Raw genomic sequence first — 67,939 nt, 5'->3', positions numbered from 1 at the left:
TCTTCTCACATCCTTCTATTTATGGACTAACACTATTCCTTAATGAACAATTCGAACTCCCTCTTTCTTTGATAAGTTCGAATTTTCTACCTCATCCTTCTATTCTTCTTTTCCTCTGACACATCAAGGAATCTCTATACTGTGACATAGAGGATTCCACACTTTCTTTGTTTTTTTCTCTTTCATATGAGTAGGAATAAAGATAAAGGTATTCTTGTTGAAGCTGATCCTGAACCTGAAAGGACTTTAAAGAGGAAGCTAAGAGAAGTTAAATCACAAATTTCTGGAGAGGACCTGATAGAAATTTTTGAAAAAGAAGAAGACATGGCAACCAAAGAAAATAACAACAATGCCAACAATGCAAGGAAGGTGCTGGGTGACTTTACTGCACCTACTCCCGACTTCTATGGGAGAAGCATCTCTATCCCTGCCATTGGAGAAAACAACTTTGAGCTTAAGCCTCAATTAGTTTCTCTAATGCAACAGAATTGCAAGTTTCATGGACTTCCATTGGAAGATCCTCATCAGTTCTTAGCTGAATTCTTGCAAATCTGTGACACTGTCAAGACTAATGGGGTTGACCCTGAGGAGGAAGAAGGATTGGATGAAGACAGTAGGAAAGCAGAGAGACGGAAGGGAAGGCATCTTCATACGCTTATCTGAAATTCCTACCAATGAATTACATAAATATCTCTATCTTTATCTTTATGTTTTATGCGTTTATCACCATACCCATTTGAGTTTGCCTGACTAAGATTTACAAGGTGACCATAGCTTGCTTCATACCAACAATCTCTGTGGGATCGACCCTTACTCGCGTAAGGTTTATTACTTGGACGACCCAGTACACTTGTTGGTTAGTTGTGCGAAGTTGTGTTTATGCCATGGTATTGAACACCAAGTTTTTGGATTCATTACCGAGGATTATTTGATTTGTGAAAAGTATTGATCACAATTTCGCGCTACCAATCCACAACAACAACTTTCTTTTCTTCTTTCTCCCTTTTTTCTTTTCTTTTTCCCCTTTATTTGCTTTCTATACAGAAGTCCCTAAAACCCAAAATTATTTAGTTAGCAGAGTATTTGAAACGAGAAAATACAAAAACAATCAGGTGAATTAAACTGACCACAACACTCAACCGAATTCAATTCATGTGATGAATAATACGTGATAAACATTTAATTATCAAGAAAAATATTTCTACATGCACAACGCTTCAAATTAACACATTACCATTGTGTTTGTTGCTTCCTTAAAAATTCGGTCGAGTATCATCTTCTTTGTCCAATAGGCTACCCACGGTGCCAGGGGAGCATCAAGTCCATCCAAGTTAGGGAACTTGATTTCGTGGAAGTAAATCAGCATCAAAACAAAAACACAGCCCTCAACGGACTGTTTCTTCCCCTTTCTCTTGTTTTCGATTCCCTTTCTCAAGAAGCTGAGCACATGACATGCCCAATCCTACTGCCAGATGTTGTCCACACAAAAAATAGGCGGCTTATAGATTGCAGAGGCCATGCTTACCGTCGTCCGTAGCAAGAAGCACTTTTGTATGAAGACGACAAAAGTCCTGCAGAATTTTTTCCGGTTCTCCTCCACTTCAACACTCATGTTTAGGATAGACTTTGTCAAAGTCGCCAACGTAACACATTTAAGGCTATCAAATATTACCTTGTCTTCCTCATTCAATTTGTGATGGTCAACCTTTTTAGGAAAACGATCCCCTACAATATTATAATAGCAACAAATGAGCCAAAAAGGTTCAGTTTAATTTTTTACATACCAATGAACCGAAATTAAAGGTAGCAATGAAACAAATTTAAAGGGAGCAATGAACCAAAATTTAAGTGAGCAATGAACCAAAAATAAGCAAGAAGTGAAAAGTATATTACCGCTGTGGCTTATCCCCAGCACAACTTCTACCTTGGCATGTGTTATGTATATTTTTCCATGGAGAGTTTTCAGGCAACCATAATACTTATCATAGGAATCAATCAATTCTCTTAAGAGGGCGTGAGATACCTTCATTTCTGGGACATGTGCCAGGACACCGAATCCCATTTCTTCAACTATAGCTTTCTTTTCCTGACTCATATTCTTGAACACTGTTGCTAAATGATAGTATTTCTCCATGCAAAAGAAGTACTGAACAGAGTAACAACCAATTTGAAAGCCCTAGTTACACTATCCACTGAACTGAATGAAAATAACAACAAATTTCATTCCAATCCCTAGTTATACTATAAGAATACATTCACAATAGTTCGACTTTCTAAACGAAGCAAATCAATCCAAGAAACCTAAAATGCAACTAGGAGAAATGCGACATTGCAAGATTTCAAGTGAATAGTAGTTTTTTCATACCTTTGGTAGTCTCTGTTGCTATTTTCGTTCTTTTGTGGTTGTTCGAACCAAATCTTCTTGCTATTCTTCTGTAGTAGTGGTTTTTGCAGAGAATGTGACTAAAATTTGAGTGATTTTGAGAGAGATTTGAAGAGAAGGATAGGTTTTGTGCGTTTTGAAGAAGAATTTTGTTTTTTTATAATAAAGCGCGTGGAAGTCACGTTTATTTTAGTGACGTTGGAGGAAGGTAAATTTATTTGGGCATGGGTCAATTTGGGATTTAGGGTTTATAGGTTCAAGTTTCATTGTTTAGGGGTTCAGTGTGTTTCATAATTTAGGTTCGCCCAGTGTATTAATTTCGGTTCACCTCTTTCATGGCTGAGGGTTTAGGGTTCAGGGTTTAGGGGTCTAGGGTTCAAGGTTCTAATGGTTTAGGGTTTAGGGTTTAGTATTTAGGGTTCAGAGTTCAGTGTTCAGGGTTTAGGTTCAGAGTTTAGGGGTTCGGGTTCAGGGTTTAGGGTTTAGGGTTTTAGGGATTTAGGGTTTATAGGTTCAGGGTCCATTGTTCGGTGTTTTAGGATTTAGGGTTTAGGTTTTAGGTTTAGGGATTTAGTGTTTATGGTATAGGATTTAGGGTTTAGGGGTTCAGTGTGTTTCTACCTTTTTGGTTTGCCCCGTGTATTAATTTCAGTTCACCTCTTTCATCATTGAGGGTTTATGGTTTAGGGTGTAGGGGTCTGGGGTTCAGGGTTCTAAGGGTTTAAGGTTTAGGGTTTAGCATTTAGGGTTCAGAGTTCAGTGTTCAGGGTTTAGGTTCAGAGTTCATTGTTCGGGTTTAGGGTTTAGGGTTTTAGGAATTTATGGTTTATGGGTTTAGGGTCCATTGTTCAGTGTTTTAGGGTTTAGGTTTTAGGTGTTAGGGTTTAGGGATTTAGTGTTTAGGGTTTAGGGTTTAGGGTTTAGGGTTCAGGGTTTAGGGGTTCAGTGTATTTCTACCTTTTCGGTTCGCCCAGTGTATTAATTTTGGTTCACTATGTTCTTTTGGATTATAAATGTATTCGTAAATATAGTGATTGCAATCATTGAGAACCTGGAATAAAACAGCAGCTACACAGTTCCAACAGATATATAAATATTAACATTTATATACATTGATATTAAGAATAGATATATACATTAACATTAACATATATACATTTGAAGTATGCATTTTTTGCTCTTTAAACAAGTTAAACAAAATATTGTTAATTACAACTAGTATATGCTATTTGGTATCTAAATCCCCATATTTACAACAAGAGCTGAAAAAGAAAGCAGACGGCTTGGTGAGTCCTATTGCTTCAGATTCCGAAATTACTTGGTCTCTCATTTTGTTCATTTCATAAAACAGAAAATGTGGACCATATTGGTATCTAGAGTCATTAATTTCTTTCTGCTTTTCAATTGAAATGAATTAGTTACATAAGAAATGAACCCAAATGAAATAAGAACAATATTATTCAAAGCTCTAATCATACTGTAAAAATGCAATCATAATAACCCTACATCCTGAACACATTAAATATCAAGTAAATCAAAACCACATTAAATAACAACAAATTTAATTCAAAGCCCTAGTTATAACGTAAAAATGGAATCATAATAAACCTAAACCTAAACAAATTAAAAGGAGGCCACCGAATCGAAAAATTTACTTGGTGAATCAAAATTATAAGAGCCACCGAACCGAAAAACATTCATTTGGTGAATCAAAATTATATGAGCTACCGAACCGAAAATTTTATATGTGGTGAATAAATGGTGATCAATTTTTAATTAACAAGAATAGTATTTTCTGCATGGAAAACAGCTATTGAATAGAGTAACAACCAAATTCAAAGTTCTAGTGACAATATCAACTTAACTGAATGAAATAAGAAAAGAAAGAAGTTCATTAATTTAGAAAGTACTTACTCGTGTCCAAGCTTTATATGTATATCTCTTGTCGCTCTTTATTTTTTGTGGATCTATTGTTTCCAGCCATTTCATTACGAATGTTCCACAATCATAGCTAAGCAAGAATTGAGTATAATACGATCATTAGTATATAAAATAAAACACATTAAAAATAGCACTATAGAAGAGAAAGATTCTTACTTTGTACGTTAATCATTCAATGGGATATACTCTGCTTCCTCTCCCAGTGCATCCTCTATTAAGGGTTCTGCCCCAGCGTACACCCTCATCTGGAAAATTATTAAACTCTGAAAGAGTAAAAAAAAAGTAAATAAACAAAACCAACAACAGTGAACCAAACTCCTCTCATGTACAGAATAATTTCAATAATTTACAAGAAAATAACTTACAACAAATTTGTTTATTTCCTTTCTCGAATCAGGTATTTCTTCTGGCTTCTTGTTGATAGAGTCAAGGACATAGAATTTCTTATTGTTTACATCAGTAATCCACAACCACCAATGCCCCCATTGCAAATTGGGACAAATAGCAGAAGTTTTGGAAAATTATAGAATATTTTAGTGGAAACAATAGCAAACAAGAGAATTATCAAAGAATTTTAAATATTACCCAAGCTTCATCCTAGTCATAGATAAATCACCCAGGTTCGGGTCCATAAGCAGTGACAATTGCCCTATGAAGACTCGCTTTCACTACGGCTCCAGTGGTTTCCCTTAACCAAGCCACTGCCTATAAGTCGCCGGCTCATTCTTCAACAGGCACGCGGTTAGAGCCCCGGGCTGGGCTCCAATCATTCCGGATAACGCTTGCATCCTCTGTCTTACCGCGGCTGCTGGCACAGAGTTAGCCGATGCTTATTCCCCAGATAACGTCATTGCTTCTTCTCCGGGAAAAGAAGTTCATGACCCGTAGGCCTTCTACCTCCACGCGGCATTGCTCCGTCAGGCTTTTGCCCATTGCGGAAAATTCCCCACTACTGCCTCCCGTAGGAGTCTGGGCCGTGTCTCAGTCCCAGTGTACAAATGGATATGATGCAAGTTTCCTTTTGTCAGTAAACTGCCAGTAGTGGTTATACTACTGAATATTAAAACTGTGGACTTTTTTTTGTGCTCTTATCATAGTACTTGTCGCCATATGTTCCCACAATAAAATTCTGCAAAATCAACATCAGTTAAATTATATTTCACCGAACCAAACAAAAATCATATACTGAATAAAACGTGAAAAATATTCAATCTTCAAGAGAAAAATTTTCTTAATCCAAAAGTACTCAAAAGAAGACATAAGAATCAGGTGAACCAATATTAACATTCTCACTGAACTGAAAAGTAATAAGCAGTGAATAAGAAATTTACTTACCACAATATCCATCGGCACAATGTATATTTGTTCTTGATACCGCTTAGTTTTTATTTCGTTGAGAATCAAGCTGTGTATACTAACCACCTACAGGATGAAAATTTATGAGACATACTATATAAGAGTGTTTAAAAAAATTATTAATGTTAACGCAATTGGCAAAGGATTTTACCATGGCATGCACTTGTTCTTCGGGCATTAGAGATGTGAAATATTCTCTTAATCCCTCGTAGAGTCCTCATGTTTCAAGATAAATAATGGTTCATATTTATTGGTACTATCTTTTGTCTTTTTTACATCTGTCATCCAATGATAACATTTATCAATTAGCTTGTTCATGATTTTTGTATTTTTTCTGTGGGGTTTTGTAAACTTGAGGCACTGGTAAGGTTGGTTCTAAAGATGTTCCTTCAGCGAATTTTAATGCTGCTTCCACTCCAGCGTCTACCACCGCCTCTGCCAGGATGTCAAGTTCCAAGGCTAAAGGAAGGCCTTTCATCTGCCCTTTCCCTAGGTTGAGCAGCACTGCAGGATGATAGATATTTAACAATGATATTAAACAAAAATGATATTTAATCAATATAGTGAACCAAAATCCAAACAAATAGTGAACCCAAATTCAAACTAACAGTGAACCGAAATAATATTAAATAAAAATGATATTAAAGAAAAGCAAGTAAAATACCTGTCAAATGATGACAAGATTAGAGTTTCTTTTTCTGATTGTCATGCCACCGGGGGTTCTTTGGATTGTTGTTCATCAGAAACTTGATAGACATCGGCATCCTTGAAAAACTGTTCAATAACAGAGCTTGTAATAGACCCCGTAACATCCTACTTGTTGGGTTCTAGAGGGCAGCTATAAGAAACAGAAGAGAGTCCAAAGACAACAACACATTGAATTCATTTTTGGTTTCAACGGAACCATAATTAAACTATGTATAAGCAGTAAACATTATTAATATTTATATAAGCAATAAAACTTACAAATCAACAAGTGCTTCTTGTTTGGATTGTTGCTCTGTTGGTTCTTCGCACGGCTGTTCCAGAGTTCTGCTTCATTAAACAGTAAATATTTCTATAATTATTCTAAACTATTATCATATTTAACAATGATATTTAACAGAAATTACACTAATCATTATAGTGAACCGAAAACCAAACTTATACTGAAGCAAAACCTAAACGTACAGTGAACCGAACTTATATTAAACAAAAGTGATATTAAAGAATTTAATGCTTACACGTTAACAAGTGCTTCTTGTTCTGATTCTTGTTGCACCGGTGGTTCTTGGGCTTGTTGTTCTTGTTCTTTTACAGGGCTGTTGTATTAAACAGTAAAGATTTCTATAATTATCCCAAACTATTATCATATTAACAATGATATTTAACAGAAATTACACTAATCATTATAGTGAATCAAAAACTAAACTTATACTGAACCAAAACCTAAACGTACAGTGAACCAAAATTATATTAAAAAAAGTGATATTAAAGAATTTAATGCTTACACATTAACAGGTGCTTCTTGTTCTGATTCTTGTTGCACCGTTGGTTCTTTGGCTTGTAGTTCTTGTTCTTTTGCAGGGCTGTTGCATTAAATAGAAAATAGTTCAATAACAACCATTAAAATTAATAAAAAAAATTTATGTGAAATTTACTCTTCATTAGAAACTTCATACACATAGTCATCTTTCATTAAGTCTTCAATTACATAACTCATAAGAGATACTGTAACACCCTGCTTTTCAGCTTCTTGAGGGCAGTTGTAATAAGCAGAAGAGAGTCTAAAGACAAGAACAGATTGAACTCATTTCTGGTTTCAACTGAACCATAATTAAACCATTTATAAGCAGTAAACATTGAACAAGATTCATGTAGTGAATAAATATTTATTAACTTACTCATTATTAGATCTTTGTTGTGTTTCCTCTTGTGGAGGGACATAGATGAAGTCATCCTTCATCAACTCTTCCTGAACTAAACTTGGAAGAGACAATGCAAGAGGAGGTCTAAGGAATGTAAACAAAAATAAAGTTAATGTTGAATAATTAGAATTTGTTTTGAAAAATAGAAATTTGCACATTGAAAAACTCACACTTCCAAAGGTTCAGAACGAGTTTGTTCTTGAAACTCAATGATTTGTACTTCAGATTCAGGTGTAGCTCTAGTGACATTTAAACATAATTTCCTTGTGATTAATTAAACAAAAATTATTAACTAAATTTAAAAGAGTAACATAAATATTTTTAACTTACACTCGTGGAGTTTAGACGTCTTTCTTGGAAAGATTATCTTTTTTCTAATATATTTGACCAGGCTTTCTGAGGTATTTTTCCTAAATAAAAAATAACAAATTAAAATTAGAAACCAAGACTAAAAGCAAAGGTCTAGAAAGACATTAAATTCATTTTTGGGCAACCACCGAACCGAAAATACAATATTCTGTGAACCAATTTACCTGGTATTGCTCACAACATCTATAGAAGGTGTAGAGCTTCCTTGTGTCTGTAAGACTTGCTCACTATCAATATTTACAGTCGGCACCCTAAGCAATATAAATAAATATTAGTAATTAAATCTAGAGGAATTAGAAAAGGTTGTAGCAAAAGTAAGCCAAGTAAGAAAAAGAATTCGGGAATAATAAACTGAATCTTACGTCTAAGAGAAATCATTTTGTCCCTGTGGAGAGTCAAACTGATCCGGAGTAATGTTTGTTGACTGAACTCCATTATTTCTTTTCTTTGATCTTTTCTCCCTTATTATCTCCAATGCTCATTTTCTTTTTTCGGCAGTATTGTCTTTTTCTTGTTCAGTTCTGAATGTTCATAAAATAAGTATCAGGAAACCTAAAATATAAGTATCAATAAAAGAAAATATGATTTGAAAAACTTACTCTTTCTCAGGTTGGGTTGGTGTTTTTGCCACTCTTTCTGGTTATTTTCTTCTTTTTATTATGGGTGTTTTCTCAGTTTCATTTTCTCTGTAAAACAGATAAACACATTGAATTTATACCAGAGACAAGACACTAACGATGAAGTCAACCAAACCTAAAGATAACACCAAACCGAAATAAATTAAACTGCATGCTAAACCAAAACTTATAAGCCCACCGAACCGAAAATAGATATATATGCAATCAACAAAAATACTTACTCGTTTTCAGATTCGCTTGTGCTCTCTGAATCTATAGGCACAGGCTTTGTTTTTTTGGTTTGTTTTTTAACCACCTTCAATGGTCGTTTTCTTTTTTTTTTTGTTATGGTTTTTTTTGTTTCTTCTCTGCAATTGACGATTCTTGCGTGGTCTAGAATTCACAAATAAGTTCTCGTTGAAAGTATAGCTTCTAAACCAACAAAAATCCTTTCGTACAAAAACTTGGTTGTTACAAGTAACAAACCCCTAATAAAATTGATAACCGAAGTATTTGAATCTCGGGTCGTCTCTCAAGGAATTGTAGGGAAGTGTGCTTATAATTGGTTGTGAAAAAGTATGTTTTGGGGGTTTTGGATAAGAGAACAAGAAAAAGTAAATTGCAAACGGAATAAACTAATAACTAGAAAAGCTCTTGGTAAGGTATGAGAACTGGAAGTCCTATCCTAGCTATCCTTATCAATTGTGATGAAAATTATTTGTTTCTCCCACTTAGTTAACCCTCAACAAATGAAGGAAAGTCAAGTGGACTAATCAATTTGATTCCTCAAGTCCTAGTCAACTCCTAAGGAAACACTAGTTTTAGTGGAATCCAAATCAATCAGCAAATTTTAATTATCAATCAACAAAGGAGTTTGATAACTCAAGTGTTACCAATTACTCAACCAAGCCAAGAATATAAAATCATACTCTAACATCCTTCAAAGCATTTTGTCAAGTACTTGGAGGGCATAACATAAAAACATAGAAAAGTAATAAGAGATAATAAAATCCAAAAAATCAATTGCATTAATATGAAAATTGAATCTAACATCAAAAGTTCACATACTAAAATAATAACAATGAGTAATCAAAAAGAGTAGAAGAGAAATCCTAAATCCTAAAATCTAAGAGAGAGGAGAGAGCCTCTCTCTCCAAAAACCACATCTAAAACCTAAATTGTGTGAATGAGAAGTGAATGAATGATTCCTCCACTCCGAAGCCTCTAATCTGTGTTTTTTGGGCCGAGAACTAGGTCAAAATAGCCCAGAAATCACCCTCAGCAATTTCTGCAGTTGCAGTACGTCGCGCATGTCATGCGTACGCGCTAGGTGCGCGTGCCCGCTGATGGACTTTTCGCCAATGTGCACATGCGCGTCAAGTGTGCGTGCGCGTCGCCTAGCTACATGGCCACTATAGCAAATTGTATATCTTTGCGAAGCCCCGGATGTTAGCTTTTCAACGCAACTAAAACTGCTTCATTTGGACCTCTGTAGCTCATGTTATGGTCGATTGAGTGCAAAGAGGTAAGGGCTGATAGCTTTGCAGTTCCTTCAGCTTCTTGTATTCCTTCCACTTTTGCATGCTTCCTTTCCATCCTCTTAGCCATTCCTGCCCTGTAATCTCTGAAAACACTTAACACACATATCATGGCATTGAATGGTAATAAGATAGGATTAAAATTAGCTAAATTAAGACCAAAGAAACATGTTTTCAATCATAGCACAAAATCAGGAAGGAAAATGTAAAACATGCAATTTACATGAATAAGTGTGAGAATAGTGGATAAAATCCACTCAGTTAAGCACAAGATGTACCACGAAATAGTGGTGCATCAAATCTCCCCACACTTAAACATTAGCATGTCCTCATGCTAAGCTCAAGAGAAGCTATAAGAGTGAAGAGGAACGGTAAAAAGTATGAAATGCAACCTATCCATGTGAATGCAACTACATGCAAACTTTTTCTACCTACTTGGTTAAAAGCAAATAAATCTTTTAAGAACAAATATGAACTATCTTTCATTAATTCAAATCCTAAAAATGAAGTACAAACAGACTTGCAAAAAGAAGATAGCTCATGAAAGCCGGGAACAAAGAATCGAGCATCAAACCCTCACCGGAAGTGTATACACTCTAATCGCTCAAGTGTTTAAGGTTCAATTCTCTCAATTCTCTACTAATCTTGCTTTCCAAGGCTTGCTCTTCTTCTACCAATCAACAAAGAATTAATGCACAGATACACATATCAAGAGGTCTTTTGAGGGTTGTAATGGGGTCAAGGTCAAGGTAGGATCGTATTTGGTCAAGTGGACTGAAATCTGAATCCTTAATTAACCTAAACTTCTCACCTAACTTAGGATAATCCATATAATCATAATATAAAATCAATAACTACCCATATTCATGCATCCCAAATTTAAGTACAGATCATATGCATTGCTATCAACATTTGCTTTGGGGCATTTTGTCCCCTTTTTATTATTTTTTCTTTTCTTTCTCTCTTTTTTTTCTATTTCTTCAAATTTTCTTTTCTTTTGTCTTTCTCAATGCATATGATTAAGGTATTGCATGCATAAACATGTGTTTAACTTTCTTTTTCACATTTTCTCAAGAGTATACAACACCCAATTCTCAAACCAAATATTTCCAAACCCACTTTTCCCACACTTAATTCATGAGCACTCTCACTAGTCTAAGCTAACCAAGAATTAAAATTAAGGACATTATTATTTTTCACTTAGAGTTAGTGATGAGCTAAAGTAAAGAACAAATGGGGTAAAATAGGCTCAAATTGGTTTGCAAAGGATAATGGAAGGGTAAGGCCATATGGGTATGTAGGCTGAGTGAAACAAGGCCTTAATCATGTAAGTATATGCATACATTAAACCATGGAAATATAGAATTAAGCAAGACAAATATCACAACCATAGAGAGAACAACACACACAAAAATAAAATATATTGGTTGATAAAATGCAACCAATCAAATAGGCTCAAAATCTCACTGGTTTTGTGTGTTCGAGCTCTAAACCATCTTCCAAAATAATATTTCTTCAAACAAGTTTAACAAAATTTTAATTCAAATTAGTGAAATGCTATAAAAAAAAGTTTCTTGAAAAAGAAATTATTACTTCAACCAAGTAGTGGTAAAATATGCACAAAATGTAACAAACATGCAATCAAACATGCAAATGCAACAATGAACTAACAAAAAAATACCACATTGGTGTTGAGAAAGAACTAACTAACCTGCAGAAGTCGGTATCGACCTGCCCACACTTAAAGATTGCACCGTCCTCGGTGCATGCTGAGATGCGCAAGTGGGCGGGTTGCTTCAACTGATGCTTTTCTCCAATGATTATGTAGCTGGACTTGTTTGTTGCCCCATTGAGAAGCTTTCCCTTTTTCTTTTCAGTGGCCATCCTGAAAGAAGAGAAAAAGGAAGAAAAGTTACCCAGAAACAAAGATAAGGAAAAAAATAGAAAATGGGTGGGTTATTGCCAAATAATGATGATCTCAACTATATGGTAGCTACAACATGTGGGTGAGAAAAATAATAGAAGCACAGGGCATGTCAACTAAATAGCAAACAAGTTAAGGAGCACCCAAAATAATGCAAGAAATATGCAACAGTTGAGCAAGAAAAATCAACACCAAAGAAAAGGAGAAATAATAAGAAAGGAGCGAAGAAAGAAGTTAAATGGAGAACTGAAAGCGACGCGCGCGCAGGGATTTGGTGGTGTTGCACGAACGACGCACACGCATACTGCATGCGTACACGTGGGTCGCACAATTTGTAGGGCGACGCGAGGGCATCTAGCACGTGTACGCATGCTCCTGGTTGTGCGAATCACATGCGAGCAGCCCCGCGCACGCACAACTCTCTGTGCATTTCATGTTGTGGGCCAAAATTGGATACGACACGTGCGTGTCAGGCACGTGCACGCGTGGGTGATCAGAAAATGGAAATGATGCGCATGCATCAGGGACGCGTACGCGTGACCGATTTTGTGCCTCTAGCACAGTATCAGCACCAAGCCCGCACAATTTTCGGGAAAACACCTTTTTACGTCGATTTTCCAGGGCCACGCAAGCGCGTCATTGACGCGTACGTGTGAAGTGCCAAAATCCCAAGTGACGCGTACGCGTGGAGTACGCGTACGCGTGGTGATGCTTGTGCGATTGGCATACTTTCTGCATTGCTCCCACGCAACTTTCTACCACTCTTTTTTTTTAGTATGCGTATGCAAATGCAGACTATATGCAGTAATAATGAGAAGAGTCACTAAATAAAGCTAAGAAAAGAGAAAGGAACGATCATACCATAGTGGGTTGTCTCCCACCTAGCACTTTTAGTTAAAGTCCTCAAGTTGGACATAAGGTGAGCTCCTTGTCATGGTGGCTTGTGCTTGAACTCATCCTGAAACTTCCACCAACGCTTGGACTTCCAACAATCTCTATCAATTCTAGATAAATTTACCAAGCCTTGATGAAGTCCTCTACAAGCTTTGAGCTCCCAAAGTTGATCCACTTGTATGCCGGGATCCCAAATCTTATTTTTACACCCGTCTCCAAGTGGATTATGATGATTCCATTTGGGTGGTAAGCAATCCAAATTATCACTAAGGCATCCAAATAGCTTCCTAGACCCATTCATTCGAGCTCTACACCAACCCTTGCATTTAGATTTTGAGCTCCTAACCACAACGAACCTAGGATTGTGTTGCCAACCATTAACCATTTTCCTCTTACGCTTAAAGCCACAAAGAGCTCTAAGTTGACCATCCGTTTCCAGTAAACCATATTCAAGTGGGAAAGTAGAGGTTAAGGATAAGAATTTTACCTACTTGAATGTTGTATTGGATGGTAATGGCCTTGGGAGAGGTGTTTCCAATGGTCTTGTAAGCTCTACTCCCTTGTGCTCTTCTTTGAATTCTTTCACCTCTTTGCAAGTCTCTTCAACTTCAACCACTTCCTCTTGGTAGCTTTCTTCCAATTCAATCTCTTCTTCATTACCTACCAAGGGCATGGGAGGTTGTGCTTCTTCTCCTTTAATCTCCATGTCAAGTCCAATAGGAGAGGATTCAATTGTAGATAAGGATTCATCAATGATTGAATCCATCTCTTGATCAACCTCTTCAAAGTCTTCAACCATGATATGCCTTGGAGGTTATACACCCTCCTCAACATCAATTTCAAACATCTTATAAGGGGGCTCTATGACTTGACTTTTCTATGGAGGTTCAGCATCTCCCAGATCTTCAGCTACTTCCACCTCTTCTCTGGCAAGCATAGCTTCTTCTAATTGTTTCAATACAAAATCATGCCTCTCGTTGTCCACCAGAGTTTCTGGTGTCTCTTCCATCTACGTTCTTCATTAGATTCTCCACATAAAGCCATGGGTTTTCCTTGAGTGTCCAAATGTTGGGAAGCTAATCGATTTATTGCTTGCTCCAGTTGATGAAGAGTTACATGAAATTGATACACTATTCTTGAGACGGTCCCTTGGCTCTTGTTCCTCTTGGGAAACGTGATTGGGATCATATGGCTCTTGGGTAGATAGATATGGACATGGTGTATATGGAGGTGGTGGTGCTTGAGAGTAATTGGCTTGAAATTGGGGTGGTTCTAGATATGGTTCATATGGCTCATAAGGTGATCGGCATGGTGGATATGGGTTAGGATCATATGAGGGCGTTTGGTAGTAGGGGGCTTGTGAGTTTGGTGGTTCAAACCTATGTTGAGGAGGAGGGTCATAGGCATATGGTGGGGCTTGTTGGTAACTAAATGGGGGTCCACCATATCTATTATCTTGGTAGTGGCTCTTGACCATAGTAATTTGGTGGAGGTTGGTTGTCACGAAGAGGTCCACCATAATTATTGTCTTGGTATGCATCATAGAATGGTTGTTGGCTATAACGCATTGGAGGGGGGTTGATAAACCATTATTTTATTATTTATATTGTGTTTAATTGAGTGGTTTTATCAAGTCTTTACCCACTTATTCATATGATTAGCATGTATTTACAATTCCTTCCCAAAATTGTTCCATGGTTGAAAACTTGCTTCCTAGAGATCTTTTATTGTGTATTTTAATTCTCCTTTATATCATTCAATGCCGTGATCCGTGTGTTAAGTGTTTCAAGCGTCATAGGACAGGAATGGCTTAGAAAATGGAAAGGAAGCTTGCAAAAAGGGAAGGAGCACAAGAAATAAAGGAGACAACCAATGAACAGCGACGCGCACGCGTGGCTGACGCGTGCGCGCGATTTGGACAAAATCACAGCGACGCGTACACGTGCTTGACGCGTACGCGTGGATTGGAGTTCGCGCAAATGACGCGAGCGCGTGCCTGACGCACACTCGTGGAGAGGAAAATCGTCAAACGATGCGTACGCGTGACATGCGCGATCTGCAGAAAATTCAGAAAATGCTGGGGGTGATTTTGGGCCACGTTTTGACCCAGTTTTCGGCCCAAAAACACATAATAAAGCCAGGAAACATGCAGAGACTCAATTAACAATTCATACACAACATTCATTATTCATAATTTTAGCATTAGATGTAGTTTCTAGAGAGAGATGCTCTCTCCTCTCTCTTAGGTTTTAGGGTTTTAGGATTAGCTTTTCTTATTTAGTTTTCTCTTCCACTTTTTCTTCTAGTACTTTAGTTTATTTACTTTTCCTTATTGATTACTTTATGTTACTATTTGGTTTATGAATTCTCATGTTTAATTCGATTTTTTATTTATTGCAATTTGGGGTATTTCATATTTATGATTTTAATTTAGCTTTTTACACTCTTAGCTTTGGTTGAGTAATTGGTGACACTTGAGTTATCAAACTCAGCTGATGATTGAAAATTGGAATTCTTTGCTGATTGATTTGAATTCCCCTAACTCTAGTCTTTTCTTAGGAATTGACTAAGACTTGAGGAATCAAATTGATTTATCCACTTAACATACCTTCATAGTTAGAGGTTGACCAAGTGGGAGCAAAAGCCAATTCTCATCACAATTGATAAGGATAACTAGGATAGGACTTTCAGTTCTCATACCTTGCCAAGAGCTTTATTAGTTATTAATTTAATTTCTTGCAATTTACTTTCTTGTTCAACCTATTTAAAAACCCCAAAAAGATACTTTTTCCATAACCAATAATAAGAACACCTCCCTGCAATTCCTTGAGAAGACGACTCGAGATTTGAATACTTCGGTTATCAATTTTATTAGGGGTTTGTTACTTGTGACAACCAAAACTTTTGCACAAAAGGATTCTCTGTTGGTTTAGAAAATATACCTACAACGTGATTACTTTTATGAAATTCTTTACTGGCAGAAATCAGTTCGTCAAAATAGCATCGTTGCCGGGGAATTGCAAACGTGTGCCTTATTATTGGTTATTGTAAATATTTTCTTTTTTGTTTCTTTGTTAGTGTTTCTAGTTTTAGGAGTTTATTTTCATTAATTTTTGTTTTTATTTTCTCTTGCTACTATGAATTCTCACCCTTCTGGCTTCAAGTTTGATTCCAATGTTGTTGTAAGGAATGGAAGCTATAATGAGGACAAGCATTGAGGTTGAAAAAATCAAAGATGGGAGGAGCCACAAGGATTTGATCAACCCTCTTGGCAACAACCCCCTCTAATGCGCTATATAACTAACAACCATTCTGTGATGCACATCAAGGCAATGGTTATGGTAGACCTTTCCGTGACAATCAACACCTACCACACTATACCTATGAGCCCCCTCCTCAACATAAATTGGAACCACCATACTCACAAGCCCCTTTCTACTATTCACCTCCATTTGACCCTAACCCATATCCACCATGCCTACCACCTTATGAGCCATACTTAGAACCACCACCTCAATATACACCATCTCCATATCCTTATCAAGAGGAACCACCTCCGTGTTATGAGCCCTTTCTCCAAAACAATGAACTCTCCTATCCACCCCAAACCTCCATGGAGAACACACTTACCTCTCTTATTGGTCTCACCTCTAAACTCCAAAATCTTATATCCCACATGGACCAGCCCTCTACCTCCAATATTCAACCCTCAAGCTCCAGTGCACTTCCATCTCAACCACATAATGATCCTCCCATCCCATCACCATCCTCCATGGAAGAGCACCAACATCTATCAATCCAAGAGCAACATGATCCCAATGATGCTATTGATATAGAACAAGAGAAAAGGGATCGTCTTAGGGACGCAATGGATCGGTTGCACGCAACCTTATTTCTAGAGGAGCAAGAGGAGTTCCAAAATGTGGAGATAGAAGAGACCCTTGAAGATGAAGGAGTAGTTGAAGGGAGTTGTCATGGAAAGGTAATCATCAAGGAGGAGTACGATTTAATGCTAAAACAACTGAACAAAGCAGCAATTATTGAAAAGGAAGAAGTGGTTGAAGACTTAGGAGATGTTGAGCCTCCATGGGAAAGTCCAGTCATAGAGCCTCCTTCCAAGATGTTTGAAGTTGACATTGAGGAGGGAGTACAACCTCCAAGGCATATCATGGTTAAAGACTTGGAGGAGGTTGATCAAGAGGTGGAGATTAAAGAAGAAGAAGCACAACCTCCCATGCCCTTGGTAAGCAAGGAAGAAGAGATTGAATTGGAAGAAAGCTACTAAGAGGAAGATGTTGATATTAAAGAAGCTTGCAAAGATATGGAAATTGTCAAAGAAGAGCACAAAGGAGTGGAGCTTACAAGTTCATTAGAAACACCTCCCCCCAAGCCTTTACCATCCAACACAACATTCAAATGGGTAAAATTCATATCCCTTAGCTTTCTCATTCCACTTGAATATGGCTTACTTGAGACAGATGGTCAACTTAGAGCTCTTTGTGACTTTATGAGTACAAAAGAGATGGTTAACGGTTGGCAACACAAGACTAGGTTCAATATAGTTGTATGTTCCAAGTTGAAATGCAAAGGTTGGCGTAGAGCTAGATTGCATGGGTCTAGGAAGTTATTTGGCAGCTCCCATGAGGATTCTAGGAAGTTATTTGGCAGCTCCCCTGAGGATTCAGATTGCTTACCACCCGGATGGAATCATCATGTTCCACTTGAAGACGGGTGCAGAAATAAGATTTAGGATCCGAAAATATATGAGGATCAACTTTGGGAGCTCAAAGCTTGTGAAGAACTCCCTCAAGGCTTGGCAAATTCACTTGAGAATGATGAAGATTATTGGAAGTCCAAGCATTGGTGGCAGTTTCAGGATGAATTCAAGCACAAGCCACCATAACAGGAAGCTCACCAAATATCCAACTTAAGGACTTTAACTAAAAGTGCTAGGTGGGAGACAACCCACCATGGATGGCCACCGGAAAAGTAAAGGAAAAGAACTTCTATATGGGGCGACAAACAAGTCCACATGCACAATCTTTGGAGAAAAGTATCAGTTGAAGCAACCCGTCCACTTGCACATCTTAGCATGCACCGAGGACGGTGCAATCTTTAAGTGTGGGGAGGCCAATAAAAATGACTTCCATGGGTTAGTTATTTTCTTCTCAAACACCAATGTTTTATTTTCTTTGTTAATTCATTGTTGCATTTTCATGTTTGATTGCATGTTTGTTTGATTTTGTGCATATTTTACCACTTGGTTGAAGTAATATTTACTTTTTCAAGAAACCTTTTATAGTATTTCATTAATTTGAGTAAAATTTTTTGAAAAACTTGTTTGAAGAAATTTTATTTTGGAACATGGTTTAGAGCTCGAACACACAAAACCAGTGAGATTTTTTAGCCTATTTGATTGGTTGCATTTTATCAACTAATATTTTATTTTTGGTGTGTGTTATTCTCTCTAAAATTGTGATCTTTATCTTGTTTGATTCTATATTTCCATAGTTTAATGTATGCATACACTTACATGATTGAGGTCTTGTTTCACTGAGCTTACATACCCATATGGCCTTACATTTCATTATCCTTTGCAAACCAAAGTTGAGCCTATTTTATCCCTTTTATTCTTTACTTTAGCACATCATTAACTCTAAGCAGAAAACAATAATGTCCTTAATTTGAATCCTTGGTTAGCTATCAAATAACAAAAAGGGGACAAAATGTCCCAAAGTAAATGTTGGTAGCAATGCATATGAGTTGTACTAAAGTTGGGATGCATGAATATGTGGAAAACATAGTTAATGGGCAGTTAGGTTTTGTATTGTAATTACATGGATTGTCTCAAGTTAGGCGAGAAAAGTTTAGGTTAATTAAGGATTCAGACTTCAATCCACTTGACCAAATACAATCCTACCTTGACCTTGACCCCATTACAACCCTTAAAAGACCTCTTGATATGTGTATCTGTGCATTAAATTTTTGTTGATTGTTAGATGAAGAGCAAGGCATAGAAAGCAATATTAGTAGAAAATTGAGAGAATCGAACCTCAAACACCTGAGCAATTAGAGTATATACACTTCCAGTGAGGGTTCGATGCTCGATTCCTTGTTCCCTGCTTTCATGAGCTATTTTCTTCTTGCAAGTTATTTGTACTTTATTTTGTGATTTGAATTAGTGAAATCCAGTTCATATTTGTTCCTGAAGGATTTGTTTACTTTTAACCAAGTAGGTAGAAACATTTTGCATGTAGTTGCATTCACATAAATAGGTTGCATTTCATGAGTCTTGCTTTTCCCTACTCATTTATTTTATCTCCTTAAGCTAAGCATGAGGACATGCTAATGTTTAAGTGTGGGGAGGTTGATAAACCATTATTTTATGATTTATATTGTGTTTAATTGAGTGATTTTATGAAGTCTTTACCCACTTATTCATATTATTAGCATGTATTTACAATTCCTTCCCAAAATTGTTCCATGGTTGAAAACTTACTTCCTAGAGATCTTTTTATTGTGTATTTTAATTCTTCTTTATACCATTCGATGCTGTGATTCGTGTGTTAAGTGTTTCAGGCGTCATAGGGCAGGAATGGCTTAGAGAATTGAGAGGAAGCTTGCAAAAAGGGAAGGAGCACAAGAAATAAATGAGACAACCAGCAAACAGCGACGTGCACGCATGGTAGACGCGTGCGTGCGATTTGGACAAAATCACAGCGACGCGTACGCGTGCTTGACGCGTACACGTGGATTGAAGTTCGCGCAAACGACGCGAGCGCGTGCCTGCCGCACACGCGTGGAGAGGAAAATCGTCAAACGACGCATACGCGTGACCGACGCATATACGTGACCGATGCGTACGCGTGACATGCGCGATCTGCAAAAAATTCAGAAAACACTGGGGGCGATTTCAGGCCACGTTTTGACCCATTTTTCGGCCCAAAAATACAGAATAAACCAGGGAACATGCAGAGACTCAATTAATAATTCATACACATCATTCATTATTCACAATTTTAGGATTATATGTAGTTTCTAGAGAGGGAGAGGTTCTCTCCTCTCTCTTAGGTTTTAGGGTTTTAGGATTAGCTTTTCTTATTTAGTTTTCTCTTCTACTTTTTTTTTTTCTAGTACTTTAGTTTATTTACTTTCCCTTGTTGATTACTTTATGTTACTATTTGGTTTATGAATTCTCATGTTTAATTCGATTTTCTATTTATTGCAATTTGAGGTATTTCATATTTATGACTTTAATTTAGCTTTTTACACTCTTAGCTTTGGTTAAGTAATTGGTGACACTTGAGTTATCAAACTCAGTTGATGATTGAAAATTGGAATTCTTTGCTGATTGATTTGAACTTCCCTAACTCTAGTCTTTCCTTAGGAATTGACTAGGACTTGAAGAATCAAATTGATTTATCTACTTAACACACCTTCATAGTTAGAGGTTGACCAAGTGAGAGCAAAAGCCAATTCTCATCACAATTGATAAGGATAACTAGGATAGGACTTTCAATTCTCATACCTTGCCAAGAGCTTTATTAGTTATTAATTTAATTTCTTGCAATTTACTTTTCTTGTTCAACCTATTTAAAAACCCCAAAAGATACTTTTTCCATAACCAATAATAAGAACACCTCCCTGTAATTCCTTGAGAAGACAACCCGAGGTTTGAATACTTCGGTTATCAATTTTATTAGCAGTTTGCTACTTGTGACAACCAAAACTTTTGCACGAAAGGATTCTCTGTTGGTTTAGAAACTATACCTACAACGCGATTACTTTTATGAAATTCTTTACTGGCAGAAATCAGTTCGTCAGGGGTTGTTGCCAAGAAAGTTGATCAAATCCTTGTGGCTCCTCCCATCTTTGATTCTTCCAACCTTGATGCATGTTCTCATTATAGCTTACATTCCTTACAACAACATTGGAACCAAACTTAAAGCCAGAGGGGTGCGAATTCATAGTAGTTAATAAAAATTAAAAACAAAAATGAAAACAAATAAACAAGCAAAAGCAAATATTTACAATAACCAATAATAAGGCACACATTTGCAATTTCCCGGGAATGGCGCCATTTTGACGAACGGATTCTTGCGTGGTCTAGAATTCACAAATAAGTTCTCGTTGAAAGTATAGCTTCTAAACCAACAAAAATCCTTTCGTACAAAAACTTGGTTGTCACAAGTAACAAACCCCTAATAAAATTGATAACCGAAGTATTTGAGTCTCGGGTCGTCTCTCAAGGAATTGCAGGGAAGTTTGCTTATAATTGGTTATGGAAAAGTATGTTTTGGGGGTTTTGGATAAGAGAACAAGAAAAAGTAAATTGCAAATGGAATAAACTAATAACTAGAAAAGCTCTTGGCAAGGTATGAGAACTGAAAGTCCAATCCTAGCTATCCTTATCAATTGTGATGAGAATTGTTTGTTGCTCCCACTTAGTTAACCCTCAACGAATGAAGGAAAGTCAAGTGGACTAATCAATTTGATTCCTCAAGTCCTAGCCAACTCCTAAGGAAAGACTAGCTTTAGTGGAATCCAAATCAATCAGCAAATTTCAATTATCAATCAACAAAGGAGTTTAATAACTCAAGTGTTACCAATTACTCAATCAAGCCAAGAACATAAAATCCTACTCTAACATCCTTCTAAGAATTTTGTCAAGTACTTGGAGGGCATAACATAAAAACATAGAAAAGCAATAAGAGATAATAAAATCCAAACAATCAATTGCATTAATATGGAAATTGAATCTAACATCAAAAGTTCACAAACTAAAATAATAACAATGAGTAATCGATAAGAGTAGAAGTGAAATCCTAAATCCTAAAACCTAAGAGAGAGGAGAGAGCCTCTCCTCTCCAAAAACTACATCTAAGACCTAAATTGTGTGAATGAGAAGTGAATGAATGATTCCCCCACTCTGCAGCCTCTAATATGTGTTTTTTGGGCCAAAATCTGGGTTAAAAATAGTCTAGAAATCTCCCCCTGTGATTTTTGTAGTTGCAGTACATCGCGCATGTCGCGTGTACGCGCCAGGTGGGCATGCGCGCTAATGGACTTTTTGCCAATGTGCGCATGCGCGTTGCCTAGCTGCATGGCCACTATAGCAAATTGTATATCGTTGCAAAGCCCCGGATGTTAGCTTTCCAATGCAACTGAAACTACTTCATTTGGACCTCTGTAGCTCAAGTTATGGTCGATTGAGTGCGAAGAGGTTAGGGTTGTATTCCTTCCACTTTTGCATGCTTCCTTTCTATCCTCTTAGCCATTCCTGCCCTGTAATCTCTGAAAACACTTAACACACATATCATGGCATCGAATAGTAATAGGAGATGATTAAAATTAGCTAAATTAAGACCAAAGAAACATATTTTCAATCATAGCACAAAAACAGGAAGAAAAATGTAAAACATGCAATTTACATGAATAAGTGTGAGAATAGTGGATAAAATCCACTCAGTTAAGCACAACATGTACCACGAAATAGTGGTGCATCAGCAATACATAAGAACAAGCGCATTAGAACAAATTTAAGCAAATACAAATTAAATGAAATTGATATGAAAATTAAACTTACTGGCTTTCAGATTTAGATTCGGAAAGTCTTTCCTCTTCTGAAGAAGAATCCATCTCAACATTTTTCTTTTTATTTTCTTTTCTTTTTCTTTTTTCTCCAAGTTACTTGTTTTTGTTTTTTCTTTCTTTTTTTGCTTTTTATACAGAAGTCCCTAAAACAGAAATAAGGTCTCAATTAATTAATCATCAAAATAACAAATTAACAATTCGGTGAACCGAATAAAGTAATCCTATCGAACCGAAAAACATTCATATGGTGAATAGTACATGACAACTATTTATTCATCAAGAAAAATATTTCTTAATGTAGAAACATTCAAATCAACAAAACTAACAATTGCAAGTAGCACAAATAATTTAATTATAACCTAAAAGCATTTTAAAGCAAATTTTTCGGGAAATTTTAGTATAGTACTTACCTATGGTTGTGTTGTTTCGAATGAAATCCGTTCAATAATCTTTTTCCTTGTCCAATAGGCCACCCATGGTGCAGGGGGAGCTTCAGGTGCAAATAGGCGGGGGAACTTTGTTTCATAGAAGTATATCAATATTAATACAAAAACATAGCCATCAACAGGCTGTTTGTTCCCCTCTCTCTTGTTTTCAACTCCTTTCATTAAGAAGTTGAGAACATACTTTGCCCAATCCCATTCTCTAATGTTATCCACATGAAAGATCGGTGGCTTGTAGATTGGGGAGGCCACACTTACCGTTGTGGGGAGTAAGAAGCACTTTTGTATGAAGACAACAAAAGTCCTCTTGAATTTTTTCTAGTTCTCCTCCCCTTCTACACTCATGTCCAGCACATTCTTTGTCTGCTGGATTCAGCTTGTTGTAATCAACCTTTCCAAGAAAAAGATTTCCTACAATATTTTAATAGCAAAAATAAGACAAAAATGGCCAGTTTAATTATCCAGACACCAATTAACTGAAAATAAGCAGTAAGTAAAAAATATATTACCTCCATTGGTTATGCCGAGGGCAGCTGCTACCTTCAGAGGAGTTATGTATATTGCCCCCTATAGAGTTTTCAGGCATCCTCTCTCTATATCAAACCGATCAAGCAATTCTATCAATAGTGTATTAGAGACGTTCATTTCTGGCACATGTGCCAGACCACCTAATCCCATTTCTTCCACAATATCTTTCTTTTCTTGACCCATTTCCCTGTACACTATTGTTATTGCCTTTGTTTGGCATTTGCAATAGTGAGTTTTCTGCATGTTTTGAAACAAAATGTGAGGATATATTTATAATACAAAATAGATGTTATTTAAATAAAAGTGGATAAATATATTTAATCTACTTACATTATAATATGCCTTCTTCTTCATTGTTGCTATTTTCTTGTTGTGTTTTGCTGTAATAAAAAATTTTGGTCAATATTTCATGCAATATATCAACAATCATAAGCATGTGTATGTTAAACAAGTCAATTAGAATGCCACAACCCACCGAACCAAAAATCCATGATGCACAAAACCAAAATCAAAAAGGCTACCGAACCGAAAAAAGTTCATGTGGTTAATAAAAGATGATCAGCTTTCAATCAACAAAAATACTATTACAGTAGTATAGCTTATCAAAGTGAAAGAGTTGTCTCTAATGTAAATTATCCTAAATAAAACTCATTCAATACATCAACAACCACAAGCATGTGTATCTTAAACAAGTCAATTAGAATGCCACAACCCCCCGAACCGAAAATCCCTTATGCACAGAACCAAAATTAAAAAGGCTACCGAATCAAAAGATGTTCATGTGGTTAATAAATGATGATCAGCTTTCAATCAACAAAAATACTATTACAGTAGTATGGATTATCAAAGTGAAAGAGTTGCCTCTAATGTGAATCGTTCTAAACAAAACTCATTCAATACATCAACAACCACAAGCATGTGTATGTTAAACAAGTCAATTAGAATGCCACAACCCATCGAACCGGAAATCCCTCATGCACAGAACCAAAATCAAAAAGGCTATCGAACCGAAAAATTTTCATGTGGTTAATAAATGATGATCAGCTTTCAATCAACAAAAATATTATTACAGTAGTACGGCTTATCAAAGTGAAAGAGTTGTCTCTAATATAAATTGTCCTAAAAAAACTCATTCAATACATCAACAACCACAAGCATATGTATGTTAAACAAGTCAATTAGAATGCTACAACCCACCGAACCAAAAATCCCTTATGCACAGAACCAAAATTAAAAAGGCTACCGAACCGAAAAATGTTCATGTGGTTAATAAATGATGATCAGCTTTCAATCAACAAAAATACTATTACAGTAGTATGGATTATCAAAGTGAAAGAGTTGCCTCTAATGTGAATCGTTCTAAACAAAACTCATTCAATACATCAACAACCACAAGCATGTGTATATTAAACAAGTCAATTAGAATGCCACAACCCACTAAACCAAAAATCCCTCATGCATAGAACCAAAATCAAAAAGGCTACTGAACCGAAAAATGTTCATGTGGCTAATAAATGATGATCAGCTTTCAATCAACAAAAATACTATTACAATAGTATGGATTATCAAAGTGAAAGAGTTGTCTCTAATGTGAATTGTTATAAACAAAACTCATTCAATACATCAATAACCACAAGCATGTGTATGTTAAACAAGTCAATTAGAATGCCACAACCCACCGAACCAAAAATTCCTCATGCACAGAACCAAAATAAAAAAGGCTGCCGAATTGAAAAATGCTCATGTGGTTAATAAATGATTATCAGCTTTCAATCAATAAAAATACTATTACAGTAGTATGGATTATCAAAGTGAAAGAGTTGTGTCTAATGTGAATTGTTCTAAAGAAAACTCATTCAATACTTCAACAACCACAAGCATGTGTATGTTAAACAAGTCAATTAGAATGCCACAATCCACCGAACCGAAAATCCCTCATGCACAGAACCAAAATAAAAAAGGTTACTGAATCGAAAAATGTTCGTGTGGTTAATAAATGATGATCAGCTTTCAATCAATAAAAATAATATTACAGTGGTATGGATTATCAAAGTGAAAGAGTTAGTTGTCTTTAATGTGAATTTTTCTAAACAAAACTCATTCAATACATCAACAACCACAAGCATGTGTATGTTAAACAATTCAATTAAAATGCCACAACTCACCGAACCAAAAATCCCTCATGCATAGAACCAAAATAAAAAAGACTACCGAACCGAAAAATGTTCATGTGGTTAATAAATGTTGATCAGCTTTCAATCAACAAAAATACTATTACGGTAGTATGGATTATTAAAGTGAAGAGTTCTCTATAATGTGAATTATTCTAAGCAAAACTCATTCAATACATCAACAACCACAAGCATGTATATCCATAATATTATAGTAGTATGTATTATCAAAGTGAAAGATTTGTCTCTAATGTGAATTGTTTTAAACAAAACTCATTCAATATATCAACAACCCACTGAACCGAAAATCCTTCATGCACAGAACCAAAATCACAAAGGCCACCGAACCGAAAAACATTCATGTGGTTAATAAATCATCATCAATTTTCAATCAACAAGAATAGTGTTTTTCAATGGAAAATAAGTACTGAAGATAGTAACAGAGCTCTAATTAAACTATCCAAACCAATGAGAACAACTAACTATATCTTAAAGCCCAAGTTATACTGTAAAAATCATTCACAATAGTTCAATCCATTAAACGAAGCAAATCAAACTAGTAAAACTGAAATGAAACTAGACAAAACGCGACATTGCAAGATTTTAAATGAACAGTAGTTTTCTCATACCTTTTTGTAGTCTTTGTTGCTGTTTTCGTTTGTTTTTGGTTGTTGCTTGCGAAATTTTTGTCCGATTCGTTTGCAGTTGTGGTTTTCACAAAGAATGTGATTAAAGTTTGAGTGATGTTCAGAGAAATTCGAAGAGAGTGAGTGTTTTGGGATATTGGTTTCGTGTTAAAGATATAACGTTCATTCATAATGAAACGCGAATGGGAAAATGAGACGTTTTTGTGTGACTCGTGTTTTTCACTCTGCATTTAATGCGTTTGAAACAATTTGGGCTTGGACCTATATGGTTATATGGTTATATGGATGTGTAGCAGTCCTGATTATATATATACGACAAAGTACCCTCTCTAATAATAAAGCTATTTATGGTATATCTATAAAAAGCTTAATTTGTCTCTATTACTTTTTAATAGGGAGAGATTATTCGAAGCCTCATAAATAATAATGAACTTCTTGCCGGCCAAAAGAAGGAAAAGACTAACTTATTTCCAATTTCTATCTGGTAGTGACGAATAAAATATAATGATGAAATTGGAGTCTTTTAGATTTAGTTAAATGTTCAAATTCCTTTGTTTTGTTTCGCCCCTAAAACCGGATTATATACCTGGAACATGATGATGTCTAAATTCTAATAATAATGCATGATTAATAGGTGGAAGCATGCTTTAATAAACTAAAGTAAAATTTAAAGAAAACTGCAGTAGCTAAGAAGGACAATTTAGATAACCATTTGGAGCAAGGCAAGTATATAATATATCACATCCAATTTGGTTTTTTCAAACCTTCAAATACGCAGCGCATGCAGCTGCAACATTATGATGGACAAGTTTTCTCCTTGACCTTCGACATTAATTTAGTGTTTCATGTAAAATATAGAGCGTGTTAGCATACTTTACTTCATATTGAATTATTTGATGCATATATATGACGTATGAACGGTAGGTCAAAATGTTCTGTTCATATTATAATTATACTTTGTTCATCATTCTGATCCACTTGTAAATACATATAAGTATATAACAATCAGTACAATGAATTGTACGAAGCGATATCTAGTTTTTTCACCCAACAAACCACTTGGTCAAAAATGAAAATAATAATAATAATAATAAATATTAGATAGACATTAAAATTTATTATTTTTGACTAGTAGTTGATTAGTAATATTTAAATATGTGAGTTAAAAATATGTTAGATTATTATATTAAAAGAATTAACTTGATAACTAAAATACTTACCAAAAATAATAAATTTTGTTAGTCCTTGAACTTTTCTTATAATAATATTAACTTTGTCTGACTTTAACTTTAAAAAAAAAAAGAATTTAGAAGTATTTTTGAATTACAATGTATCTTTTTCTTTTTATTCTAAGTGACTGTTAGAATCTTTCATTTATAGGTATTTTTAAAATTAATTGTGGTGCTAGTTATCCTAGTTATGGTAATATTATTCGTTTTGCTTGCGTTATTAGAAATTGTAATGAGTGTTGACAGGAGCATTTAGAAATGATCGAGAATAATAGTATTTTTAAAGAGGAATTGTTTATTATTTGGAGAGATTATCTCTTAGTTTAGAATGTGGGTCAACGAAATATTATTCATTTATTTGTGGGAGAGATTGTATAAAGAGGCATTTAATTTTATTACTAATTATTAAGATAATTTTGAGTTTATTGATCCGTAGATATTTAAAATAAAAAATATCATACATTAAAATTGACAAATTAACTTTCATTTGATTGTGAAATATGCAAATACAGTGACAAATAACATAACAAAAATGATAATAAAATTACAACTCTATCAAGTAAAACTTTCTTTTTTTTCGAGTGTGAAAATAATTTTAAGTAAAACTGCTCCTAAAAACATAAAAAAAAAGTAAACGGACTTCAATAATATAATGGTTACAATTCCGTGGAAGAAATTTTATAGCATAACTAGCCAGAATAATTGAATAAAAGTGAGTTGGATTGAATTTTAAAAATTTTTTTAATCCTTTTTATAAAATTTTTTAATAAAAACAATAATTAATTTTATATATATATATAAATATAAGGAGTAATTCTTAAAAATAATTTCTTAAAATTTTGTTTTTGTAAAAGGATAACATATTACTTATTTGAATTAAAAGGAAAAGGTACTTTAGAAAAAATATAAGTCGATTACTAAGCTACTTCGTTTATTTCACATCATTTTCAATGCTTAATAGTTTTTTGCTCATGATATTTTATTCCTTAGCTTCTCATGTTTTTTCAGCAAAAGAAAATAACTTAAAAATCATAGTGTAGACTAAGTTTATTTTTCAGTTTCGTTGCTGTATTATTTTTTATTTTAAAAATATTATTTACATATTAAAATAAATTATATATTTATGTATACATATATATAGTTTAATTTATTTTTAATAAATATTTTATATTTTAATATTAATATATATGTTATCTCAGTAAATAATTTTAATGGTTAATTTTAATAAACACTTAATATAATTGTTTGTATTTTCATTCTTGTTACATTAGATTTAAGTCATTTTGATAATTATTATGTAAATATTTCTTTGGTCAACTTAAAAGCCGTATTAGTGAAAATTTTAATCAAACGATATGATCGAATTATAATTTTATTCAGAAATATTTTTGCTATTTTAAATTTAGAAATTATCTAAACAAAAATTGTAGAAAAAATGAGTTGGAAACACAATGTTGTCATCCTCCTCCTATTCCAATTGTCTAAACTTACATAATAATGTTTAACAAATGTTTAATATATCCTAGCTAGCTAGTGAAATTTAGCATTCTAAAACTATTAGCTTGACCATTATTATATCCGAAAAAGTTACCTTAGAAAAGTCGTTAGAATAAAAAAAAGTGAATATAATTTTCAAGCTTAATGATGATTGATGAGCAGCAATTTGATTAAGAAAATGGAGAAAGAATCGAAGACACAACAAACTGAGAAAGATGGCGTTGAGGACAGTGCAAAGGGTTGACTTGGAGTAGGAATGCCAGCTGGCTGACCAATGGGCTTTCGATACCCGCAGTAGCGCCGTTACGGGCTTACGGTATATATACATATGCACATTCTCATCCTCTACATATAAAATATTAAATCAAATAGTAAATAAAAAATAAATTATTCGTAANACTTTATCACATTATTAATTTATTTATTTTAGAAGATCTAACTTCTAAAATATTATTTTAGAATTCAATTTGATTCTCAATAAGCATTAAACAATGCATGTATCAAGATTATTTAAGCATATATAGCGTATTATTTAATAAAAAATCTTTAAAATTTTTCATAACCTAAATAGTAACTCTTTAAATATATTGGTATATTATTAAGTACTAATGCTCTTATTAAATTTTTTTATGTATTAAATATATAAATAAAAATTAAAATAAAATTATTAAAATAATTAGTTATTTACAACTTAAGTAAAAACTTATGAATGGATAGCGTTGGTCAATACTCAATATGGTCACCCATTACTGCTCGTAAATACGTTACCGCGTTACCTATTAAAGAAAAGAAAAGAAATTGCTTGCAACATTAAATGAACGAAGATCCATAGCTGTCTGAGGCATTTGCTAAAACCAATGAGATGCCAAGATCAACACCTTACAGATAGGAATAGAGCCATTCCCTTGCATGTGTAATGTTCCTCTGCTTAATGCTTAATTAGTAATCAATAATTAACAATAATGAGTAATTAAATGACGTGGATATGCCGTAGGAAAGAAATAAAAAAGTGTTGGTAGTTTATGCAACTTGATTACTTGATAGAACAAAAACAAAAACAGAGGGTTGTAAAGAGGGGGAAGAAAGAAACACATGAAGGAAGCAAGGAAGCAATTTGTGAGAGCGTTGACTTCAACACAAATAATGTGAACTCAAAATAAAAAGTCGCGTGAGAAAATGAAGCATATACTTGAGATACCAGCGTTGATTCTGGACTCTGCTGGGAGTGTATGACTCTCCTCTTATCTTATCTATCTATATATATTATTAGTTTCCTTCAAAACCTCTTCCATCCCCAACATAGCTAGGCTTAGCTTATCAGCTTATGCTTCTCTCTACTCTCTTACTCTCTGCTCCTTCAGCACAATTTTAGACAAGAATTGAAGGTAATCTTTCTAACCTTCCCTTCTCTCTCTATATGTGTAAAGGTGCGGCCTTTTTCTGATTGGTAAGTAGTATTAGTGGGAGGCCCACTTTTTTAGCACTAAAAGTGAAGCACTTGTTTCTAGATTTTATTATAATATATCATTTCACTTTTTTCCACCATTGAAAATCAACCAACTGTTTTTTTTTTATTATGCTCCAAGGGACTCTAATTTCTGCACTTGATTATTGTGTTTAACACAAACTGTTTTCATATTTGAGGCCAGAATATAACTTTCCATAACAAAATAGAGGGAAACAATGTTCTTGCTTTTCTATATAGGATGATTTCCTATACCTTCATGTGTCCTTTACAATATTCAATTTCTGGATTATTTTTTCAGCTTCCTCATGCTTCTGATGTTGTTAGTCTGTTCAATATAGGTCACTCATTAGATTCATATTCCTTATCTGCAAAATTGGCCCTCTCTCAGTTTTTCTCTCTTTATTGTTTTTGTTTTCTTATGGATTTGGTAGGGACAAGAAGAGAGGAATTTTTATTTTTGTGAGGTCATAGAATTGAGGAAAATGTTATTACTCTCTTAATTGCCTGCTAGGAAGTTTTCGTTGGTGTATACTCAAGTTGACTTGAATGCCACCTGTTTTTCTAAAAGTGGTTGGAAACTTGGAACCTTTTTTGTGAACATGTATGGGACCGGCTTTGCAAAATATCATTTTAGACTTTTCAACTTTGTGCTGCTGTTGACTATGAATAATATAATATACCCTTTTCTCTCCCAATTTATGATTATATTTTGTTTTTTAATACCAAAGTGAAGGGTAGTTTACCAATTCATTGCATCAGCATAAGAGTGATGAATGATCTACATCAGCTTCATTTTTTTAACCAACACTATAACATGTAATTCTTGCATATAACCTGTTTGATAAAGTGTCTAAAAGAAAATTAAACTTGCATCATTTTTCTCTCTTCTGCAGGAAACTTTGTAATTACATTTTGGAGAGTATCCAGAATCAGAATTAGAGATGGCAGGGCAACAATTAGGAGTGCTGAATGCACTCGATGTTGCAAAGACACAGTGGTACCATTTCACAGCAATTGTGATTGCTGGCATGGGATTTTTCACAGATGCCTATGATCTTTTCTGCATCTCCCTTGTCACCAAGTTGCTTGGGAGGATATACTACACAGATATAAAAGATCCAAAGCCTGGTGTTCTGCCTCCAAATGTGCAAGCTGCTGTGACAGGTGTCGCGCTATGCGGCACTCTAGCAGGCCAGCTTTTCTTTGGTTGGCTTGGTGACAAGATGGGAAGGAAGAGGGTCTATGGACTAACCCTCATGCTCATGGTGGTTTGTTCCATTGCCTCTGGCCTCTCTTTTGGATCCAGCGCGAAGGGTGTTATAGCAACCCTTTGTTTCTTCAGGTTCTGGCTTGGCTTTGGGATTGGTGGCGACTACCCTCTTTCGGCTACAATCATGTCTGAGTATGCCAATAAGAAGACAAGAGGAGCCTTCATTGCTGCAGTGTTTGCTATGCAAGGATTTGGGATCCTTGCTGGTGGAATTGTGGCCTTGATTGTCTCATCTTCATTTGACCATCACTACAAGGTCCCTACTTATAAAGAAAATCCACAAGCATCATTGGTGCTGCCTGCATTTGATTATGTTTGGCGCATCATCTTGATGTTTGGTGCTGTGCCGGCTGCTCTGACTTACTACTGGCGTATGAAGATGCCTGAGACGGCTCGTTACACAGCTCTTGTTGCCAAGAATGCTAAACAAGCCGCCTCGGACATGTCCAAGGTGCTACAAGTTGATCTTGAAGCTGAGGAGGAGAAGGTGAAAGAAATTACAGAGAGTCAAGGCCAAAAGTTTGGCTTGTTCAGCAAGGAATTTGCCAAGCGCCACGGCTTGCACTTGTTGGGAACCACAACCACTTGGTTCTTGTTGGACATTGCTTTCTACAGTCAGAATCTTTTCCAGAAGGACATTTTCAGTGCCATTGGATGGATCCCACCTTCCCAAAATATGAACGCAATCCATGAGGTTTATAGAATTGCAAGAGCACAAACACTCATTGCACTATGCAGTACTGTACCAGGGTACTGGTTTACAGTGGCCTTCATCGATTACATGGGACGGTTTGCCATCCAATTGATGGGTTTCATCTTCATGACAATCTTCATGTTCGCACTCGCCATACCATATGATCACTGGACTAAGAAAGAGAACAGAATTGGGTTTGTAGTGATGTACTCACTGACCTTCTTCTTCTCAAACTTTGGTCCCAACGCAACCACATTTGTTGTCCCAGCCGAGATTTTCCCAGCGAGATTGAGGTCTACTTGTCATGGAATCTCAGCAGCTGCAGGTAAAGCTGGAGCCATTGTAGGTGCATTCGGATTCTTATATGCTTCGCAAAGCAAGGACCCGAAGAAGACTGACAAGGGATACCCAACTGGTATCGGTGTCAAGAACTCCCTCATTATGCTTGGTGTCATCAACTTCTTGGGAATTATATTCACCTTGTTGGTGCCAGAATCAAAGGGAAAATCACTGGAAGAATTGAGTGGGGAGAATGAAGATGAAGGTGCTGAGGCTATTGAGATGCAAGGATCTGCTAGGACAGTTCCAGTTTAATCAAAGTGTTTAAAAAGTATATGGTTTTTGTTGTAATGTGAAAATTTTAATTTCTGATATTCTCCACTGTAAGATGCATAATAATTATGTAAATATTTGCTTTTGTGTGTGAACGTTTCAAATTCAAAGTCATTGAAGAGGGCTCATCATGTGTTTCAATCTTATTAATTGGTCTTTGAAATCTTCATATTCATATCTGTAATTGAATATATTGGAAGAAATTATTTTTCACAAGTTCCTCTGATTTCATAGGTGGTGTTAAGAAAATTTCAGCGATTTTTCATATCTTATGTATGCACTCCTTTCATTTTCATTTCCTTCACTCCATTTTGTGCAGTGGGACGTATGATACAGGCAAATATCATAATTCCTAAAACCATATATCATTCCACAAATAACAGACTAGAGTTGTTTACTAGAACAAGAAAAAATCAGTAATGAAATTATGTATAAAATGTGAAACGATATGACAAGAAACATAATATATGATGACTTTGATAGATGCAATATACTTGACCTTGGAAAGGCTTGTGTATTGTTGTGTGTATGAACTTCAAGAAGATTATTGCATCTAATAAGGAGCTAGCAGAAGACACAATTCTAGAACAAGATAAGAAGCTGCAAAAATTAAAGTACTAAAATATATAGAATCTGTTATCCTTTTCAAAGCCACAATTTCTCAGAAAGCCACTCTCACAACCACATTGCTTTCATTTTCAGAAGGCCAAAGCCACCAGCGAGTAGTTAAAGTTGCAATGTCCAATTACATGATCAGTGCTTCAACATGGTGTGGTTTAGTTCGGCACAAAATATTGGTAAACCAATTTTTTTTCCCTTTCCGTTTTCGTTTTTTTTTTATATAAATACGGTAGATAAATTATCAAGCTCAAAATCAAAGGAGCAAGACAAATACATTATGAACTACAAAAACAAAATAAGACTCAAAATCTGAATAAAAGAGTAAGGCATCTTTGGTTTGGCTATTAGAACCAAAAAATATAACAAAATATTTAACCTCAATGGAGAAACAAAAAGAAAAACAAATAGGCAATAGCTAGGAAATTAGGAATAATACCCATTCCATTTCCATGACAAGATAAGCATATAGGTATTTAGCCTTAACCAACTTTTTTTTATTGGTAGTATTTTTCTTTTCTTTTTAAGTAATATTTTTGGGTTTATAATTATATAACCTGTTAGCTGCCATATTCCACTCTTAAAACATGAAATATATCATGAGAGTTACAGTCGTATGTAGTCTTAGTTAAAAGAAAGTGATAAATAAACCCTTAACAATTTATACTTCGGATAGATTAGTCTTTAAAACAAAAAATATACCAATAAAGTTATTTAATATAGCAGATGTGGATACACTGCTTTCAAATTAGTTCCTATAATTAGAATAAAATATCTTAATTTAAATTAACTTGTCCACGTTTGTTATTCTAAAAAATGTTATTGGTACTTTTTTTTAAAAACTAATCTATTCTAAATATAAATTTTTAAGAATTTATTTATGTGTGTGAGGCAAATATAGGAAAAAGGCTACTGATCGAAAGAAATCATACAGTAATTAAGACTTAGTTTAATAAATTTTTTTGACAAAATATATGTAATTTTGAAAAACACATGCTCCCCTTTTTATATTTGATAAATCAAAACATAGTCATTCTAACAAAGGAGAAGAAAAAGAGTTGCATGTGATAAAGAGAAAGTGATATCCACTCTTATGAAAAAGAGAAAATTGCTGTTAAATTGCACTACTTATGAAAATCATAGAATTCCCAAGTAGGACTTATTACACTATGCCAAATTAAAAGGCACTGATCGAGAATTTGGAGCACACCAATAGAGTGGAGGAAAACATGGGTAGTGCAAAACCTTGGTGTAAGTCCCTTAATTCAAACTTTTTAAGTATTGCATTGGTTTCTTGATCATTATCCACTCTCTTGGTGTCAGAGCTCTCCAAGTCAAGCCAAATAGCATTTCCTCTAAATTGGTGAGTCTTTCATTCTTCTCCCGTTACACTAGTTAATACTTGATACACAACCTCACTTGCGCATGCTATAATTTCTTGAAAAGAAACTAACAATTTATAATTCATCAAAATGTGAACATTTAAAAAACAAAACTACCAATGTTATTTTGTCCTGGTATTCATAAATTTTGTTGTACAATCTCTATATAACCCTCATTTTGTCTTGTTCTCAGTTTTGCGTGTATTTGACAACTATATAGTTTCTCACCTAACATTAGTCATATGTTAAACAACAATACTATTTGTATATTAAAATTAATTATTATGTAATTTTATATAAATACATATATAATTTAATTTATTTTTTATGTATATTTTATATTAATAATTGATTTTGATAGTTAATTTTAATATACATCTAATCTAATATAATTGTATATTAAATTAACTAGCAATAGAAATAAAAAAAAGCAGATAGAAATAGAAAAAAATAATAATATCATTTTTTATTTTTACAAATAATAATCATCATCATCATCATCATCATCATCATCATCATCATCATCATCATCATCATCATCATCATCATCATCATCATCATCACTCTTCCATTAGTATTGTTCTTCATGTGGGTCATGGTATAGTAGTAATGGGATTGTAGTAGTCATCGTTCATCTGGGTCGTTGCAACATGAGTCATGCACCAAACTCTTCATTCTATATAAACTATTTCATCACTTTTTAGAAACTTTCTCCCGTAACATGATCCAATTGAAAGTTTTTGATTGCCTAACCGTTGAAAAAGATTGTTTTTCTTTCTCTTTTCTAAGATCCAATCCTAATTTTTTGAGTGTTTTCTTGTATCTTCGTATTATTATTTTAATCAGATTTTTTTGGGTTAATTGAAGTGAGAGAAAACAATCACAAAAATTTTTTTTTATATAAAATAGCAGATTTTAAATAAAAGTTTTTTATTCATTCACGTTAGATCGGCTTAAAATTTGGACTGCAGGTTACTTCATCTTATTCTTCATTCTGGATGGTGGAGATGTTGATTGGAATTTTATAGTGAAAGAACATAGCTTCGAACGATAATGTGTTGAAACATATTATTGGAGAGACACATGCTCGGATCCTTAAGATTAAACTAGAACAGTTGTATGATTAGAAAACTGGGAATAACAAGATGTTTTTTATTAATCAGTTGTTGGCTTTAAAATATACAGACGGGATATCAATGACAGATTACTTGAATAACTTCCAAGGAATAATGAATCAGTTATATTCCATGGGTATCAAGTTTGATGAAGAGGTTCAAAAATTGATACTTCTTGGCTCTTTATTAGAATCATGAGATATTCTCAAAATTTCATTGTCCAATTCTGCTCCTGATAGTGTAATCTCTATGGATCTTATCAAGAGCAGTGTTTTGAAAGAAGAAATGAGAAGAAAGTCACAAGGTATATCATCTGCACATTCAGATGTTCTGGTTTTCGAGTTTAGAGAAAGAAACAAAAGTCGAGGTTCTAAAAGTAGAGATCAAAGTAGAAGCAAATCCCGAGGAATGTATAAAAATATTGAGTGTCATCATTGTGGTCAAAAGGGACATGTGAAAAAATTATGTTGGCAATTAAAGAAGGAGAAAGTCAAGGCAAGTAAAGACAAGAGCACAAATAAAGATGACGATAGCAATGAAGATAATGTCAATGTAACTCATGATAATTTTCTTCTTGTTGAGAAATTTAAATCTGTTAACCTTGTTGATAATAGCATCTGTTGGGTGATTGACAGTGGAGCTTCTATTAATGTTACATTTAGGAGGAATTTATTTACGTCTTATACTCCTGGTAATTTTGGTGATGTAAAAATGGCTCATCAAGGTATTACAAAATGTGCAAGTGTTAGACAAATTTGCTTAGAAACTTCCAACGGTACCAAATTAATTTTGAAGCATGTGAAGCATGTTCCAGACATTCGGTTGAACTTACTTTCTGTTGGTAAGTTATCTGATAAATACTTGGATAACTCATTCTCTCGTGATAGTTGGAAGCTCACCAAAGATTTCATGGTTGTTGCTAGAAGTACACGGCATTCTACTCTTTATTTAACTCATGCAAAGATTGTAAAAGATGTTAATGCTGCTGAGTTTATTGATGAAACTGACTTATGGCATAAAAAATTATGTTATATGAGTGAGAAAGGCATGAATATGTTATCCAAGAGTAATTTTTTATCTAGTTACAAGGTTGCTTTGTAAAAATGCAACCATCGCTTTGCTGGAAAACAAAACAAGATTTCTTTCGAGAGCCATCCACCTTCAAAGAAGCCAAAAATACTTTACTTGGTGCATTCTTAGGTATGTAGGCCGATGAAGACAAGAATACTTAAAGGGTCTATTTATTTTGTAACCTTTATTGATGATCATTCTAGAAAATTATGGGTTTCACTTTGAAGAACAAAGATCAAGTTTTGAATGTGTTTAAGAAATTTCAAGCTTTTGTTAAAAGAGAAATTAGAAAGAAGTTGAAATGCATTCATATTGACAATTATGGTGAGTACTCAGCTCTATTTGATGCTTATGTAAAGAGCATAGCATAAAACATTAGAAGACTTCTCCAAAGACTCCTTAGTTGAATGGCCTGTATGAAAGGATGAACAGAACATTGGTTGAAAGAGTTAGATATTTATTGTCACAGTCTGGATTGACAAAATTCTCTTGGGGGTGAAGCTTTGAGCACTATTGTTCATGTCTTGAACCAGACACCATGTGTTCCCTTGTAATTTGAAGTGTCAGAAAAAGTATAGTCACATAAAGATGTTTCTCATGATCATTTAAGAGTCTTTGGATGCAAAAATTTTTTTTATATTCCCAAAGATGAGATATCTAAATTTGATATAAAGACTAGCTAATGTATTTTTATTGGCTATGGCATGGATGAGTTTGGTTACAAGTTTTATGATCCTGTTAACAAGAAGATTATTTAAAGTAGAGATGTTATCTTTGTTGAAGACCAAACATTTAAGGTTATTGATAATGCAGATAAGCCAATGGTTCAACCTAATGATGATTTTTCTGATTTGGATATTACTCTCTCCATGCCTGTGATAGAAGATGGTAGAGTTAAAGCTCATAATAATGAGCATGATACAGGTGCAAGTGAAGATAAAATAGTTGATCCAATACTTGATAAAGTTTGGTGATAATGAGCATGATACAAATGCACTCAAAAGGTCTACAAGAGAAAAGAAGCCTGATCCACGAAAACTAGTCCCTCAACAAATTTTTCTTCGGCAAGTATATCGAATTTGTCGTCAAGTAAAAACTCACAATAGAGTGAGTTCGAATCCACAGGGATTAACGGACTAAGCAATCAATGGTTAATTGATTATCCTAGTTAGACGAATCAAATTTGGAGTGATGAACAAAAGGAAAATGTAAGTGGCATAAAAGTAAAGAAATGCAATAAAGTGCAGAAAAGTAAATGGCAAGAAAAGTAAATGTAAGAAATAAAAATAAAATGAACATTGGGATCAAGAGATATTGCAATCTTCCGGATCAAGTTCATTCTCATCTCTTCCTCAATCAATGCATTCATTGATCTCCTTAGCAATCTTAAGTGATTGGATCCCAATTCCTTGGAAATTCAATCTCTCTAAACTTGAACAATTTTCCAATTCCTTGATTTAATTTCTCATGGGAACAGATGAAGTTTGGTCACTAATTATACCACATACATTCATAGATCAAAGTATTGGGAGGATTACATGTCACTATATCCGCCCAACCCCCAACCTAATCCAATGTGAGAGAGCATTTCTAGCACGATCTCCTCATTCCTCTTCCAAGGTTCCGCGGAGATCCAATTATGGAGAGCTTCTCTTCCAAGATAGCTAACCAATTGGATGAAGATCGAAAGCTCTCTAGTAAAATCAAGAGAAGAGAAAGAAGAAGAAGAATAAGAACTACAATTGATCCATTGAATCACAATAGAGCTCTCTAACCCAATGAAAAGAGTTAGTTGATCATTGCTCTACCAAAATAGAAAAGAAAGAAAGTGCAAAAAAGTAAAGATGAATATTAAAACAAACATTGAAACTTCCAAATTCATAAATGAAAAGTACAAAGAAAAGAAAGAGAAGGAAAAGTGTATGAGGGGAGGGAGTCCGAAGACCCCTCTTCAATCCCCTGGATTCAATGTTCTTTGAATGTACAAACTAAGGCCTTTATATAGGCTCTCCTAAATTACAAAATGAAATTAAAAGCAAGTTACAATTAAATGAAAATTCCTATTCTAGATGCTTCTTGTGGCCTTGATTGGTTGACACTTGTGGGCTTGATTCCTTGAGGTTGGGTGGTCCTTGAAAGAGAAGTGAATCAAATTGAGGTCCAGGGTGACTTGGCTTTATTGCTTCCGTTAGCCACATTAACGCTACAAGTGTGGCGTTAGTGCTGAAGTTAGTGTGGCTAACGTCACACTTGCTACCCAGTTAGTGTTTTTGGGGCTTAAAAGATGCCTCTTGTTTGTGCTCCAATTTCATGCCCACTATAAACTATTATATATATTTGAAAAGCTCTGAATGTCAGCTTTCTAATGCAACTGAAATCATCTCAATTGGACCTCTGTAACTCAAGTTATGCTCTTTTAAAGTGGACAAGGTCGCTGGCATAATCGCTAGCGTTACTGGAAAACGTGAGTCACGGTCATGCTAGCGATCAGGAGCTTAGTATTGCCAGGTTATGGAGCTCAAACTTAATGTCCATCCTATACTATTATATAATGTTGGAAAGCTATGGATGTCTACTTTCCAACGCTTTTGGAAGCGCATTTGAAGCTCTACAGCTCGAGTTACACTTCTTGGAAGGTGAAGAGGTCAGTTGGCCTTACTACAGGTTGATACCATGTTCATCTTTGCACTTTCGGGGCAGGTTTTTTCCCTCAAATTTAGTGTCCACCATGTAGTGCCATATATGCTTGGAAAGCTCTGGAATCCTACTTTCCAATTCTTTTGGATTCACCTCATTGGAGTTTTGTGGCTCAAGTTATTCTTGTTTGAAGAAGGCATGGTCAGGCTGCCAGGTGAGACTTTTGCCCACGTTAGTGTCCACGTTAGTGTAACTAACGTGGCCATTAACGTGGGTCTTCCTTTGCTTCGCTAGCGTTAGTGGCGTTCACCTTTTTCATTAACGTTGGCATCTCCCTTTTCTTCCACGTTAGTTCCCACGTTAATGTAACTAACGTGGGTCTTCTTGCTTCACAAACATTAGTGGCACTCACTTTTTTCACTAACGTTGGCGTTTCTTTTTCCTTCCACATTAGTTCCCACGTTAATGTAACTAACGTGGAAGCTAATGTGGGTCTTCTTGTCCTTCGCTAACGTTAGTGGTGCTTACTTTTACCACTAACGTTCCATGCTCTCCTTCTTCAAAGTTAATGCCATTAACTTTTTCACTAACGTTGGGGCTTCTCTTTTCCTCCACGTTAATGGCCACGTTAGTGGCACTAACGTAGACACTAACGTGGCTCCTCTCTTAAATCTTGCTTGTCCCTAAGCAAGAAAAGAACTATGCACAAAGAATTCTCTTTAATTGGAATGTATTGAAGAATTGCTTATGATGCCTTAGTCGGTGAAGTGACTATGGGTGAACTCTAATTTGTATGCTTATGCAAGGATTCCATTGCTCATTAGTCCTCACATTTTGGAAGTCTTAGATCTTAGGACTTTCATTCAAATAATATTATGGAATCCTCTTTATAGATTGTCACCTTGAAGCAGCACTTATTTTCTAGCATTTTTCTTTTCTTTTTGTATCTTGGCCTCAACCCTAGGTGTCATGTATCAAAGCGGCTTTTTAAGATAAGCTTTCAATCAATACTCCCAAACCAGTTGGTCTAAGGTATTAGGTGTTGGAGCACCCCTTAGGATTTACTTGCTCAAGCCTCTCTCTTTGATACAAATCCACCACAAGCATTTAACTAGGACAATAACTCTTTGAGTTCTTGTTTCTTTCTTTTTCTTCCTAGTAATTGATGCTCAGAGCCTTGGGCTTGTTCTTTGTTTTTTTTCTTTTGTTTTCTTTTGTTACTGCTTCTTGGATCAATAGATGTTTGAGAAATTTCATAATACTTCTCTAAACTTCATTTCCTGTCTATGAGCTCCCATGCAAGTTTTCATAAACATGCAACCTCAATACACAATCATACAATCAGAACCTCCACTCCTCTTAATCTTTTGCTTGCCCCATGATTTATAAAACTCTTCAACATTTTCCTTTCAAAAGCACGATTTCTTTGTTGCATTCTTAAAGATATTGGGTGCAAGTAAAACTCAAGATGATAATCATGATATCATAGCAACATGTTACAAATCAAATATCAAATTATGCTTATTCATAAGGAGTAATCACACATGCATACAAAGAAAATATAAGATAATCATGCAATTTAAAGTGCTGGAAATAAGTAAGAGGAAAAAGGAACTTTACCACCTTGTAGTCATCTTCATTGTTGTTGCCCTTTTCCTCCTATTCTTCCCCTTCCCACACCAAACTTAGAATGCTTGCTTATACTCAAGCAACAATTAAAACAGTGGTGATGGGGTCTATGATGGATCATGAATGTCTTATAATGAAGTGTGAGTATGCATGTATTTCAGCAAGCAAGATTAAGGATACAATAAAGGCACAAAAGATACAAACAGTGACATTTTGATTGCATTAATAAGTGGTGTGCGTGGTACCTTGCGTGAAAGATAAGTGGCAACACCAAACTTAGTGTGACACTCTCAATTTAAAATGTTGCAAGTACCCAGTGAAGATTGAAAATCAAATTGTTGCATGGCAACACCAAACTTAGAATCTAATCATATGCCAAATTATTGAAAGTAAACTAAGCAAAGCAAGGAAATGTTACCTACGGTTGGGTTGTCTCCCAACAAGTGCTCTTTTAATGTCATTAGCTTGACATGTTGTTCATGACTTTCTTCCTCTTCTTCCAGTTTGTTAAGAGGAATGACCTCAAGAGGAAAGAGGAGCCAATTAATGCCCCTTGTTTTGAGTGCCTCTCCCCAGCAAGCTTTCTTTTGTTGTTAGCTTGAGTAAACGTGCTTGTTGGGGTAGGGGTGGGATGGCTTTTGGTTGACCTTTTATTCTTCATGGATATTGTCCTTCTTTTCTTGGTTACCATCCTCTTTTTAGTTCTCATGTTGATTTTCTTCACCACCTTGATTTCAGGACTTGGGTGTTGTATGATGGTTGGAGCATCCTCTTCATCAAGTGCTTCTTGAATTGGTGGTTCAATGAACTCACCCTCTATGCAACTCTCTGTTTCATTGGAGTGTAGGCTCCCTTGATTGACTTCCTCCCTTTCTTCTACATGATGTTGCATTGAGTCTTTTGGGAGTGAGTTTGCATGTTCCTTTGTCATCACTAGTAACCTCTATGGGTATGGAGCCTTAAGCTTATATATTCTCACAGCCTCCTCTTTCTTCATATGAATCTCACTTGGTATGGCTGCCTCTTTTTCTTGTTCTTCTGATTCCTCCCTTGTTCTTGACCGTTGAATGAACTCCTCTATTTCTGGAGAGAGTGAAGTGGTCTCTCTTTGTGATCTCAGCTCTTCAATGAATTGTTCTTCAGAATAGAGTTGTGCATTCTGTCTCAATTTTTCTTCATGGTCCCTTTTTGCTATTTTCTCCTCTTCGATTGTCTTTATTATTTCTTCAAGGAGGAGTTCTATCCTAGTGAGTCTATCTTCTTCTCTCCTTTTTTTGAGTTCTTCAATGATGAGTTCCATCCTAGCAAGTCTATCTAAAGGAGATTGGGTAGGTTGTAATGATTGGTTGGGGTTGGCTTGTGAATGGAATTGGTTGTTTTGTGGTTGTGTGTTTTGAAAGTGGTATGACTCTTGTAGGTAGTGGATTGAGTTTTGTGGATGGTAAAATGAATTGTATTGATTTGGGATAGACTTTTGTGCTAAAGCATACTCAAATGATGAAGAATTTAGGCATCTGAAACTTGGAGGTGAGGTTGTATAATTGAGAGGTGATGGCTCTTGATGAATGGGGTATGAATGAGTGAAATCTCTTTGATTTTGATCTTTCCAGCCACAACTTGAGTAGTGATCAATTTCACCAAAATATGGACTATTTTGTGGCTCTGGAAAGTACCCCATTTCATGTTCTTGATACTCCCACCCACCATGAGCATAGTAAAGTGAATCATTCTATGGTGGTGGGGAGTTTCCCATGAAATTTGATTGACAAAAGTATGATGGATGCTCCTTTCTTTCCTACAAAAAGCTCTGTCTAAAACAATAATCACCAAAAGAAATTAGAATCTCCATTGTCACAGATGAGGAAATTCCCAGTGAGGCAATATCACAAACAGTTAGTTAGCACAAGAAAATAAAGAAACAAAAGAAAACAATGACAAAAAGAAAAGTGTTTAATCTAGTAAATCAATCAACCGGCAGTTTGTTAATCACAATTAATCCCCGACAACGGCGCCATAAACTTGATCCATGGAAACTTGTCCCTCAACAAATTTCCCTTCGGTAAGTATACCGAATTTGTCATCAAGTAAAAACTCACAATAGAGTGAGGTCGAATCTACAGGGATTAACGGATTAAGCAATCAATGGTTAATTGATTATCCTAGTTAGACGAATCAGATTTGGAGTGATGAACAACAGGAAAATGTAAGTGGCACAAAAAATAAAGAAATGTAATAAAGTGTAGAAAAGTAAACGTAAGAACTAAAAATAAAATGAACATTGGGATCAAGAGATATTGCAATCCTCCGGATCAAGTTTATTCTCATCTCTTCCTCAATCAATGCATTCATTGATCTCCTTGGCAATCTTAAGTGATTGGATCCCAATTCCTTGGCAATCCAATCTCTCTAAGCTTGAACAATTTCCCAATTTCTTGATTTAATTGCTCATGGGAAGAGATGAAGTTTGGTCACTAATTATACCACACACATTCATAGATCAAAGTATTGGGAGGATTACATGTCACTATATCCGCCCAACCCCCAACCTAATCCAATGTGAGAGAGCATTTCTAGCATGATCTCCTCATTCCTCTTCCAAGGTTCCGAGGAGATCCAATTATGGAGAGCTTCTCTTCCAAGATAGCTAACCAATTGGATGAAGATCGAAAGCTCTATAGTAAAATCAAGAGAAAAGAAAGAAGAAGAAGAATAAGAACTACAATTGATCTATTGAATCACAATAGAGCTCTCTAACCCAATGAAAAGAGTTAGTTGATCATTACTCTACCAAAATAGAAAAGAAAGAAAGTACAGAAAAGTAAAGATGAATATTAAAACTAACATTGAAACTTCCAAATTCATAAATGAAAAGTACAAAGAAAAGAAAGAGAAGGAAAAGTGTGTGGGGGGAGGGAGTCCGAAGACCCCTCTTCAATCCCCCGGATTCAGTGTTCTTTGAATGTACAAACTAAGGCCTTTATATAGGCTCTCCTAAATTACAAAATGAAATTTAAAGCAAGTTACAATTAAATGAAAATTTCTATTCTAGATGCTTCTTGTGGCCTTGATTGGTTGACACTTGTTGGCTTGCTTCCTTGAGGTTGGGTGGTCCTTGAAAGAGAAGTGAATCAAATTGAGGTCCAGGGTGACTTGGCTTCATTGCTTCCGTTAGCCACACTAACGCTACAAGTGTGGCGTTAGTGCTGAAGTTAGTGTGGCTAACGTCACACTTGCTACCCAGTTGGTATTTTTGGGGCTTAAAAGATGCCTTTTGTTTGTGCTTTAATTTCATGCCCACTATAAACTATTATATATCTTTGGAAAGATCTGAATGTCATCTTTCTAGCGCAACTAGAATCACCTCAATTGGACCTCTGTAACTCAAGTTATGCTCCTTTGAAGTGGACAAGGTCGCTGGCATAGTCGCTACCGTTCCTGAAAAACGTGAGTCACGATAACGCTAGAAATCAGGAGCTTAGAATTGCCAGATTCTGGAGCACAAAATTAATGTCCACCCCATACTATTATATATTTTTGGAAAGCTCTGGATGTCTACTTTCCAATGTTATTAAAAGCGCATCATTTGGAGCTCTACAGCTCGAGTTACACTTCTTGGAAGGTGAAGAGGTTAGTTGGCCTTACTACAGGTTGATACCATGTTCATCTTTGCACTTTCGGGGCAGGTTTTCTCCCTCAAACTTAGTGTCCACCATGTAGTGCCATATATTCTTGGAAAGCTCTGAAATCCTACTTTCTAATTCATTTGGAATCACCTCATTTGGAGTTTTGTGGCTCAAGTTATTCTTGTTTGAAGAAGGCATGGTCAGGCTGCCAGGTGAGACTTTTGCCCACGTTAGTGTCCACGTTAGTGTAACTAACGTGGCCAGTAACGTGGGTCTTCCTTTGCTTCGCTAGCGTTAGTGGCGTTCACCTTTTCCACTAATGTTGGTGTTTCCCTTTTCTTCCACGTTAGTTCCGATGTTAATGTAACTAACGTGGAAGCTAACGTGGGTCTTCTTGTCCTTCGCTAATGTTAGTGGTGCTTACTTTTACCACTAACGTTCCATGCTCTCCTTCTTCAAAGTTAATGCCATTAACTTTCTCACTAACATTGGGGCTTCTCTTTTTCTCCATGTTAATGGCCACGTTAGTGGCACTAACGTAGACACTAACGTGGCTCTTCTATGCTTCTTGTTACCTTAAATTAATCAAACAAAGTGCATAAAAGTCTTGCTCTTAATCATGGGATCATGCATCATCCAATTTATCATTCAATTCATGCATAATTCTCATGAAATTATTCAAAATTTACAATGTTTGCTTGAATCATGGTATGATTACATTTTCAACCAAATACTTGCTTATTTCCTAAGAAAATGCATGAAACCAACCTAAAGCATACAAAAAATGGCTAGTAAAACTAGCCAAGATGCCCTGGCATCAAAGCTTTCACAAGGTCTCCACATGAGTTTGTCTTGTTAACTGATGGGAGAGAACCTGAATGCTTTGGAGAGGCTATTGAAGATGGAAGAAAAGTTCAATGGCTTGAAACTATACAAGAAGAAGTAAAGTTCTTACTTAAAAATGATACCTATGAGTTAGTGTAGATATCTAAGGGTATGAGAGTTTTGAAGAACAAATGTGTAACACCCTACCACTTAAAGCTTTATGCTTAGGTCATAAATCAAAGGTGGTGAGGCGTCACGACCTCTAAAAACAAAAATACGTACATAGATATATATACAAAGAATAGTTTAACTAGGAGTCTTGAAAGAAAAGATGAACAAAATATATATATATAAAACTAAAAATAAACCCAAAACATAAATACAGATCCTGGTTCTCCAAAGTTAGCCTCCAGCATGCTCAGTGAGGTGCCTCACATCCTACATCTGAAAAATAACAGAATATGTATGGAATGAGAATCGGGGATTTTTAGTATGATAAAGGTGTCCGCATGGAAGGGTTGTGCCTCAGTGGTGGTTCATTCTACTTGCTTTGGGTTAAGCGGGTAGTATGAAAAGGTTGTACCTTAGTCCCACTTGCTCTGCGATGTGGTGTTTCTATCCAGGGTTCGCTACCAGATATTTCGGATTTGGCTGTATAACCAATAAGTGATATCATCGTCCATAGGACAGACATGCATCATATGCACTTGTATGTTTTGTTTGGGTAATCATTTGTTTGGCTTGCCTAATTGCTTATTTGTAACTAACTGCTATTTGATCTATTTGCCGTATCTGTTACTATATTTGTGTGTGTTTACTGAGAGATCTCTCATGCTGGTGGAGGAGACGCTAAAGGTTGTTCCACATGGTAAATTGGAGGTTTGCAGAGAACGAGAAGTGAAGAATCAAATTAGATTCCTTAGATATAGTTACCCTACTCTGGTTTATTGAAAACTCTAGGATTTTGATATAAGTGTTGGGGTTTTGGAATGCCTCTAGGATTAGATTGATTTTGAGGAGATTTTTTCTCCTATTGTGAGAGTGTCATCCATTCGTGCTGTACTTTGATTAGCACCTTATCTTGATCTGGAGATTAAGCAAATGGATGTGAAGATAACTTTTTTTCATGGTGATTTAGACAAAAAAATCTACATGGAACAGCCAGAGGACTTTGTTGTTAAAGAAAAGAAAGGCCTTGTGTGTAAGCTTAAGAAGAGTCTTTATGGGTTGAAGTAAGCTCTGAGACAATAGTACAAGAAATTTGAATCTGTTATGAGGAGCATGGTTACCATAAGACAACTTCAGATCATTGTGTATTTGTGAAAAGTTTTCTGATGGTGATTTTATCATTCTTTTGTTTTATGTGGAGGATATTTTGATTGTAGGCAATAATGCTTTGAGGATTAATGAGTTAAAGAAACAGTTAAGCAAGTTCTTTGCTATGAAGGACTTGAGTCCTCTCAAACAGATTTTGGGTATGACTATTACTTATTATAGAGATTTCAAAAAGCTTTATTTGTCATAGAAAATGTACATAAAGAAGGTGTCTTCAAAGGATTGGTATGAATGATGCCAAATGTGTTGCTAGTTCTTTTGCTCCTCATTTTAAGTTAAGTACCAAGCAGTGTCCAGCTACTGATAAGGAAAAACAAGTAATGGATGAAATTTCTTATGCCTCAGCTGTTGGAAGCTTGATATATGTTATGGCGTGCACTAGACCAGACATTGCTCATGCATTTGGTACTGCGAGTCATTTCCTCTCTAATCTAGGTAAAGAACATTGGAATGTTGTTAAATGGATTATGAGATATCTAAAAGATACAACTAACTTGAGTTTGAGTTTTGGTGATGAGAAACCTTTACTAGTTGGATTTACTGATACACACATGGCAAGATACGTTAATTCTCAAAAGTCTACTTTAGGTTATTTGGTCAAATTTGCAAGGGAAGCTATTCCATGGCAGTTAAAGCTACAGAAGTCTGTTGCACTTTCTACCACAAAGACAAAGTTTATTGCAACAACTGAAGCATGTAAAGGATTATTGTGGATGAAAAAATTTCTTGGAGAGATTGGTTTCAAGCAAGGCCGTTATGTGTTCTTGTGTGATAGTCAAAGTGTTATTCATCTTGCAAAGAATTCTACCTTTCATGCAAGATCTAAACATATCAATGTTAGGTATCACTAGATACGGGATGTGTTGAATTTCAAGTTGTTGGAACATGAGAAAGTTCACACTGATAATAATGGTATTGATATGATGACAAAATCATTACCAAGAGATAAGTTTAAAACATGTTGTTTGATCGCCGAGATGGCGAGGGCCTCCACCTAGTCGAGAAGGGGGAGCTTTGTTGGATTTTTCTCTCCTTTGTGAGGCCCAAGTCCAATTTTTTGGGGTGTCCCCTTACACCCTTATGTCACTATCCTAATCAAACTTTTTTGGGTCAATTGAGAGTGAGAGAGGGTAGCCACAAAATAAGAGAGAAAAGGAAAAACAAAATTTCCATTTTTATACAAAGCAGCAGATTTCAAACAGAAGTTTCTCATTCGTTCACCATTGGATCGGCCTGAAATTTGGATTGCGAGTTCACCTCATCTTGTTCTTCATTCAGGACGGTAAAGATATTGTTTGAAAGTCTATAGTGAGAGAAAATAGCTTCAAACAACAACTTTAATTTTGGATATTTTTCATCTTTTTGTTACTCATTTGTAAGCTTTGGTGTTTTGGCTGATTGTATGCACAATTTGTACTTTGTTTAAGACTCTCTTGTACCTCATATTTGATTATAGTAGATCTAAGAACTGGAATCAAACTAAATGCTTTGATAAAATAAAAATAATAATTTAATTGCTCTAAATAGGTTCTGAAATTTAGAAATGTTAATTAGAAAATTTAAAGGTGAGATTTAGATCCATTAGATTTTTTCAAGTGGAAAAATAGATTTTTTTATGAAAATTAAAAATGTGTACCGGTAAATTAGCCGGAGGTACCGGCTTAAGTTTGTCCAGTACTGCGTGAGAGAAAATAAAACATTAGAAAAACTTAGAAAAACATTTAGAATTGAAAACAGGGTACTAATTGTAAAGGTTTTGACCCAAAGTTGGGCCAAATGGACCAAAAATACTAAACGAAATGGACTGGGCCTAAGCCCAACATATATAAGCACCATTTAGAGGCCACTCAGCCTCATAACATCACAATACACTAACCTAGCAGCTGCCAAGTGAGAGGAGAGGAAGAAGAAGTGACACTATTCACTTCCTTCTTCATTTGCTTGTAACTTGAGCTACGAGGCCCCGATTCACGTGCCATTTGTGACCACGCATAGCTCTCGCCAAGCTCGTTATTTCTATCTAAATAAAATGGTAAGAATCTTGAAATCTATACTCTAGTTTCCTGTGCTAACAATTTTTCATTTTTGGGTTTTGTTTTTTGGTAGATTTTGTAATTTTGGTTATTTATGGGTGATCTAGCTTTGGGTTATTATTGGATTTTGCCCCTAATACCATCGAACAAGGTAAGTTTCTTTAAAACCCTTGTGGTTTGATGATTTGGTTAGCCCTAGTGTTGATTTTGGTATATTATATGATGTTAGATTGAGGTTTGGTGGTTATTGGAGTTGTTTTGGCTACTTGGATTTTTGAGCTTGAGTTTGGAGCTTTCGGATTAAGCTTGGTGGCCTTGTTTCGGTGTTTTGACCGTGGTGGGAATCGACCAAGGTGTGGTTTCGATTTTCTTTAGGTAATATGTAATGTTTTGTGAAACTTAGGCTAGTGGACCTTAGGATAGGATTGAACTGAATGAATGTTTGTTGAGTTGTGTTTGTGATATATGTATCTTGATGGAGATTGAATAAAATTGTATGTGTTGGAGCATGCTTATAATGATGTGTGATGAATGATGTATATGAAGAGTTGAGTTAGTGCGAAAATTGTTGAGATTGGAATCTTAGTTTGGGAATCGTGGATTTTGTTGAACTATGGAGAGAAGAGGGAAAATTAAGTGAAATAGGTGTGGAAATGCTTGAAGTGCAATTGCGTAGTAAATTATAGTGTGTGGTAGTGTTTTGATAATGATTTTGAATATGTTTGAATTGGGTTTGGGTTGAAGTTTTGAAAAACTAGGGAATCTTGTCTGGTAAAAATCTTATTTTTGATGAACTTTGACAGGGCATAACTTCGACTTTGGATCCTTAATTTTGATGAAAGTTATTTTCAATGAAAGTTAGGTTCGAGAGCTTTAAGACGTTTAAAGAACGGATGAAAAATATTTTAAAACGGAAAAGTTATGTGTGTTCGAAGTTCGGTATAAAAATTTGATTTCTGTAGCTTCTGAAATTTTTCTAAGTCTATCAGGGCATGCGTATGCGGAACAGTGCACGCGATACGGATGTCGGCCACTGCCAAGTGATCTCGTGTACGCGGGCAATGCATGCATATGTGAGCGTGGCATTATACAGGCATGTGTGGTATCATGTTGCACGCAACGCAGGTCTCCTTTGCTGTTTCCAGTACTCGAGTACGTGGACGTAGCTTGCATACGCGACCTTGGCCAAATGACGCACATGCGTATACGAACAGGGGGCTTGCGTACGCGAGACCCTTGTTTTGCTAAAAACTTATTTTCTTGCAATTTCAACTGATTATCTAGCTTTCTAAACTTCTTTAATTGTTGTTTAAGACTCCTAACTAGTAATTAGACTCTAAGATTATTGAAGATGAGTTAAATGACTTAAGAATTAGATATTTCTGTTATTAGTTTAGAATATGGAGACTTAGTTTTCTGAAGTACTGTGGATGGACTAGTTGGGTGAATTGGTGGGGGTACTATATTGGTGATGAATTTGAGAATTTGAGAGTTTGATGATGGTTAAGATGAACTTGGAACTTGGAAAGAGGTAAGTGAACTTATGCTATGAGCAATAATAATTGAGATGGATATTTTATTATTGATGTGTTGAGATCTAGTAAGTTTCTATGCGCCTAGCAAGGATGGTGGTTAATCCCGCTTGTTGAGGTAGCAGCGCTGGCATAAGGGTCGTGGTAGTCTCCCGCCTACATTCAGATTTGAGGACTGTGGCAGTCTCCCCCTCACATAACCTTCTCTACCGCAAGAGTGAACTCGGGCACTATAACCCAAAAGAGTGTGTCAGGCACTATATCCAGGGGGCACAAGAAAAAGTGCTGGACATTATACACTAGGAAGTGCCAAGAAATAGTATGCATGTCACTATATCCCTGGCGTGGTAGAAAGGCTACATTCGAAAGAATGTGTCGGGTTGGCAGTTGAACCGACAAGTGATATCACGAGCCAATTAGGATAGGAATTCATCATATGCACCTTCTATATGCTTGTTTGCTTTTCTTAACTTCATTATGCCTAAATGAATCACATGCCTACTTGCTATTTGTTCTACTTGTTGTATATGTATATTACTTGTGTTTTACTTGTTTGCATTACCTGTGTTTTCTGCTGGGATTGAGGAGGCTCGGTGAGTGGTGGCGATGGGATCACATCGAGAATAGGCTGGTGAAGGCTATGGGACAGCGGTGACTAGTATTAGTTAGAAACCCTTTAAGTTAGATTACCTTGTTTATGGTTTACTTTATTTATATTTCATTAAGTTTGAATATCCTGTTATCGATGTGAAGTTCTAGAATTGTTTTTGGTGTCTCGGAATCTTATATCGTATCTATTGGGCACTGTTACCATATTGAGAACCTCCGATTCTCATACCATATATTGTTGTTATTTTTCAGATGCAGGTCGCAACCCATCTCGGTGGGTTTATGGATGTGGTGACAGAGCGAAGAATGATTCAGCTTTGTTTTATATTTTATTTTGCTAGTAGTTCTCTCATTTTTGAATTATTATATTTCGATGCCTTAGAGGTTTTATTTCGGAAAACCTTGAGAGATAGGATGTAAGCTATTTTATTATCAAAACTTTATTGTATTAGGTTTAAACTAGTCGGCATAAACTATATATATATATTCTGCTTTGTCCTTTTCGTGCCAACACGTGTAGTTATCGTGTGTGTATGCTTTGTGCTTTGTATCTATAATCTATGACTCTTTGATCCTTTATTCCTTTCATCGGATTTCTAGTTATATTATCTTTTGACTATATACTTTATATGGTGTTTTAGAATTACCGTAATGTTTTATTGCTTTTGTTTCACGGCTACAGGGTGAAATTTAGTGTGATAAAGTATTACAATAGAGCTATTTGATTAGTATGGATGACTCGTGGTTTTCATCTCTTATATTAAGGGGAATTTTCTATGTTAAAATATCAGTATGTTTTTATTGTTGCTTTACTTAATATATTTGTTTGCTCATTATTACTGTTATATTATTTTATGAGTACTTTTATATTGTTTTTATATTAAATATTTGTGTTGTTTTTGCTGTTGGACCCTTTTAAAGATATTTTTAATCGATCTTTCTGGAAAATTATTGTTACATTTGTGCATTCTGTTTATGCACGCACTAAAAAAAAGTTTTACTTTTTTAATTAAAAAAGAAAAGAAAATATATAAAAGAAAATTCTAAGATCACAGATCAAAGTATACATGTTTTATGATTCGTTTTATTATCAAATTGAATACCCCTATGGTAGTAGTTGGACATTTATAACATTATGCATCGTGCAAATATGTGCCTTACAATGTGGATTGTTATTCATTTGATCAATGATGATATGAATGTTGTACACACACTTAAGGGATCACTACTCCTACTCCAACTTCAAAATGGCATGTCAAATCTGTTTTTGGGTGGAGATCGGTTTATCGCACAAGGTTCACATTGTATAACTGGATTTTCACGTTGTCAAAGTCGTGTCACCTAAGCCTAAAGTAATTGAACCTAAACTAACTTATAATTTGCATTTGTCAAATCACCTTACCATAGCTTTTCCTCCAGTTAAGTTAGGGAATAAAGCTTCTACCACGTGTATGTCTACTTTTTAACAATATATTAATTATTTGGCCGAAACAAAAAGTCCAAATATATTAGGCACTTCACAAATATATATAACGCCACTCAAAAACTTGTAATCCCATGTACAATGTATTTTGTTTTAGAAAAATTTTCAAAATCAATTTTATTTATATTGATCAATAATTTTTGCTAATACATATATTCTATTAGTATATTTAATTTTTTTTTAATATCATCTCACAAAAGTATACTAATAATTAAATATTAAAAAAAATAAATTATGTTGACTCTGTATTATTACTGTTTTACTTATCTTTTTATAGCAAGATTTTCGGAGCCCATTTTATATACTAGAGACTAATTATGCACCTTATTATCAGTCATCTATATTCAAAATTAACAGGCTTGCTATATGGTGATCATCAAGATGGTTTCATTTATATATTGAGAAAGTCCAGCGGATGAATATTTTTATTAAAAATTAGTCAGCTAATCATAAAAAAAATGAGTAATTTCATATCATTAAATATAATTTTATATTATTAAAAATACTAATAATAACTAATTGATAACTATAAATCACAAAATTTACTAACCTCTAATACTTCTTGTAATCTTGCTCTTAAAAGAGTAATCATCATCAATGACATATTGCATACACTAGCGTGTATACGTGTGAGTGATCCGAACTACTTTGACATTTATCTTGGAATCTCTTGAGGGGTGAATTCGCGTTTGGTGAAAACTTGGAAACCGATCATTGATAAGGTGGAAGAGAAGCTAAGCTTGTGAAAAGCAAAGATTCTAAACAAAGCTGGGAAGTTAGTTCTCATCAAATCGGTGTTAAATAGCTTACCAATCTATTACCTTAGCCTTTATAAGATGCCAAAAGCAGTGGCTGACAAGTTGATTACATTGCAGAGGAGGTTTATGTGGGTGTAAGGAGGATGGAAACTATGGTATAACTCTAGTGAAGTGGGAGGTGGTTCAGGCACCAAAAAAGACGGGAGATTTGGGAGTTGGGGATGCAGTGCTCAAGAACACAGCGCTTTTGTTCAAGTGGTGGTGGCATTTTTCAAAAAAGGAATGTCCGTTGTGGAAAAAGATTGTTTGTTCTTGTAATAATTTGAATCCTAATATACGGTTATCAAATCAGCCTCTACCAGTAAAGGGTGGCCCGTGGGAAGACATCTATCAGCTGAATATAAAAGAACAACAGGTGAAAGATAAAATTATTAGTGGCATGGTGATGGAAGTAGGGGATGGTAGGAAAACTATGTTTTGGGAAGATAATTAGATTTAAGGTGGTCCTTTGAAAGTGAGTTTTTCAAGGCTTTTCTCTATTTCAAACCAAGAAGGATCTATGATAGGAGATTGTGGGTTTTGGGATGGGTTAGAGTGGATTTAGAATTTTTAGTGGCGGAGAAAATTATTTCAGTGGGAGTTGGAACTGGTTCATCAACTTCATGAGAGGTTAAGGTTAGTGAAACTATCAACTGGTAGAGAGGATAGTCTTGTTTGAAAATTTGATAATAAAGGTATTTTTTCTACTAACTCTTTGGTGCAAGTGCTGCAATCAGAGACTCTTTCACAAGTGATTACGAGCTATAGTTTCACAAGTGTTATTTGGAAAGGGTTGGTACCTCCAAGAATCGAGCTTTTTGGATGGTTTATTCTAGTTGGTTGGGTGAATATTAAAGAGAGGCTAAGTAGATTAGGCGTCATCCAGCAGAGTAACAATATCTGTGTCCTGTGTAAAAAAGAGATAGAATCTGTTCATCATCTGTTTTTTTTTTTTGTGAGTTTACTTGGAAGATGTGGTGTGCGTGGTTGAGGTGCCTTCATAAAAATTGGGCAATCCTAGGAACCATTAAAGGTCTGTTTGAGAGTTGGATTGGCATGCTTAATAGAAAAGAGGAGCAGAAGAGGTAGTTGACTGGATTCTTTGCAGTGATTTGGAACATTTGGATGGAACGCTGATGGTTCTAGTTGAACTTGAGAAGGGGGTGAATCAAGTTGGCTTAAAACTTAAAGTTCCAAACTCTATTTATGCTGTAGTTTGAGTTGCAGGAGATTATTTGAAATTATCTCATACACAGAACTAGAAAAGAGTAGGGAGGAGAAGATGAAGACCAGCATGTATCCTGGTTCGAATTCTTTGTACAATGAATCCTACGTCCATTCTCTACCACAAACCATGGTGGAATTTTCACTAATCATTCACATATTACATATACCAATACTATTGAATTTCTCCCTAATTCAACTAGTATCTACCCCCTAAGCTTTCATCATCAAAGCTTAGCTTTCCATAGTGCTGTCCCAACTAGGAAGGGGAATCAAACAGATTCAATCTCCCCAAGTGCTAACCCAACTTGGAAAGGGGAACTAATACTAGTTCAAAAACCAAAATTACATCGGAAATCAGTAGCTCTTTTGCATCACTCTTGCCTTTTCACTCATTGGCTTTTCAACCTCACAAGATTAGCCTTTTTTCAAAACATAAAATGACACAAGATAGCCATAACAGAAAGATCAGAAATTAAGCTTGAGTAGAAGAAAAAGATTCCAGCTCTATATTAGAGATGGTTCTCTGAGTGTGTGCTCTCTCTTTCTTGCTTTGAAATGATGGAATGAGGCTTGTTATATATCTTCAACATGCCTTCATTTTTGCCTCTTCCATTTCCTTGTACCAGCTGCTCGTTGGAGCTGTCACAGCTGGCTGTAGTCCTTCTTCATCATGCTCCACTACCTCTGCTCGATGAAGAGCTCGACCACTACCTCTGATGTCCTTTGCTTGGCCTTCTTCCTTGGTATGCTCTCCTTTTTCATCCTGATCCATTATCTCTACTATACGAGGAGCTTTACCACTACCTCTGCTGCTTAGCAAGTTTGTGTTTTGCTCTTCCATTTTTGAACTTTGCTTTACTGTTTATCCTTGGGTTAGTGGAGTGTAGCAGCTGTCCTTCTTTGCTTTTACAGAGCCACACCTGTCCTTGCTTTTTTCCAGCTGTCCTCATTTGCTTTCAGCAAATACATAATCATTTAATTTGCTGAACGGTGCTATGGAAAGTGTTGGACTTGTTTACAGCACCAAAGAACAAAGTGAGTTGTTCTTCTATTTGCTGTGATGGGCTGATGCAGCATGAACTAGGATACTTAGGCCTGCAACAATAAAAATACTCATCAAACAATATTGGGCTTTCAACCCAAGTAAATGTTTGTCATCATAAATTAACCCAAAATCAAACTAGACTTAACAATCTCCCCCGTGATGACAAACATGATAAAATAGGGAAATTAAAACTAATTTGAATGGGTTACGAACACTTCCCTTTGGTGACATTTGGATTATGAGTTGCTCTCCCTTAATGCTAGCATTACTCCCCCTTGATCATGGCTTACATCTTTACCTGAACAAATCTTAAAAACAGCCAGGACCAAAATTTCCAAGCAATATATCACAGTAATAATAATATAGAGCAATTAACACTAGGCATGATACACAACACAGGACAAATTAAGTTAATTGTAGTACCACAGAGCATCATTGTTCTTAACTATCACTATTGACCCCTAAGCCAAAGCTAGCATTCCTTTTCTTTTCTCCACTTTTTGTCATCAAGGGAGGAAAGGAAAATAATCTGCACAAAATCTGTTAGTGGCTGGTACATATAGTTTAAGTAGCAGAGTAGTTAAAGTCTTTACAGTCATCCAAAAAAATGAAACAAGTTCAAAAGTAAACTAAGTCATAATCACAGATGAGATAAAATGAGCTAGGCATCAGAGTTAGATTCATCGGAGGTTCCATCATCCTCCCCCTCATTGTCAGAAGTGGTGAGACCAACCTCGATATCCTCCACAAAGTCTCTCAGAATTCGAATCCTTCCCTTGGTCTTCTTGAGAGCATTTTCCTCCAACACTTAGTTTCTTTTGCGCTCGGCACCATGAGTGAGAAGAAGGTCTATCATATTGATGAATTCTTCAAGCACATTCTTCAGAATGTAGGTCATGACCTTGATCGTAGTAGAGGTGGAAGGGGAAATCAGAGGATCCTCATCAACAGAGGGAACATTAGTGCTGTCATCAGTTTGGTGACGCCTGGGAGCTATTTTCTTTACTACACCACCCCCTTTGATATATGAGTTACAATCTTTTGCAATTTCAACCCCAAAATCAACATTGTAATATTGAAAATTTTTTGTAAGAAGCATGCCATATGGTAAAGCATTTTTGGTACTGACACAAGCATGCATATGTCTCACAAGCAAGTAAGCAAAAGAAATGAAAATTTTTGAAAGAGGTGCATACAGAACCAGTGTGTCACAAAATGAGACACGTTGAAAAGAGCTGCTCTGAGGTAAAATGATGTGATTTATAATCCGATGCAGCTGGGCATGGACTAGACCTAAAGACTTATGAGTAGGAGTGTTACCTTCAAAGAGAGGGATATTGATGCAGACAGTGCTTAGGGCATCAAAGTAAGAGACATTGAGCGATCGTTCCACTTACCAGAGGTGTAGACATCAGGTCCTCAGTCCTGGTAATCTAAGGCTTTGCCTAGGTGATATTTGTCAAGAATGATCACTTTGCCTTTAACAAAAGAAGCGATTCTCCCTTCTTTGTAGGACATGTTGCTGTAGAACTGTTTTACCAAATCAGGGTAAATTTTCTCTTTGATGAACAATATGGGTGTCCAACCTTGACATGCAATCAATGGGATAAAGTTCAGACCTTTCCTACGGAGTTTGTCTAGATTGACAAGCTTAGAGGAACAGAGAGTATGTTTGTAAATATCTTTGCAGAAAAACAGGTAGTTCATGAGAGATTGAAAACGGCGACGATCATAAGACTCATCAGGAAAATCAGCATAAAAGGACTTGTAAGCAATAGGATTGGAGAGTCTAGGTTCAGCAACAGGACAAAGATGAAAGTCAATGACTGTACCGCAAGTATGGCGAGTCTGTGTGGGGGATTCTCTTCATCTTCGTGAAGAAGCCTCTTTCCTCGGGAAGAACTGGGTTTGGATGAACTAGGCTGAGACGTGTTTGGCAGAGGAGGATGAGGAGGGCGAGGAGCAACGCTAGGGTGACGAGCAGTGGTCTTAGTGTAGGCCATATCAGGATAAGGGTTTGGTGGTGATGAAGGTGAAGAATGAGTAGGTGATTGTGAGGGAGAAGAATGTATGTGATCAGAATGGTGGGTGTCACTATGGGAGCCTCTGTGGGCAGCTCTCTTCTTTCGTGCCATATTTATAGAGCACTGGTTCGGAGAAAATGAAAGAGTGGAGAGAGTAGTGTGAATGGATGCATGTAGTGGGAAGTTAATATAGGCTTAGAGGAGTGTAAAGGTTGCACCTTGAAAAGATAAAAATCCAAACTTTGAAAACATTTTGAAAGTTACAGCTGTAACCTTCGTACGTTTAGAAAGAACAAAAGAAAACAAAAGTGGATTTGAAAATAAGTTTAAATGAGGCCCAAAATGAGTAAAAAACTTAATGCCAAAAAAATGAAAAAGCAACAATGAAATGGGTCGAATGGATTTAGTAAAGAAAGCCCATTTGTCGTGAACTGCTCCAGCACCTTAAAGGTCCATCATTCTTTAAGGTCAGATTTGAATCCAGTAGCTTCATAGTGACTTAGTGAATTTTACTTATCACCCGCCAAAAAAAATGTCACGGCGATTTATGAGACAAAACATAAAAGATCTCATGATCAGAATCATTAAGAAAACAAAGATGAAGCTAGAATGCCCAGTTCAGTTTGTAACTTGCAGAACCTCTCCTCTATCAATGGTTTGGTGAAAATATCAGCTAACTGACCTTCAGAGTTAACAAACTGAATATCTAAATTTCTATTTTGCACATGTTCTCTTATAGAATGAAATCGAACTTCAATGTGATTTGTTATTGAGTGCAAAACAGGGTTTTTGGAAATATTAATAGCACTCATATTGTCACAAAATAAGGGAATATTAGAGACATTCAGTTTATAGTCAGCTAGTTAAGTTTTCAGCCATAATAATTGAGAACAACAAGAGGAGGCTGCAATATACTCAGCTTTGGCTGTTGAAAGTACCACTGCAACTTGCTTCTTGCTAGACCAAACAATGAGAGATTTCCCAAGAAAGCAGCACATGCCACTTGTGCTTCTTCTATCAATTCTATCCCCAGCAAAATCTACATCGCAGAAATCTACTAATTGAAATGAATCAGTCTTAGGAAACCATAACCCATAATCAATGGTACCAAGTATATATCGGATGATCCTCTTGACAGCTAAGAGATGGGACTCCTTAGGCTTTGTTTGAAACCTTGAGAAAACTCCAATACTTTGGATGATATCAGGCCTTGAGGAGGTTAGATACATCAAAGATCCAATCATCTCTCTATAGCGTGTCTCATCAACATCTCTACCATGTTCATCCTTATCAAGCTTGATATTAGGATGCATGGGGATTCCCATTGGCTTAGCATAGTCCGGCCCAAACTTCTTGACAAGTTCCTTTGCATATTTTTCTTGATGGATGAATATGCCTTCTGTAGTTTGCTTGATTTGCAAGCCTAGAAAGAAATTGAGCTCTCCCATCATGCTCAATCAAATACATTGGTCATAAGCTTAGCAAAATCTGCACATAAATCCTCATTAGCTGGACAAAATATAATATCATCAACATAAACTTGCACAAGAATAAAATGATCATGAAATTCCTAATAAATAAAGTGGTGTCAGTGGCTCTTCTTTGAAAGTTATTTTTCAATAAAAATGAGCTAAGCCTCTCATACCAAGCTCTAGGAGCTTAACTTAAATCATATAAGGCTTTAGCTAGTTTGAAAACATGGTCATGAAATGTTTTGTTTTCAAACCCAGGTGGTTGAGCCACATAAACCTCTCTATCTATTATGCCATTGAGGAAAGCACACTTTACGTCCATTTGGAATAGCTTGAAGCCACAATGAGCTGCATAATCAAGGAGTAATCTGATGGCTTCCATTCGAGCTACAGGTGCAAAGGATTCATCGAAATCAATCCCTTCCCTTGATCATATCCTTGACCAACCAATCTAGCTTTGTTTCGGACTATAGATCCATTTTCACCTAGTTTGTTTCTGAAAATTCATTTAGTGCCCGTGACTTTCTTTCCAATTAGGTGAGGCACTAATGACCAGACCTGATTTTTCTCAAAAACTACTGCAATTCATCCTCCATAGCTAATACCCAAGAAGGATCAGCAAGAGCTTCTTAGATGTTTTGAGGTCCAATCTTTGATAAAAGAGCTAAGTTGTTGGATTCAGCTCTTTTCAAAGATGACCTTGTTGAAATACTTTTGGAGGGATCACCAATTATGAATTTCTCAAGATAATTTTTCAGAAATTTCCATTCCCTGGGCCTTCTGATTTGAGTTGAGGATTCAAGTTCCTCTTGATCAACAATATCCTTTGCATTAGTGTTTTCAGTTACGACAGGAGATAATTCCAAATTGTCTCCTGTAGAATTGGAATTTTTGCTGCTAACAGGTGCAACTTCATGAGAACTTGGATTTTGTGGAACTGGTTCAGTATTCTTTGGTAATTCAGCTTCAAAACCTGGACTATCATCAATGCAAACACTGGGAATATTTTTAGACTCACAGAATGTGACATGCATGGTTTTCAGTTTTGGAGTTCTTGCTGTAAACTCTATAGGCCTTGCTATTTGTGGAATAACCCAGAAAAATTCCTTCATGTGTTTTAGGATCAAATTTTCCTAAATTTTCTTTGATATTTAGAATGAAACACTTGCAACCAAACACATGAAAATAACTAAGATTGGGAGGATGCCCTCTCCAAAGTTCATATGGGGTTTTCTTCAAAAGCTTCCTAATGATGGTTCTATTTAAAACATAGCAAGCTGTATTCACAGCTTCAGTCCATAAGAACTTGGGGATTTCATATTCACATAACATAGCTCTAGCCATTTCTTGTAAACTTCTATTTTTTCTTTCCACAACACCATTTTGTTGAGGTGTTTTTGGACAAGAGAAGTTATGTGATATGCCTTGTTCATCACAAAAAGATTCAAAGTATTGATTTTCAAATTCTTTACCATGATCACTTCTAATTGAAACAATTTTTAAACTTTTTTCATTTTGAATCTTTTTGCTGAATTTCTCAAAAACAGAAAAGGCTTCATGTTTATGAGCAAGAAAGAACACCCAGCCAAATCTAGTATAGTCATCCACAATTACCATGCAATAACTCTTTTCTCCAATACTTTGAGTCCTAGTTGGGTCCAAACAAATCAAAATGCAACAACTCCAATGGTTTCTTAGTAGAGACATCTTCCTTGGGTTTGAAAGAGGTTTTAATTTGTTTACCCGTTTGACAAGTATCACAAATGATGTCCTTATCAAATTTTATATTAGAAAGACCTCTAACTAAGCCTCTCTTTACAAGCTTAGAGATTTGGAACATGCTAGCATGTCCTAACCTCTTATGCCACATCTATTTTTCAGATTCCATTGAAGAGAAACAAGTTACATTTTGAACTTTTAGATAATCTAGAGTGATACCATAAACATTGTCACTTCTTTTAGCAACAAATAAAACAGCCCTTGTTTTCTCATTTATGACTCTACAATCAGATTTCCTAAAGGTTACAGCATATCCAATATCACACAGTTGACTTATGCTCAATAGATTATGCTTTAACCCATCAACTAAACAGACACTATCAATGCAAGTTGAAAAATCTTTGCCAACCTTACCAATGACAATTATTTTACCTATTATCTCCAAAAGTGACAAATTCTCCATTATACTTGTTGAGTTTAATGAAGAAATCCAGTTATATGCCTTGAACATCCACTATCAAGATACCACATGTCCATTTTCTTCTTGAATGTAAGGCAAACCTGCATGTTCTTCAACTAACCTTAGGTATCCAAATCCATTTGGATCCTTTGATGTGAAATCTTCTTGGTTGCCCAAGAACATTGAAATCATGAACAACTTTATATAATTTACTATCATTACCAAAAGACTTAAGAAAGATGAAACATTGAGGAGGATCATGACCATTTCTATTGCACTTGTAGCAATGATTCTTGCCCACTCATTTCTGGGTTTTGCTGAATCCTTTTGGTTTGAAAGACTTGGAAGAGGAGGATTCTGATTTTTGAAAGTTTGATTTGAAAACAAATTTATTTTCCTCTTTGAATTCAAGTCCAGATTTTTCAAACCCAAACCTTTGACAAGCAAGCAGTTTGTTCAGATTTTGAGAACCTTGAACAAACTTTGCTAAATCTTCATTCAAAATTCTTTTTGTTCATTCAGCTTTTTGTTTTTAGAAATCAAATCAGTGGAAGCAGTAACTTCAGGCTTGAGTTTGAATTTTTCTAATTCAGCTCACAAGGTACTATTTTCTTCTTTTAAAAACTTTTCATTACCAGATTCATTTGCCTTAAGCTTTTTCAAAAGAAGATCATTTTCTGTCCTCAATGCCTCATTTTCTTTCTTACATTTTGCATACTTATCCAAAAGTTTCTTAGAGTTCACAGAAATGTCTTTGATAATGTAGTGCAGTTCATCAATAGATAAGTCAGAGAGATCTACCTCCTCTTCATCATTATGATCTGCCATCAGACATAGTTGAGCTTCTTGATCTGAGCTCTCTGAGCTGGTGTCGTTCTCCATGTCCTCCCATGTTGCCATCATCACCTTTTATTTTTGTCTTTCTTAGATTTTTTGCCTTTCTTAAGTTGAGGGCAATCTGACTTGAAGTGACCAGGTTCCTTGCAGTGATGGCATGTGAACTTGACTTGATCTTTCTTGACGTCTTTGGATGAAGAGCATCCTTTGCCTTTGCTTTTGTATCTTAGTAGTCTTCTCCTTTTTCTTGCAAAGAGCACCATTTCTTCATCTGAGAAACTGTCATCAGATTCTTCTCCTTAGGATGTCATTCTTGATTTTAGTGCTATACTTTTCTTTTTGTCATCTTTGTCTTGAGACATGTGAGTGGTTTCATAGGCCAGCAGCTTCCCTGTTAGCTCATCATAAGTGATTTTGATCAAATCATTCCTTTCGGAGATGGCTGTGCTTTCACTTCCATTTCTTAGTAAGACTTCCCAGAATCTTTCTTACTAGAGTTTCTTCAGAGTAGTTCCTTTCCATGGTGTCCAGATTATTGATGATTATTGAGAACCTTTCGAATATTTGATCGATGCTTTCATCCTCCTTCATACTGAACATTTCGTACTCCTTCATCAGCATGTCAATTCTGGTTTCCCTCACTTGCTTAATGAGGAAAGAGAAAAATAACAAAAAGACTTAAAACATGAAAATTGAAGATCAAAACAAATAATGCATGCAAGAACACTTTGAATGCAAAGATGAACACCAAGAACACTTTGAAGATCATGATGAACATCAAGAACATATTTTTAAAATTTTTTAATGAAAGAAAAACATGCAAGACACCAAACTTAGAATTTCCAATGTTTAAACACTAAGAATTCAAAAATGCATATGAAAAATAATAAAAGGCAAAAAAACAAGAAAATTAAAATATCAAACAAGGAGACTTACCAAGAACAACTTAAAGATCATGAAGAACACTATGCATGAGTTTTTGAAAATTTTAAGAAAATTAAAAGAATGCAATTGACACCAAACTTAAAATTTGACTCTAGACTCAAACAAGAAACACAAAATATTTTTGGTTTTAATGATTTTATTAATTTTTTTTCGAGAATTAAAATGAAAAATAAAGCTTAAACATAAAATAAAATTACCCAATCTAAGTAACAAGATGAACCGTCAGTTGTCCAAACTCGAACAATCCCAGGCAACGGCGCCAAAAACTTGGTGCACGGAATTGTTCGCTCCTTAGCAATGGCGCTAAAAACTTGGTTGCACTAAATCGTGATTCACAACTCCGATACAACTAACCAGCAAGTGCACTGGGTCGTCCAAGTAATACCTTACGTGAGTAAGGGGTCGATCCCACGGAGATTGTCGGCCTGAAGTAAGCTATGGTCATCTTGTTGATCTCAGTCGGGCAGATTCAAATGGTTATGAAAATTTAATAAATAAAAGATAAATAAAACATAAAATAAGATAGAGATACTTATGTAACACATTGGTGGGAATTTTAGATAAGCGTTTGGAGATGCTTTGTTACCTCTGAACCTCTTCTTTCCTATTGCCTTTATCCAATCATACATACTCCCTTCCATGGCAAGCTGTATGATCCTCTCAGTGAAAATGGTCCTCTACGGTTTCTGTACGGCTAATCAACTATCGGATTTCTCGTCTCGGATGAAAAATACCAGGCACAGCTACCGCATGGCTAATCATCTGTTGGTTCTTGCTAGTGTCAGAATAGGATCTTTCTATCCTTTTGCACACTGTCACTGTACCCAACATTCGCAAGTTTGAATCTCTTCACAGTCATCCCTTCTCAGATCCTACTCAGAATATCACAGACAAGGTTTAGACTTTCCGGATCTCAAGAAGGCTGTCTATTGTTCTAGCCTATAACACGAAGGTTCTAATCTCAGATTCAGATGATATGTTGTCAGGAGAGAGAATTTGAATCATTGATTGAAAACCCAAGAGAATATACTCCAGCTGGTGTCCAATGACTACGTTGAACATCATGTAAACCGCTGTGGTTGTCAGGCATGCGGATCTTGGCTAAGCGATTACTGAAGATAGTGGGTGATTGTCACGGATCACCCCTTCAGTCTTGACTTAACTGAATTAAGTACGAGAGTATATCTTGGAGAAGAAGTAGGCGTGAATTGAAGGAAAAACAATAATACTTTGCATTAATTCATGAGGAACAGCAGAGCTCCTCACCTTAATCTGTGAGGTGTAGAAACTCCACCGTTGAAAATACATAAGAACAAGGTTCAGGCATAGTCGAATGGCCAGCCTCCCGAAATGTGGAACTATGGTCCAAAGACAAAAGATACTAAATAAATCCCTAAAATGAGTTTTTATACTAAGCTAGTAAACTGGGTTTACAGAAAATGAGTAACTAAGTGCAAATAGTGTAGAAATCCACTTTCAGGGCCCACTTGGTGTGTGCTTGGGCTGAGCATTGAAGCTTTCATGTGAATAGGCCATTCTTGAAGTTAAACGCCAGCTTTGGTACTAGTTTGGGCGTTTAACTCTAGAAAAAGGGTCTCTGAGTGACGTTTGGACGCCAGTTTGGGCCATCAAATCTCAAGCAAAGTATAAACTATTACACATTGCTGGAAAGCCCAGGATGTCTACTTTCCAACACAATTGAGAGCGCTCCAATTGGGCTTCTGTAGCTCCAGAAAATCCATTTCAAGTGCAGTGAGATCAGAATCCAACAGCATCTGCAGTCCTTTCTCAACCTCTGAATCAGACTTTTGTTCAGGTCCCTCAATTTCAGCCAGAAAATACCTGAAATAACAAAAAAACACACAAACTCATAGTAAAGTCCAGAAATGTGAATTTTGCATAAAAACTAATAAAAATATAATAAAAAGTGAACAAAACATACTAAAAACTATGTAAAAATAATGCCAAAAAGCGTATAAATTATCCGCTCATCACAACACCAAACTTAAATTGTTGCTTGTCCCCAAGAAACTGAAAATAAAATAGGATAAAAAGAAGAAAATACATTATAAGCACCAAAATATCAATGAAGCTTAGTTCTAATTAAATGAGCGGGACTTGTAGCTTTTTGCTTCTGAACAGTTTTGGCATCTCACTTTATCCTTTGAAGTTCAGAATGATTAGCATCTATAGAAACTCAGAATTAAGATAGTGTTATTGATTCTCCTAGTTTAGTATGTTGATTCTTGAACACAACTACTTTATGAGTCTTGGCCGTGACCCTAAGCACTTTGTTTTTCAGTATTACCACCGGCTACATAAATGCCACGGACACATAACTGGGTGAACCTTTTCAGATTGTGACTCAGCTTTGCTAGAGTCCCCAGTTAGAGGTGCCCAGAGTTCTTAAGCACACTCTTTTTGCTTTGGATCACGACTTTAACCACTCAGTCTCAAGCCTTTCACTTGGACCTTCATGACACAAGCACATGGTTAGGGACAGCTTGATTTAGCCGCTTAGGCCAGGATTTTATCCTTTGGGCCCTCCTATCCATTAATGCTCAAAGTCTTGGATCCTTTTTACTCTTGCCTTTTGGTTTAAAGGGCTATTGGATTTTTCTGCTTGCTTTTCTTTTTCTTTCTTTTTTTCTTTATTTTTCGCTACTTTTTTTTCTTCGCAAGCTTTTTATTTTTTCACTGCTTTTTCTTTCTTCAAGAATGAATTTTATGATTTTTCAGATTATCAATAACATTTCTCCTTTTTCATTATTCTTTCAAGAGCCAACAATTTTAACATTCATAAACTTCACTATAAAAAAATATGCACTGTTCACACATTCATTCAGAAAACAAAAAGTATTGCCACCATATCAAAATAATTAAACTAATTTCAAGATAAAATTTGAAATTCATGTACTTCTTGTTCTTTTGTAATTAGGAACATTTTTCATTTAAGAAAGGTGAAGGATTCATAGGACATTCATAACTTTAAGACATAGACTCTAAATACTAATGATCATGTAATGAAGACACAAACATAGATAAACATAAAGCATAAAAAATAAAAAAAAAACAGAAAAATAAGAACAAGAAAATTAAAGACCGGGTATACCTTAGTGATGGCGGCTAGTTCTTCCTCTTAAAGTTCTTATGGAGTGCTTGTGCTCCTCAATGTCTCTTCTTTGCCTTTGTTGCTCCTCCCTCATGGCTCTTTGATCCTCTCTAATTTCATGGAGGATGATAGAGTGTTCTTGGTGCTCCATCCTTAGTTACTCCATGTTGAAACTCAAATCTCCTAAAGAGGTGTTGAGTTGCTCCCAATAGTTGTGTGAAGGAAAATGCATCCCTTGAGGTATCTCAGGGATTTCTTGATAAGGGACTTCCTCATGCGTTTGTTGAAGTCCATGAGTGGGCTCTCTTGTTTGCTCCACCCTCTTTTTAGTGATGGACTTGTCCTCTTCAATGAGGGTGTCTTTCTCTATGACAATTCCAGCTAAATTGTATAGGTGACAGATGAGATGAGGGAAGGCTAACCTTGCTAAAGTGGAAGGTTTGTCAGCCACCTTATAGAGTTCTAAAGGAATGATCTCATGAACTTCCACTTCCTCTCTAATCATGATGCTATGGATCATGATGGCCCGATCCACAGTTACTTCATACCGGTTGCTAGTAGGGATGATAGAGCATTGGATAAACTCCAACCATCCTCTAGCCATGGGTTTGAGGTCAAGCCTTCTTAGTTGAACCGACTTGCCTTTGGAGTCTCTCTTCCATTGGGCTCCTTCCACACAGATGTCCATGAGGACTTGGTCCAACCTTTGATCAAAGTCGACCCTTCTTGTGAAAGGATGAAGATCTCCTTGCATCATTGGCAAGTTGAACGCCAATCTTACATTTTCCGGACTGAAATCTAAGTATTTCTCTTGAACCATAGTAAGCCAATTCTTTGGGTTCGGGTTCATACTTTGATCATGGTTCTTAGTGATCCATGCATTAGCATAGAACTTTTGAACCATTAAGATTTCGACTTGTTGGATGGGGTTGGTGAAAGCTTCCCAACCTCTTCTCCGAATCTCATGTCGGATCTTTGGATATTCACTCTTTTTTAGCTTAAAGGGGACCTCGGGGATCACCTTTTTCTTGGCCACAACTTCAAAGAAGTGGTCTTGATGAACCTTTGATATGAATTTCTCCATCTCCCATGACTCAGATATGGAAGCGATTTCCTTCCTTTCCTCTTTCTAGAGATTTCTCTGGCCTTTGGTACCATTAATGGTTATGGAAGAATAAAAACCAAGGCTTTTTTCCACACCAAACATAAAAGGTTTGCTCGTTATCGAGCAAAAGAAGAGAGAAAAGAGGAGAAGAAGAAGAAATGGAGGAGATGGAGGTGTGAGGAGGGTTTGGCCAAGGGGGCTTTAGTGGGCTAAGATGTATGA

At 35.7% G+C, this 67,939-nt stretch overlaps 2 protein-coding genes across 3 annotated transcripts; one reads left to right on the top strand and one right to left on the bottom strand.

Moving 5' to 3' along the window:
• Window positions 1–30,119: 30,119 nt before the first annotated feature.
• LOC107466297 (low affinity inorganic phosphate transporter 1) lies at window positions 30,120–33,210 on the top strand. Of its 2 annotated transcripts, none has more exons than XM_016085275.3 (2): window positions 30,120–30,265; window positions 31,400–33,210. In XM_016085275.3, the coding sequence occupies exon 2, from the start codon at window positions 31,448–31,450 to the stop codon at window positions 33,062–33,064; it is 1,617 nt and encodes a 538-aa protein (XP_015940761.1). In that variant the 5' UTR covers window positions 30,120–30,265; window positions 31,400–31,447; the 3' UTR covers window positions 33,065–33,210. The 2 variants fall into 2 exon arrangements, with proteins under 2 accessions (XP_015940761.1, XP_015940760.1); XM_016085274.3 differs by lacking the exon at window positions 30,120–30,265 and adding an exon at window positions 30,272–30,423.
• Window positions 33,211–58,930: 25,720 nt separating this feature from the next.
• LOC110275744 (secreted RxLR effector protein 161-like) lies at window positions 58,931–59,515 on the bottom strand. The gene has a single exon (XM_021131978.1). The coding sequence runs from the start codon at window positions 59,513–59,515 to the stop codon at window positions 58,931–58,933; it is 585 nt and encodes a 194-aa protein (XP_020987637.1).
• Window positions 59,516–67,939: the final 8,424 nt, after the last annotated feature.

Source organism: Arachis duranensis, chromosome 9, assembly GCF_000817695.3.
Source record: "Arachis duranensis cultivar V14167 chromosome 9, aradu.V14167.gnm2.J7QH, whole genome shotgun sequence".
NCBI classification, from domain to species: Eukaryota; Viridiplantae; Streptophyta; class Magnoliopsida; order Fabales; family Fabaceae; genus Arachis; species Arachis duranensis.
Note: the sequence above shows the minus strand (reverse complement) of the source record. Positions and strands in the feature narration are given on the sequence as shown.

What these genes read in the sequence shown, in the direction of transcription:
- LOC107466297 (XM_016085275.3), top strand. Translation starts at nt 31,448, where the DNA reads ATGGCAGGGCAACAATTAGGAGTGCTGAATGCACTCGATGTTGCAAAG.
- LOC110275744 (XM_021131978.1), bottom strand. Translation starts at nt 59,515, where the DNA reads ATGGGAGAGCTCAATTTCTTTCTAGGCTTGCAAATCAAGCAAACTACA.